We start from the raw sequence: 70457 nt of genomic DNA, 5'->3' as shown, positions 1-70457 counted from the left end.
CTTTTCTTCATATTCTATCGGAGATAAAATAATACTAGATCCAGGTTATATATTGTTAATGTGGAAAATAAATTGAACCAGACATTGTATTCCTAGTTCTATCCTGATAATATATTATTCTTACAAGGTAAACCAATCGAGGCATAAGTGTGTGTCAAGAAGATATCATAGTCCTTGACAGACTTAGATGTTTCCTTTTGTAGGAGGTAACACTTAATTGCAAAACAAATTTCATGTTTACTACACTACAACATACCCAGTGTAGTCTCACAAGTGGAATCTGGGGAGGGTAGGACGTACACAGACCTTATCGCCACATTTGTGCGGTAGAGAGGCTGTTTGCTGTTTATGAAAATGGCAATGTGAAACCATAAGTATATTCTTGAGTCCCTCCACACCCTTGCCTGCTAGCAATAATATGATTCTTTGGTCTTATCAGGTGAGCCAATTTCATTGTGCTGCATTTCAGAAATTTGAAGTAGAAGAAATGGTGGATGCAGTGGTAACTGTATTCTTGGAGAAACTGCTTAATGTTCTCACTGAGGAAAGCAGATTTCTAAGTCAATACAGACAAAAGTTTGAAAAGCTGAAGAATGAACTGCTATTCATGCAAAGCTTTCTCAAGGATGCAGAGAGGCTCAAGAGGAAACACGTCACCCTTAAAGCGGTCATGGCCTGTTTGCGAGACTTAATCTTTGAAGCTGAAGAGATACTGGAGGACTGCCACAATCAATCAGCAGATAGTAATGGGGCTACTAGAATTTCTACGCGCTTCCATCCCAAAAGGCTATGTCATCGCTATCAAACTGGGAAGCGACTTGCTGAAATCAATGAGAAGATCTCAGAAATAAAGCAAAACATTTCGACATACCTTGGAGTGCCACTTATGAAAGAAGGAAGTATGGAGGCACACAATAATCTTATGACAAGATGGACTTCTTCCCTTTATGACCACACTCAGGTTGTTGGTTTGGAAGGTGACACAGAGAAGATAAAGGATTGGCTATTTGAAGCAAGTGATGGTTTACTTGCCATTGCATTTGTGGGTATGGGAGGGCTCGGAAAAACCACTCTTGCTCAGAAAATCTTCAATGAAAGAAGCGTGGAGAATCACTTCGAGAGGAGAATTTGGGTGTCTGTTTCTCAAACATTTACTGAGGAACAAGTCATGAGAAGCATATTGAAGAGTTTGGGAGATGCATGCATTGGTGATGACCAGAGTGAATTGTTAAGAAAAATAAATCAGTACCTTTTAGGAAAGAGGTTTTTGATTGTTATGGATGATGTTTGGAGCTTGGACAATGCTTGGTGGCAGAAAATCTATTCTGGACTACCCAAAGGAAATGGGAGCAGTGTTATTGTAACTACGAGAAATGAGTTAGTCGCTCGCAAGATGGGTGTCACAGAAGCAAGGACACACTGGCCAAAATTCCTCAATGAGGACTACAGTTGGTTACTGTTCCGGAAGATTGCATTTGCAGCGACTGCAGGTGAATGCATTTTTCCTGAATTGGAGAATGTGGGAAAGGAGATTGTGGAAAAATGTAAGGGTCTTCCATTAGCAATCAAAGCAGTAGGAGGAGTGATGCTTTGTAAACCACCTTACTATCATGAATGGAGGCGTATTGCAAATCATTTCCGCGATGAATTGAAAGAAAATGATGACTCAGTGATGGCTTCATTACAGTTGAGCTACGATGAACTCCCTCCATACTTAAAATCCTGTTTCCTCTGTTTTTCACTCTTTCCTGAGGATTGTGTCATACCAAAAGACCAGCTGATCCGTTGGTGGATCGGAGAAAGCTTCATCCCTCTAAGAAGTGGTAGGTTATCAACTGAAGTTGGAGAAGATTGTTTCTCACAACTATCCAATCGATGTTTGATAGAAGTTGTTGATAAGGCTTACAATGGTGTGATCCATACATGCAAAATGCATGATATGGTTCGTGATTTGGTGATCAAGATTGCAGACGATGATTCATTTTCCACCCCATCTGATGCTAATTGTCGACATTTGGGTATTAAGAGTGAGATGAATGGGAAGCAACTATTGAGCAATCAAAAATTACGAGCACTGCTGACAACCACCAAGAGTGGTGAAGTAAACAAAATCCCTTCTGACATTGCCAAGAATTTCTGCAATAGTCGACACCTCCAGGTACTGGATCTGTCGAAATCACTTTTCAATGTGCCTATTTCAAGTTTGCTGGAAGGCATTGGATCCGCCAAACAGCTTACTTATCTCAGTTTAAGCAATACACATCCATTGACTGGTGTTCCAGATTCCATATCCAAGCTTGAAAAATTACAGATTTTGGACTTCAGCAATTGCCAGAATATGAAAATGCTCCCCTGTTGTGTTATAACATTTGAGGAACTAGCTGTTTTAGATTTGAATCACTGTGGGTCACTTGATTACCTGCCAAAAGGACTGAGTAGGCTTTCCAATCTTCAAGTACTGCTTGGATTTAAGCCTGCAAAATTAAGCCAGCCTGGAGGTTGTCGTATTTCTGAACTTAGAAGCCTGACTCGACTGAGAACTCTCAGTTTAAGACTAACTCAGGATGAGGAGATTGGGGATGATGAGGGGAATGCACTGATAGATCTCCAAGAACTTCAATTTTTGACAATAAGTTGCTTTGATAGTCAAGATGATCGACTAGTCACAAAACTTGGTAGACTTTATCCTCCTCGACAACTCCACGAGCTGATTCTCAAATTCTATCCAGGTAAAATAAGTCCTGAATGGCTTAACCCCACATCTCTCCCCTTGTTGCGATATCTCTCAATCATTTCAGGTGATATGAAAGAAATGCATGATAACTTCTGGGGTGATCGCAGTACTCTTTGGAAAATTGAGGGGTTAATGTTGGAAGCTTTAACTGATTTGAGATTAGAATGGTCAGCAGTGAATCGAGTGATGCCTTCGTTAAGAATACTCAAGGCTAGCTGGTGCCCCGAGTTGGAGTCATTTCCAATTGAAGATGCAGGGTTCAGAGGGGGTTTATGGAAGAAGGAAGAACATAGGTGCTGACAAGAAGCACTTCAACTCTATAATTACATCCTGTTTGATATCTTAGTTTACTTGTTTCCATTCTTTTGTGGATCCTATACTTTGTAAAAGTAAAAATATGTTTAATTATCCAGAGATTGAAACATAAACTTCTTGGACTTTTTCCTGTTAATGTAATGACAGATCATTATTGTTAAGTCTCAGACAAGTGACATTTTTCCACTTAGATTTCCTTCATTTAATTCAGGTCCATAACTTCTGGGAAGTACAATAATACAAGTGTGTTCATTTCCCAGCACCCAGATTTTCCTACATTTCAAGCTTTCAACTACATTAAAATGGAGGGACATATCATGGACAGTTGGTATTTTTAAAAAGTCGGGTAAAAAGAGTACAGAATTGAGTGGCTCGGAGTGATTAGTACCTCCTCCAAATCTTAAATTACATAAAGAGCACAAAATATTACCCGTCAATATATAGATGAAATGAGAATTGCTTCAAGAATCTGGATTTGTCCTTGCTATAAATCTTTAAGCGATTATTGATAGTAAATAAAACATATAGTATGTCACGGTAAACATTATCTGCATGATTTTGGGCATGCAAAGTTACAGTAACTGTACAATTTATCTACCGGCCATATGCTTCCACGGAAGTCATTAATGGATCGTAGTTGTCCGATGTTTCAATTATTGGAAAACTATATGCACAACGGAAGCATACAAGAATCGTACCGCTTACATGAATAATAGATAGCATATATGTTTATGCTAAAACACATACAAGCATGGTAGAAGACATAAACTTTTTGAAATTTAATTCGATTAATACCCTTTGAAGCGTGAGCAAATACCTTCAAGCAAATTCTCAAGTTAGACTGCAGTTCTGCCCTGCCATCTTCTACAGTGATCCCAAGTTCACAGCGGAACTTACTTGGGTGGGCAAGTATCGCATAGAAAAACCCGACATCTCATCTTTTTTAGGTTAGGAGAACCCCTATTTAAAAGGACTTTTCCCAGTCGAAAAATGAGAAGAAAATAAGATTCTAAATTCTAGTTAAATATGGGCATGGTAGGGACCACGAAATTAATTACTGAGGCTCCTTAATATGAAAATAATTCAAAATAATTAATTTGAATTATTCTTACTATAATAAATTACAAACCATTCCACTATAAATTCGTAAGTGCACTCACTCCATTTATATTTCAAAATTTTCTATTAAACACTTATGTAATTCCCCATGTTAAGATTACAGATACTAATCAATAAATTAAATTACTGACGAATTTAACTTAAAGATTAATATTCTTTAGAGCACTGCTTAACTTATTTCAGATGTCAGATTCATAAATCCACTTGCAAGGTTTGACACGATGAAAATTTATAAGCTTCTCAAAAAGGCATATTATCAATCTCTATATCGAGACATGGATTCCATCAACTATCTTATTATTTCACTAATATATATTATTATCATCCAATCTACCTGGCATATTGACCCATCTCAGAATCTCACATTTTAATAAATTAAAACGATAATTAATATATTCAGATCATAATAGTTATATCAAGATTGAGAATATAATTACATTTAACAGTTTAGAAAATATGTTTTTTTTGGCAGTCAGTCTAAAACAACTATATCTACTTGGTCCCGTTCAATACATATAAAATGCACTAGCACAAGAAGTTGAAACTATATCATTCTCATAATCAAGATAAATTTCATATAATCTTGTGCTACAATCATACCGATGGCTTGTCCAATTTCCATCTTAGATTGTGAACAAAAAACTTTATACTTATAAGAACCGATGATTTAATCATCTGTGCATAAGTTAAAACTCTATACACTAAATCATCTACAATATAAATAAATGGACACATAAATGAATATATGATCTATTAAATCTTTTATTAAAATTAAATAAACAATTGTTTTATAATAAAAAAACTATATCTAAATTCATGGTTAATAATATATATTTCATGATTAATAATATATATCTCAACATCAATCGCAGGAACCATACATCCAACAGCTAACATGAGTCTAGTCCAGCGGGAACGCGCAACGCAAAAGTGATGTAAGAAGAAAAAGATGTTGGCACAAGACATAATCCTCTACTTTCAAGATCTAGCACTGGCTGACTCTTCATGTCTATCCTCGAATCCTGTTACACCATACACCAAAAAGTATTCAATTACCTTACTTATACAGTTTCTATAGAATTAAGTTGTATATATGCACTACTAACATCTCAGGTTTCGTCATATAAGGGGCACATTAATTAGTCGATTTGAAGTTATAATACAATTTCGTTACCCTAATTATGAAAGAAGGGAAGTCTTTAGTCTTGCATAATATTTAATACCACGAGGGATGTATATGCATTATAGCTCAAAACGTTAGGGTCTAGGTCTCTGAAATTATCACAACATATTTCAACGCATTTCTCTTCCTTACCTTTAAGTGTATGTGTTGGAGCTTCCCTTGAGCTGATTTCGTATATGGCATGCTTAATGTCTGCATTATTATAAAATTAACAAAAGGGAAATTAAGAAGCTATAAATAATGTAACGCTACGTATATATGAATCTCTTAGTAGGGATATTCTATATGAATCTTAGCTTTTTCCAGGAAAACGAATATGAAGATGAATTTAAGAGGAAATTAATTAAGCAGAATGAGTGTTTTACCAGGATTTGGTCCTGAAGGAACTGAATATAGCCAATGGCTTCTTTTAATACTGACGCAGTATCAGTCTGCATCGATCATTGTGGGAGAAAAGAAGGAAAAATCAGCATGGTCCTAACATTAAAATATATAGTAAAAGTAAAACTGTGCTCTCCTTTTGCCAGTCTCCCATTTAAGTGGATTCTGATGATATGTACTATTTATAGAGTAGAGTATATATACCTTGCCGAAAGGTGCCACTAATCTGTGTAGAGCTGAAATCCTGTCTCCTAGTTTTTCCTTTCGAACCTGCTTCAAAACGACAAGTAAATTTGTCTCAAGACGACGTACATAATTAGGTAAATAAAAGTGCGTTTTATTTAATAACTTAAACTTTTAGATAAGATGGTCACATACTTGACCAAAGCACGTAGAAAGAGTCCGCTAACACATGAGGGGTGTGTTGAAGATATATTGAATAAATAAAAGTATGTTATCATCAATGGCATAATAGATATTTTAAATGAGATTATCACACACTTCAACATATGCATAACATCGATAAGAACTTTTTGATTATCAAGTGGAAATTTTAATTATATAACTTCAATTTTCTTTCCTTCTTATTAATTCCTTTTTCACCTTAAGCATTAATGTGCTTGAAGATTGCGATGTGACTCGAGGCTTCTTTGATGCTTCTTGACATGGAATAGCTGCTTCTTCAGCAGAATAATTAAATCTCTTTGCTTTTGAAGAAACTCCAATGTCATTCCTAACATTTGATTTTATCTGTTTAAAACAATTTAAGACGACAGTGAACGTAAATTAGCAGAAAATTAATGAAGAAATTGAAAGAAAAATTACTAAGCAAGAAGGTCCCTACTTTGTTGGATCTATTTGATGATGAACTATGGGTTAATTCTTGCATTAGTCCATGAGCAAATCCCGAAGACATCCTTTCTGTAGCGAAATGGCCACTAATATTGTTCTTGAAAGTTAGGCCATTAAATGCTAACTTCAACCCCTGGAAATCTGAATGTTCCATCTCATGACTTGAGATATAACTCGAATTACAAGTTAAACCGGAAAAAGCAATGCTAGTTTTATTAGCATTGTTCATGTACGAATCTTCGGATAGAAGATTCTCATTCAGATCAAAAGCATGTTGTTGTTCGTTTTCAAAGTAACTTTCTTTGAACAAGTTGTTACTCATATCTTTCATCTTGTAGAAATAATCGCTGGATATTATGTAGCCCTTGTTATTTTTGTCATCCAGCTGATCGTTGGATGATTCATGATGGTCATCGTGGAACATTGAGGTGTTCATTAATGGATATGTGTCAATGCTTCTTTTCCACAGCTCTTCTGATGAGATGTTATTCTGGATCATTTTCATGTGTCCCAGCTTGTAGTAATATTCTTCTTCTCTGTAGTATTACAGATAGAATAGATGATAAAGCTACTGTACATGTACACCAATAAACCCTAAAATTCAAGTTAATCATAAGAGTATTTATTATGACATAACAAAATGTAATAAATAGAATGATCTAAAAAACAATTGATCGATAATACAGTAAGCTTCTTTAATTCAATTATTAGGTCCTCTAGAGTCCACTTCTTCCCCACACTACGAGTGTAAAGTAAAGAATACCATTAAAGCAGCTCAAGCAAAACTTGCTATAATCATGTGAATTATGTGATATGTGTTGCATCAATTAGGAACTAAACCTACAAATTCGCTAATTATGAGTTGGACACTTTGACCAAAGTCTTTGATTGATTAATCAATCATATAGTTCGTACTCAAAGCGAAGAAGAATCTTTACGATGAAGAAATATTTGAGGATGGAACGACACATACTAAAAGTCTAGCAAGTGTTCGTGTTTAAATTAAATTTCTACTTCTCCTTGTCCATAAGAAACTCTTGAGCTAGGAATAATGCTTAGAAGGTGATAATATTTTGACACTAAATCTTAGACTTAGTTGCTTTGAACTCAAATCAAATGCGAATTCGTGTTTTCACTTAGAAAGGAAGTACTAATATAACAACTTACGAGGTGATTCCTGAGTTCCAATCTTGTACAGTTGAAACTCCAGTGCAAAAGGGATACCCAGCAAGCTGTTGTTGCTGTTGGAGTTGATGATGATTATAAAGATTCGTAGAATCCATGGCCAAATATGATTCAAATATATTCCAAAAAAAAAAAGCAACTTGCTGTTGAATGGCTAGGTTTAATTTAGTTCTTTCTCAAGGCTAGTTATACTTTGTACCACGTACGTTTAATTTGCAAGCATGGTCGTTTTAGCTAGGAAGAGAGAAAGATTGAGTGGGGAATTAATGGAGACAAAAGTATAGAAGAGAATTAATGTGCACTGAGATCATCAGTGTGTGTCCCTATTCATTTTGCTAGCAGGCTATTCAATGATGGCAATCTCGGAAAACATGTGGAATTTGAAGTTTAGAAGCTAAGCAAACCAACCTTTATATATTTGGTGGAGAGTGATGTAAATATGATGTACATATATACTCCATTTTTATATATATGTTGACTCAATAACAAACGGAAAAGAATCAAAATTAAAATATTCTTAAACTATATGAAATTGAATAAATTGTTCATCCTTAATTAAAGAAGATACGTCCCTCTTTTCTTTTTCATTTTCAATGAGGAAAAGTGTAAAACAATCCCAACATTAAATGTTTGGAAAAGGAATTTTCGGCATAAATCAAATCTAGAAGATATATAGTTCATGAGGATACCATATTAAGAAAATAAATTTATGGATCTAACTCGATTCAAACAAAGTGATGATTGTCTAATATCTTTTAGTGAGACGAAACTCACTTCCTAAACCAAGTACTCCATTTAATGAATTATGTTTGAATGAGGCATGTCTTAATATGTAGTCCTAATTATAATTATGCCACTAGAAAAATTGTTACTGCTACCAATATTAATTACCAGTACTAATTTATGCTTGCATATTGCAGTTATTAATTGCATAGTTTATTCGTTTTAAGTGTTTATAAATTTAGTGCTTAATTTGTTTATGATGGTGTGCCTAGTTAAACCAGTACTGGATCAAGTCGTATTCCCCATATTTCATATAGATGACAAATGTCTCTGACAACACATGATATTTAAAGAATTTGTCTTTTTGTATTTCGCATGGAAGTCTGTTTGTCTTCATTCTAGCCATTGGAGTTTGATGATCTCATTACTGTTTTATTTGAGCTTGTTTTTCACATGTAGTGCTTCTTTGTAATTTGTAATTTGTAAATGTGAAGGCAACATATGTTTTAACTTATTGAACCTATTTTTTTAAAAAAAGGAAAAAAAACTTCTAGGGAAGATGTTCTGCCGACGTAAAAGTTTGTTTCATGTTACACGAAAATATGTACCGAGCCGTTTTGATGGCATGAGTCCTTGTGTAAACACATGTTTAATTGATAACATGTTACTACATTGAAACGATCTCTTTTTAATAGTTTATGAATTTGAATCGTTTAATAGACCCTATATATAATAACAATATATCAAGTGAAATCTCACAAGTGGGGTGTGCAGAGGGTAAAGTGTACGTAAATCTTACCACTATTTCATAGAAATAGAAATGTTATTTCCAAAGATCCTCGGCTCAAAAGTAACAGTTCCAACAAAGAGAGAATAATAATATATATATCATAATAGACTCTATATAGTGACATATGTATATATAAGGTCCATTCATTAAAGTTGAAAATGACTAAAACCAACAAAAGGTGCATATCGCCCGAGCGAAGCTGGGAAATAACAGCAATATCATAATTCATAACTATTGATTTGGCGATACTTAGCATTACTTAATCTATTATTTTTTTAAGACACATGAAACAGGCATCAACAATTTATTTTTTTGGACAAAATAAACAATTAATGGATGTCCTTATTGTATTTTAGATGGAGTATATCTATAAGAATTAATTTCACAATTCCATCAATAATATATAGTCCACTCTATGATCTACCCATTGTAAGGACTTTTTGATAGGTATATGTATATGCATAGCAAGGAAAATGATAGGATTATTTTAGGGAAAAAGTGGGATATTATTGAAGGCGGTTAACATAAAGGACCAGCGTCCAAAATCAAGGAATAATCAATTAACAAAAAATGAAATAATGGTCCATTTTTTGTCCACTATATTTTGGCCTCTTCTCAATTGGCCTCATTGCTGAACAACCCCTTCTACTTTTTAAGTATTTTAAGAGATTTAAAAAAAAAAGGTGTATATTCAAATGAAGGAAACGTACAAATTAAATCAAACACAATAAGGTGGACAGAATTATTGATTGAAATATCCCGCATATTGTAATGCAAAATTCTAGTGTAGACTGAAATACATAGAACCAAGAAACATGTTCCTGAGTTATTTGATGAAGTTCATAATTACATGCTTTTATATAGAATCCAGAGAAAATATTCCTAAGAACGATATATGCTATATATAGAATATACTTGCTTCGTTTCATATTATTTGGTATATTTTACTAACCTAATTTAATTAATGATGTTTTGAAACTCTAAGTTTGATTGTTATTATTTTATATAGTTATTTAATACTAAGAAGAGTATGAGAAAGAAATAATAAAATTTTCTTGATTTACTAAACTGAACAAATAAAATGAAACATTTAATTTTCATATCGGACTAAATTAAATGAAACGGGGCGAGTATACACTTAAGCATCCAATAATATGAGGCATTGGAAATGACCAAGAATCTTTTGTACTTTTTAAAATCTCTTGTGAAAAGGTTTGTGCTATGCTAAATAAGAAAAAGAAAGAAATCCCAGTAATGTAGATATATAGTGTGTTCTAAATTCCCTCGGGGTTGTATAGAAACAAGAAATGGAATCCTAGTTGGACGCACTATGATATATGATAAGATTATTTAAATACAAAAAAGGAGTAATATATTCAACAATCATTGGAGTGCTTGAATAATGCAACTACTATAGCTATTACAATCATTATCCATTCACTTTTGTCACCCACGTCTACTGGAGTAGCAAATTTTCATTTTCTTCTCATAAAACAATGTCCTCAAATTCTAAATTATTTGAATAACTAATATTTTTATTTTAAGATTTTACTTAACTGTGGAACTAATTTAAATGGTTTACTACCACATTCATTATTTGTTTAGGTGTCTATTACTATTTTAATATATAAATTAGTTTTAGATTTGTGATAAATCAAGTGGCTGTAGTTTAGTGGTAAGAATTCCACGTTGTGGCCGTGGAGACCTGGGCTCGAATCCCAGCAGCCACAATCTTTACTTTTATCAATTAGTACCCTTTTCACTATTTATTTATAAGAAATTAAATCCTCGGTAAACCTTCTTCCTTTTTTTCTTTTTTCTTTTTTTGGGAGGGGGGGGGGGGGGGGTCACTAAATCCTATTTCAACATGAAATTTACCTTGTAATTATTTTGTTTTTTAAGTCAAGTGTCATGGAAACAATATTACCATTTCTTCCTTTTTACGTAAAAAGGATTCTAATCCAGTATTTCTTGTTGTATTATATTATGTCAAACTTGTTGAAAATGGTACTCCAATAATCAATTCATTAACAATTACAACTATATAAACTGTGATTGGCAAAAGGAGGCATTAACGTTTGTCGAAGAAATTTAATAAAATACAGTGCGCTCTAGATGTTTAATTTCTTTATCATTTTCAAATATATTCAAACTTGATCAGAGCTACCATAATTTCAATTAATGGTATTAACACTATAATTAATCATATTTTTCTAACTCTCCTTATTTTCCTATAGCTTGACCATTTTCAAATATATTCAAATTTGATCAAACCGTCACAGGTATAAATTACTTGATCCCTTATATAGTCTTGAACAATCCTTCTCATTGAATTGAATTTTAGGTTGAGTTAATGTTAAAGTTTACTTCTTTATCAGATTAGTGTTGATATACATTTAAGCAGTGGCTAGCAGCTGGCAGAGCTCTATAAGGTCTCAATAATAAAGAGTACGAGGGCGGCATCTAATTAAATGAGAAAATTAGTCTAGTGTCAGTTGAACTTCATTTTCCGTGGGAAAGTCATATATAGCATTTTACCAAAATTGAAAGAAGAATTAATTGTCCGACTTTTCTACATCTAATTGTAAGGTAGAAACACACAATTGACTGATTGAGTAGGGTTCCGTTATACATACTTTTCAGACCTACTTTCTATACAGAGTAAAATCTCCATAAAGTAATATTCGATAAAGTAATAATCTCGCTAAATAAATATTTTTTTCAGTCCCGACTTGGACTAGTTATATTAAAGTAATATTCTCGTTAAATGCATTAGATAATAATTAAAAATAAAGTATTAAAGGCCTAGAAAAAATGTAAAGTAATAATTACTAGAATACATCAAGAATTTATATATATTTAATTAGTCAATAATACTAGACCAATAACTATTTCTTTGTAAAATATGATTCTATAGTTGGATTTTCTTTCTTATACTCACATATTGCGTTTCTTATTTTATTGGTTAAAGACAATTTGTGTACGCCTTTCAAATGATGAGAAGACATTATACTTGGATTATGATTTTTAAACATCTAGCTTTTACCTTTTATAGTTAACATAAAATTTCTTCATATTCTATATACATGAATACAATTAGAAACATTAAACTTTACTAAATTTGTTTAACTTTCCTATTCAGTGCACAACTAAACTTTACTTTACCTAATTACCCCTTTTAAAAAGGTGATTAGACTAACGTAAAAATTATGTGTGCCCGGAATAAAACTGGCTAACTTCAGAGTTTTTCTTTAATATATTGCCCATTTTTTTAGCTGTTACAAAGTTGAATTGAGAGCTCAAAACAATTAAAGTAGTCCTAATCTTATCTCTGTTAAATGAATTTAGGCTGATTTTCTGCACTAGTTTTAATACTGGTTCGATAATAGTCAACTCATGATCAAGGAAAGCTATAATTAGCTGCCCAAAAAGAAAACCAATTTACAAAATAAAATGAACCAACTCACACCAATATTGATGATTATATTAATGATGAACTACACTCCAAAGTAGCTGAAGTACCGATAGAAATTTTATTCATGTGTCTCTCGTAACCACTACTGCTACTTAAGTGAAGGTGTTCACATATTAGAACTAACTAATTAAGACCTCAGAGGTTTCCTTTTATTTTTTATTTCGAAACTAATCTTTCTGGTGATTTACTACACTTATTAATTTCTTTGTAATCTTTAAACCTTCTTATTATTAATGTATTTTTTGGGACTATTTTGCCCTTTTTAATATACTTTTCTATTCGAACATAATTGTAAACATCCTTTTTCTTTTCAATATATATATCTCTACTAATATCTCGAAATCGTGTAGGGTACGTGAAAAGATAATAACATGATGCATATTTCGTAACACTAATATATGCTGTGTATCATGTGAAAACAAAGATTTCGTAAGATGTATCGCCGTCCAAATAAAGGAAGTAAAAGTCACAATTTTGATTTTCTTGGTTAAGTTACAAATTAAATGTCACTAATGTTTAATTAATTAGAGTTGACAAGTTTCCATTATGGATGATCGATGCTCCTTAAGACTTTTATCCATAATGCATTATTACTCCTCTCGTGTAAGTAATTCCACTAAATTCTACAACACAATTTAGGGGTGTGTATTTGTCAATTCGATTCGATTTTAAGTATTATCGGTTTGGTTTATCGGTTTTCAGTTTTTAAATACGCTAAATTGATAACCAAATCAATAAGATTTTTGTTATCGATTTTCGGTTTATCTTTTTTTGGTATTTAACGGTTCGGTTTTGGTTTAACCAATAAGAAAATATTTTCAAAACAAATATACAACTTCTCCAACAATTTTCGAAAATATTAAATATTATTGAAAAAGGAAAAAGAGTTTCTTAAGGAAAATAGTCAAATGCTCATAAGAATTAACCATTGCTGTTGTCGTTGTAACTTGCAAACCGTAGTCATCGCCGTTTTTAGTTCTTTAGGTTTTGAATTTTGACGTTGTGAACCTAAAGTGGCAAAGCCCAAAGGGTAAATACAATGTGAATTGTGAAGTGTAAATTGTTAGGACACTGATAGTATGATATATTGAATATATATTTATATTAATATTTTTTGTTTGATATTTGTGTATGAGTAAATATTAAATTATTAAGGGAAATTTACATAAATGTACTACATTAAGAAAATATTTACCATTTATAGCAATAATATTTTTTTTCACTGAACACTTATAATACAATTATAATACAATTTTAATACATATTAGCGAGAATAATTTATAAAACTCATATAATACAAGTTTTATTCATGGATAATATATTTATCACATACTTTAATACACTTATAATACATTATGTCAATTTCTTACCAAACAAGCATAATATATTTTAAAACACATATAATACATTTATAGTGCATGCATAATTCACTTTTAATACATGACAGATATATCATAATATTGCTATATATTGCTGTAAATGGTAATAGATTAAAAAATATCGCTAAAATCAGTAATTATTTATTAAAAAGTGTTTTTCCTAGTAATTTTTCCAATTATTAAAGTCTTAATGAGTTATCAGTTTACTCAATAGCCCAATATTAGTAAATTAATACCGAAACCCAATAATTTTTTTTTGTAAAACCATTAAATAACGGTTAACCCAATAACCCAATAGCAATAAACCAATAATATTTTTTTGATTCAATTTATTGATCGGTTCAATTTTTGCACACCTCCTAACACAATTAATTAATCACACAACATTTGGTGAAGCTTGAACGATATTACTCAAGTGTTCAATCCTCACAGAAATATGATGATCTACCTTACCTAACTATATACGTCCTACACACTAGGAAATAGATACAATACCCTTTTAAACATTTTAAAAATAAAAATATCATAATTCTATGTTAAATAAATTTTTTGTTTTAATATTCATATTTTATCGTCTTTAATAACATTATCTTATGAAAATAATATACTATATTTACAATTATACAATTCAATCTTCTTCTATATTTTTACGTATATATTCAACCAAATAAAAATACATAAAATGTGACAGAGTAAGTACAACCTAACAAACAAACAAAAAATGAGTTGGAGGCTACAGAAGGGGCTGCAAGTAGAAGGCAGCGGCCGCCTAAGGGCCAGTTGGATAACCAATTGTGATCAAATGATTGAAAAATCTTTCAAACTTTAATCAGAAGTTTTAAATTTAAATTTTAAAAATAAAAATAAATTACATTAAAAATATCATTCTTAAAATGAAGCTGATAATAAATAAATTTAAAATAATTAAATTTTAGTATAAATATTAAATAAAAAAGCGAAAAATTAAGGGGTTGGTTGGGTCATATCGGCGTAGACTAATGGCCCATTGCTTAAGGCACCGATATTAGCGCGCACACCCATTATGGAATGTCTCTCCACTTCTTATTCAAACATCTACCTTTATTTTCACAAAGCAAACGTTTTATTCAATTAAAGTTGGCATCTTCCTGCCAAAAGCATATCCTTCATTTCTTCAACAGTTTCGATAATGACCGAAGTATTGAAAACATTTTAAAATTTGCCATGTCTTATTAATTTCATTTTAAAATTATTTATAGTCTTAAAAATATTATGTTATTTGACTCATTAAAGTTGGATATACCTTCGGTCTATTACATGACATAGCAAGTGATCTCAAATTTTTGTAGAAGCATGAAACTTTTAATCAAAAATTGAAAAAAGTATTGAAAACAATTCTAAACTTGACGAGAATTTAAAAGTGTATTCAACCCATATTACAAAATCGAAATTGTATTTAATTTTAATTAATCAAATAAAATAATATTTTAAATACTGTCAATAGTTTAAAAATAAAATTAATAATTTGAAGTATTTTCAAATACTTCTCTCTTTGATAATTGATAATAATAACAAGCAGAAAGATAGACATTACGCCACATAGGGTTAAGAGTTGCTTAACGGCTTAAAAGTCCCACCTAACTGATTTCATCCAAATTAAATAATGGGATAGTAATAGAGCGAATTTGCTCGTCACTTTTCAGTTTCTTAATTGAAAAATAATCACTATATTAAATTTGAAATTTTATGACAATATTTTAAACTTTCAAATTTTACAACAACGACTATTTCAATTGTAATTATATATTTGTCCAGTAATGCACCCATCTAGTCGTGTTATATGTAGCAGTATTCGACGGAATATAAAATTTTAAGATGTTAAAACTAATTTGCTTAATATTGTTTATTTTTTCGGTTTTCCACCCTGCATGGGAAGTTTGCTTAATATTAATGTCAGTGAAACACTATCAAATACAATATTGATAAGTTAGTTAATAAAGAGAGCTTATTACATCATAATTTAAAATCCAATAGTATAATGTATAATTGAATTCTTAGAAGTGATAAAAAATATTAAAAAGTAAAAAAGTTGGACATTAATATTATATCATATTAGATATTAAAAAATTAAGTACTCCATTGTTCATTTTTATTTGTTCACTGTTTAAAAAATATTATTTTATTTTTATTTGTCATTTTTAACATATTATGAAAAAAATATTATTATTTTATATTAGGTAAATATGAAAGGAGAAAGTAATACAAAAGTCATTATTAAGGAAATAAACATGTTGGATAGTCTTGAGAAAGAAAACCGTGTTAAGTACATGTGAGGGGAAGAAGAAATAACGAAAGCTATTCTTCAAACTTAAATGACAGTAAAATTAATTTGTCGATAAGTATTAAATTATACTAGTTTATTGTGCATGAATCTGAACTAGTTTTTAGAGATACGGTAGCTGTCGTGTTCTTGAGATAATCGTCCCTCCCTGAAATACCCCTTTTATTGTCCTTTCTCTTTTGTTTTTCTTTGTATTTTAACATCGCTTTGAGTTTACGCTTACCATATACTTAATCAATTACAGATGTGAAGAGCTATGTGGGTTTCTTAAATTCTTGCTTAATTTTTATTGCGTGAAGACCATGTTTGGGCTCCTTCATCACAAAATTCGAAGCAACTTTTCTTTTGTATTTCTCTGCTTTGAGTGAAATTTCTTGAGGAATTTATGATACTTTCGGTTTACTTATGCTTTTACACTGAGAAAGTTGGAAAAAGTTGTTCTGAATTTGGTGCAAGATTGAAGGTAAAGAAAAGGGGAAATTCTGAATTTAACAAGTTATAAACTCAGCAAAAAAAAAAAAAAAAAAAAGAATAAGCGGATCAGAAGAAGATCGAATCGACACAAAACAAAGTATATATTCTCTTCTGCCCTTTTTTCCCTCTATTTTTTTTTTTGTTTACTACTATACTGCTTTTATTCTTTGCTTTCTAAGTCATGAGTGCAAAACATGTTGCTTTATTGAAGAAGTTAGGATTATATATTATTGGATATTGAAAATTTGGGGTATTGAAAAATTGAATCTTTTTTTTTTTTGGTTATGAATATGCAAAATAACAGAGAAATGGCAACTCAAGTGGAGCCTCCGAATGGAAGTAGGCCTCGAGGGAAGCATTATTACACAATGTGGCAAACTGTATTTGAAGTGGATACGAAATACGTGCCGATCAAACCTATTGGGAGAGGAGCTTATGGTGTGGTTTGTTCCTCAGTGAATAGGGAGACAAATGAGAGAGTTGCTATTAAGAAGATCAATAACGTGTTTTCGAATAGAATTGATGCACTTAGAACTCTAAGAGAATTGAAGCTATTGCGGCATATAAGGCATGAGAATGTGATTGCTTTGAAGGATGTGATGATGCCTATTCATAGAAGTAGTTTCAAGGATATCTATTTGGTTTATGAGTTGATGGATACGGATCTTAATCATATCATTAAGTCCACACAGCCTTTATCCGATGACCATTGCAAGTATTTTCTTTTTCAGGTATTGGCTTGCTTTGTGAACTCATTTCTGTTTTTGGTCCTTATTGATTTTACACCACATTAATACATTCTCAGTTTTATCTGATAGCAGTGTCATCCAGATTATCCTTTTTGACAATTTTACTTGTAGCAAGCAGACCAAAGAGTAAAATGATATCGAATTTCTATTACTTAACTGGCTATACCATACTCCCATTGGCTACCTTTTGTTATCAACTGGCAAGTAATTCGTATGTTCTCCTCAATCTTGTTTTAGTGCCTTTTCTTCATGAAATATATACTGCAATAAGCTTGACCCTTTTGACATGTAAAAGACATAATCAAGTGACACTTATGGAGTTTGTTGGTTGAAAAATTGATGTAGTTTCTACTTTTTCTGCAATTTTTACTGTATACAAGTTCTACCTTATCAAGAAATTACTGTACACAGGCTGTCGGTAAAATTAAATGGTGTTACAGTTGAGACATTTCCACAGAATGTTTTTCTATTTTCTTCTCATTTGGGTCCTTAGATTAATGGAGTATACTGGAAAGATTATAGTATGCTTTATCAGAAACAGAGATTTAAAATTATGTTTCAAGAGTGCTAAACATTAGTAAAACATTCATATAGTGCATTGTGTAGTAATCAAGAAGTCTTATTGATGTTGACTTATGAGAAAACTATTCTCCTTCTGCACTGGTCCTGTAGAACTTTGAGAAGTTGTGAGAGAATTCATAAAACATGGATTGCTAAGCTGGAAATTACTCTGAAGGAGTTATAATTTCTTGGTACAAGAAGAAAATCTAGGAAGACAAATAATGTTTAAACTACGGCATTTGTGGTGATTTTTTCTGCTAAATCAACCCTGCTTTAAAGCTAGTTTTTTCTTGGATGTGTTATCTTTTGAATTTCACTTGATCTTGATTGTGCATCATACATCACAGCTATAGAATGAAACAATTCCACTTTCCACAAAAGGAAGTTGGTAGATAATTGAATAGTATTGAAGGTATAGACATTGGTTTAAAAATTTAATCTTTCTTAATCTGAGATACTTAACGATCGTTTTTCCCTGCACAGCTGATCTGCATATACCATAGTCTATAGAGACATTACTATTCTCTTGCCAGCATTAATCATCAATGTGTCAGAAGTTTGATTCTACATTAAGCAAGATTGATATCAGTACGGCACCTCTTGATCTCCATCGTTCTAATGTGTTCTTTCTAACCAACCACTTTTCTTGTGATTTGTAGCTCCTTCGTGGGTTGAAATATCTCCATTCAGCTAATATTCTCCACAGGGACTTGAAACCTGGGAATCTCCTTGTGAACGCCAACTGTGAGTTGAAGATTTGTGACTTTGGACTGGCTAGGACTAGCAGAGACAATGGGCAGTTTATGACTGAATATGTAGTCACTCGTTGGTATCGTGCACCAGAGCTACTTCTTTGCTGTGACAATTATGGAACATCCATCGACATCTGGTCTGTTGGATGCATCTTCGCAGAGATCCTTGGCAGGAAGCCTCTATTTCCAGGAACTGAGTGCCTCAATCAGCTTAAACTTATTCTCAATATCCTTGGTAGCCAGCCTGAAGCTGATCTTCATTTCATTGATAACCCAAGGGCTAAAGGATTCATCCGATCTCTTCCTTTTACCCGAGGAGCTCACCTTTCTTCTCTCTTCCCTCAGGCTGATCCTTTAGCAATAGACTTACTGCAGCGAATGCTCATTTTTGACCCTTCGAAGAGAATAACTGTTACAGAAGCTTTGTATCACCCTTACCTATCAAGTCTTTATGATCCGACATGCAATCCTCCCGCTCAATTTCCTCTTAATCTGGATATTGATGAGAATATGGCAGAACCATTGATTCGGGAGATGATGCTGAGAGAAATCTTCCATTATCATCCTGAGGCAGCTTTTATCAACACATTTTGCTAGTTTCCGTCTATTTAGTGGTACTATATTACTTCCGCTTGAGACACAAAAGAAGAGGACCTAATCAAAGAAAGGCAAGTGGTTTTTTTGTTCTGTATTATGATAAAAATACACAGTTAAGTCATTGCGGCCACTACATTTGGAGCAGAGTATTAAGGTTATAATTGGAGACTTCATTTCATCTTCTTTACTTTTAAATTATTAGCAAGAGTAGTTGTCTCCGTATGACCTATAGGTCATGGGTTCGAGTTGTGAAATCAGATCATTGATGCTTGCCTCTGGATAAGCTATCTACCAGTTGCATCACGCCTCCTTATGGGGTGGCCTGTCCCAGACCCTCTGTGAACGCATACTTGGTACAGCGAGCTGCCTTTTTTTTTTGACCTTTTTTCTTTTACTTTTTACATTATTACTCCCTCATATGAAATATTTTTGGTGTGTATTGAGCTGAGGACCGAATAAGGCAATCTATTTATCCTGTCCATATGGACCCTTGGACTAGACTTCTTGTAAGCTGTACATAATTTATGGGCTAAGCTTCCAATTTCCCTTCCAGCTTCAGTGTAATTGGCCTCATTGATCCTTTTATTATTGCTATTCAAATGGTCTATCATGTACCATTGGCTCCAAAGCATTCTTCAATTAAGACTAATGGGATATGCAGCTATTAAACTCCCATTATATATAACTTAGAGAATATCAGTAAGAATTTTATACTATAATGTTACTTAAAAGATAACGTGCAACTGACTATGAAAAATTGATATTAGCAGCATGAAAAGTAAGCAAGTTATCTGCTATAATGGGTTAAATTGTACAATAAAAATTTCTTTACATCATCAGTGTATAAAAGTTATTATCTTCAAACAAATATGAGTAGTAACAAACGCTAACAAACATGATAGTAACATAATTTAGAGGCATTAACTGATTTTTAGATTTCGTCATCATTTTAACTTCTAATACAAGGACTTGTAACTTTCAAATTAAGTATATAGTCATATCAGCTCGTTTTAGTATTTCTGAAAGTTAATGAGCATCTAAAGGGAGTCGTACTAATATTTGTTGGGTAATCTCATTAATAAAGACTATGTTTTTCCCTTTTCCTAACGAAGAGCCCAAGACTTCCTTGCAAGTTTGATACAATTTTTTGTTAACCAAATTAATGGAAAAATTACTTGAATAAATAATTTTTAATAAATAATTACTGATTTTAGCGATACTTCTAGCCTCTCTGGGCCATATGCAAAGAATTGGACAAATCCACTACAATAAAGGCTAGTCCTTGTGGCCCATTTGAAGAGTAAGCAGGAAAAATGTGACAATTATTTGTAAAAAAAATATTTAAAAAAAGGGTCCCACGCTAATTTCCAACTTCCCACAAGATTCGATGATTAATGCTTGAACTGTAGATATGTAACGTTAGTATTATTAACTTACTCATCTATATCAACCAAGTCGTTGTAGTATAGTGGTAAGTATTCCCGCCTGTCACGCGGGTGACCCGGGTTCGATCCCCGGCAACGGCGATTTCTTTTTTCCATTTTACTCCTTCCTTTTCACTTTTCAGACCTTAATTTATTTGTTGTTTAGTGTTTAATGACAATAATAACCACTCCATATCTGAACTAGAAGCAAATCATGTGGTCAATAATGGAAATTAAAGAATCATACATTTACCTTGAAGAACTTGTATTTTTGCATTTATGCTGTGGCCAACCTAATTTTATTGGTATTAGGGTGAAATTTTATTTTATTGGTAATTAGGAACTCATGTTAGAAGACGAGAGCCCTTTTTCCATCAAGTACTAAAAAAATCTTTAGTTAATCTTTATAATGAATGGAAATCATGAGAGTAACTATATATGAAGAAGTAGCTAGCTCTAAGCTTATTCAATGGAGTAAGTAAAGAGGGGACTATATTAATCAATTAATTAGACGATCGATCACCTTGATTAACGAATATGCTTATTGTGATACTTTAAGCATAATTAAAAAGAAGATATGTACACTAAGGAAAACAGAAGGGGGGGAAATGATAGGTCACCAAACCTTTATTGTTTTATGGTGGTGCACTAGTTGAACACTTTTCTTCCACTTAAGTTTAATTTCTATGCTACCTAGGGCAGTATATATTATGTCTTTATACATGAATTTCCAAAATGATTAAGTCACATATATATATATATTAGTTATAAATGGAAAGAGAGAAACATTATAAGGCTGTCAAGAAATTGTCAAAATTTTAGCATCATTCAGGTTCTATTAATATTATGGTGCTAATAGACATATCTAGTCTAATGAATCTGTAGATTCTGTTAAGACACTAGAGCACCAAATTCCTGAAGAACAATTTAAATTACTATAAACAAACTGATAGAAAAAGAAAAATTTACAAGGATAATTTATGTGAATTGAAGGGAAAACATTTTAATCTGAATACGAGCTCTAATTCCTCGATTAGCTAACTTATACCGGCTATAACAAAAAAAGGCCGAAGTTTTATCACAATTCACAAAATATATTATATGTGTAATCCCGCGAAAGTAAGTACTTGGAAAAATTTGGGAGAAAAAAAATAGAGAGTAGTCAAATTCTTATTGTAGATCTCAATTTAAAACTCATCGCACGCCTAGGATCGTGCACTAATACTATATTAACAAAATAAATTTCAAATCTAACTCAACTCAAAAATTAGATAATTTTCTTTCATTTTTGAACTATCGTGGAACACTGGAACATAACCATTTTGAATATAAAACTAAGACATGTTATTATGTCTTTCTTTAATTAGTTGATGTCGTATTTTGCCAAGTGCCATGGCCAACTCTGTCTCTGACTAATTAAACACTAAAAATATTCTATAAAGGAAGAAGTCGGTGGGTGTTTGAGAATTGAGATGCAGATGCATGCGTGTTGAATCTGGACATATATAAATAGTAGCTCTTCGCCATTCTTAAGGGGTCTGATATTAACGTACGGCAATCACAATTTGTCGGTGACCTTAATTCTTTTTAATGTACTTCATTGATCTATATTCGGTCATATACATATATATTATAAGCTCAACTTTTTAAAATGGTGGTGAGGTAAATTCTGTAGTAAATTTTTTTTACTTTTCTTAAAACAAGAGAGCTCGAGTGCATAGTAAAATATGTTTAGTAGATACTCCCATCATCCTAATTTATATGAGTTAGTTTGAATTGACACAAAAAAAAAGAAGAATTTAAATCATTTTATTAAAAATAAAGTGGATAATTTAAAATTAAATTATTTAGAAATATGTAGCTCTAAATATGTCAATTGTTTTTTTAATTGATTAAAATCATATAATTTGAGATGTAGAAAAATAGTAAATTATTTTGTACATTTCACGCGTTACCGCATGTGTGATAGAATCTTCCAAATAGTAAAACCAAGTGGCATGTATGTATTCAAATTTCTCCGATACCTATTACCAACGTTAATAAAATAAAGATTAACCAATAGAAAGCCACTCTTTTTCAACGCTTTACGTAATAAGCTTTAGGTCTTTATAGAATTTTATATTTGATTAATGGTCGTATTACTTTATTTCAATGACCATTAACATAGTCTATAAAATGAATCTTCATTACCATCAAAAGCCCCTTCCTCCTTCTCCTCTTATTCAATATATGTTCTAAAAAATCTCTCTGCTCTTATAATATTTCTATCTCTGTTCTTTCACACTCTGTTTTCAGAAAATTCAAAAAATATTTCTCTTTCTCTTCTTATTTCACTTATATAATTTGATGCATACCTCTAGAGCCCTGATTTTTGATGCAGTTTAAGATTCATGACTCCAGTAATCAGTGAAGTCCTTCTTTCTGGTTTTACGATTAACTCAACGCTTCGTCGTGGAACTCATCTTGTTCAATCCTTCTCTGTTGTCTTCCTTTACTGGTTCTACGTGTTTTCATGAAAATACTCTGTTTCCTTCTCACTAGCTAAAGTTAAACTCTTCGATTCTAATTTAGCTATTACTACTCATACTTATTTAGTTATAACGCGTTAAACTACAAGTATTATGGCTTCTCCTAGTGGAAATTCTTCGTCAGGGTCAGAGGATCTACAGCAATTAATGGATCAAAGGAAACGCAAAAGAATGATATCGAACAGGGAATCAGCAAGAAGATCGAGAATGAAGAAGCAGACACATTTGAATGAATTAACGTCTCAAGTGAATCAACTGAAGGAACAAAATAATCAAATTGTGAGTAACATAAATATGGTGAGTCAGGTTTATTTGAATGTGGAAGCAGAGAACTCTGTTCTGAGAGCACAAATGGCAGAGTTGAGTCACAGGCTACAGTCTTTAAATGAGATCATAAATTGCATCAACTCAGCAAATATAACAATGGATGAAACAGAGGTTAATTGTGAAGATGATTTCTTGAATCCTTGGAATTTGCTACATGTGAACCAGCCAATTATGGCTTCTGCTGATGCTTTCATGTACTGATTTAGTATCATTTTGGTAATTGAAAAGTTAATTTTTTTAAAAAGACAATGTTGTTTGGGGATTCTTGGATTGGCTCTAGATGAAGGCGTTTGGTTTAGGTTCACTAATAAATTATTGGATTTGATAAATAGTTGCTGACGCCTTCTCGATTCGTAAGAGCTTGGGCTGTTACCGTATTGTAATGGAATGTTTGTTTTGAATATAATATTTGGATAATTATATAAAAAAAATTAAAATAAAATAATTTATAATCACATAAACATCTAACGATTGTTTTAGACTATAAATTTTAGAACTCTTTTAGTTTTTCAAATACTGTGTCAAATTAAATGATTTCACATCAAATAAAATTGATGAAGTATTATTTTTCATTGTTACCTAATGAATAATATTTACAATCTTAAGTATAAATCTATAATATTAAAAAGAAAAATAAGGTACGAGATCTAATTATTATATTTAAAAAAGTAAATTAACAATAATATAATTATTATAATTTTACAAATTGAGATTTGAAGATGGTAAAATGTATGTAGCTCTTACTCCTACTTTGTAGAGATAGGAATTAAATTAAAGCATTTCAAAGTAGTTTGAAAAAAAAAAACATAAAATGAAAGCAATAACAACAATGAAGTAATGTGAAATATAGAACACAACATACAAAAGAAAATATAGCAACAATAACGAAATAATGCGATAATGAAAACACAAAAAAGTAATGTTAATAAAAATTAAAAAGCTAAAATTTTATATTACGATATAATAAAATTTAAATAATAATTTTAAAAAACATAAAGTAACGATACAATAGGCAACAACCAACCCATACTATTTATTAGATTAATTATTAATTATTTTTTTTTGGTAGAGATTAACTATGAAGTTGCTTGTCTCTTTTGTTATTTTATTAAAGATAATTCCATCATTGGCTTGTGTGTAACACAATTCTATGCTCTTTGTTTTAAGTTATTCTCTCTTTTTATTTTTTTGTTTAATTACGTTAGTGAGGAAACTAGTGAAAGGACCATGAGAACCAAAGTATAAATTCTCATAAGTGCGATAAACTTTTCTTTTTTTTACTTTTCGGTTTGTAGAGTATTAAAAATATTGTTTATCCTTTAATTATATTTTTCTAGTGGGTGCTTTAAGATCAATTTCAGTTCCACTTTATGGAAAAGTAGTGACATAAGTTTATATGACATATAATATAATCACTTGTTAATTTTGCTCAACCGATCTTTACACTTTGATAAATGGAAAATATATATTAGATGAATTTTCTGGTGGAGGTTTGTTATCATTTATCTAATCTAAAGGTTAGGCCGGACGTGCTGGATAAGAAAATATCTATAAATGGAAATATATGTATCAGGCTTGAATTATTGGGGAAAAGATATACAATATACTCATGAATATGATTAAGATAATAGACCAAACTAAACCTAACTATGCCCAATAATTGTCTAGAAAATTACTTAAATCTGCATCACTATAGCATATAATCATATATTCTATTCTTTCTAGTTTTGGCGCTTTCTCTACGATGGGATGAATAAATTGTGTTTAAACAATTTGCAAATTCTTGAGTAGATTGTTAAAATGATGCCATGCACTGTTTGGATAAACTTTAGTTCCTTCTCATGGAATTTATTAAATTTGGTCTAGTAAGTAGTAAGTGATTGAAATGAAAAAGAGAAACCTTATTGTTCCTCATTTGTAGATTATATTTTTTAGAAAGTGTTTTTTTTAAAAAAAATAAATCAATTTCTAACAAAATTGACTAGACAATATATAAAAACTTCATTAATCTAGTTTCATTCAGAAAGATTGTAAATAGAAAATATTATAAGAGTTTAAGGGGTAATGAGAAGGGGAGCCTTGGAGTAATTGGTAAAGTTGCTGCCATGTGACCAGGAGGTCACGGGTTCAAGCCTTGGAAACAGCCTCTGGCAGAAATGCAAGGTAAGGCTGCTTACAACAGACCCTTGTGGTCGGGCCCTTCCCCGGACCCTGCGCATAGCGGGAGCTTAAGTGCACCGGGCTGCCCTTTAAGGGGTAATGAAAGTCAACATACATCTGACCTAATTTGTAGAATAAGAAAAGTATTTTGACTGTACAATATGACCTACAATATATAACTTAACAGTAGCCCGACATTTAAACACTTCAAATATATTTATTTAAACATTTTGTAAGAAATTATCTTAAACATTTTTAATATAAAATAAATGGCTATTGGAAACACCCGTTCAAGAAGGTTTTGTGTACTTTAATAGTTGTATTTTACGCCTTCAAAAAGGAATTATAATTAGATAGATTTTCCTAACAATTTACTTTTCTGCTTCACCCTTAAATATATATATGCACTGTGTTCTCGAGTAGGTTCAAGATTTTTGTTGAACTTTCGTTTATTTTTGTAAATCTTGAAAAAATATTGAACTTTCTTTCAATTTATGCAAATTTTAACAAACAAAGTTACTTGATATCGATTTTCTTCCGTTGCAACACTTTACTAGAGCCGTGTTCTCTTTGGGATAGCATAATTACATAAGGAGGTTTAACAGTAAAGTTTTACATTGAAAAAGGAATTTCCGGAATTAAGTTTACTATCGAGAAAAGAAACTTGTATTATAGCATTTGATTATTTGCAAGTAGACTTCAGCGTTGAATATCAACAAATCATTTAACCGTTCATTACCTTCCGGCCAGCTAAATTAGTAGCTTAAACCAATTTCCATGTGATTAATGTTATGCCCATGTAAGCAATCACGAGTACCTACTTTAATTTTATTTTAAACTTTAAACAAACAAATTACACTTGAACAAATTAGGATTGTCGTTTTTTAAGGAATAATACTGACAAAAGATATGCTAGTCCACTAGAACTTTCTCAAGAGTATAGTTAAGCAATTGCACATGTGAAGTTCTTTATTCTTAATCTCACTGTCGCTCAGCCTTCAAAGTATAATTAGTGATTCTTAATCATAATTAACTAAAGATCCATATCTGTTGGTGACGTGAGCTAGTCTTTTTCCACAATAAAGTAAAGAGCACCGATTTCAAAATTCAGACCAATTAAGGGCCTCTCATTTAATTAATTAGATAATTAATTTGTAAAGAGAAGTGGCATGTAACGTGTACAGCCTGTCGCTGGAGACTAATGGCCTCCAAATCAAAAGTCGTAACATCCAGTTAATCCGTACTTAAGTGATTGCTGTACTTTGATTTGGTTTAATTAATTAGATGTTGCCCTATCTTTTTTTTTTCACTTCTTTTTTACAACTATAAGCATGTGATTAGCAATACAAGCATATCATGGAGCATAATCTGCATAAAAATTATTAGGGTAAACTACTTTATTCCCTTAAAATCTGATTGCATGTTAGGTTAGGCCATGGTATTTACCGTGTACTAAGTACGTATAAGTTAAGAAACAGTAGTCTTAGATCATGTGGACAGCCATAATCACAAGATTCCACGTGCTTTTATTTACTAGACGTAAATGTCAAAGAGTCCGCTGGAGTTGGCTGACTAAAAGTATATAGTATAGACTTAGTATCTGATAATTATCGTGCTGGAAATCACTTTTAGACGCTGGACTTAATGAAATTGATTAAATAAAATTGTTTTAACTGATAAAATTAAAACACTCTTCAAGACCAAAAAAAAGTTATATTACTACTAATAAAGAATGACAAGGTTAGACGTTTTCTACATAGCAGGACGGCACACGAACTCAAATAGTGAATGAGAAATGATAAATAAATTAACGATGAATTCATTTGGGATCTAACACACATAAAAACAAAAAAAATTGGAAATTTAACCTCTGAATAACATAAAAAGGTTACAGTATATTGATTTGTCTGGATAATTTATCCATCACTTTTAAATTTTTGAATTTTCTGTATGTCATACAATTATCTGAAGAGTTGCGTTAGCAGTACTGTTGTAAATGGGCTAGCTGAGATCCACTGTAATTATAGATAGTTTTTCCAATTGGGCTCATAATACTAGAACGAAGAAAGATGGCCCAGGGATCAGGGTGATCTCTTTTAACATTACCGCCAAATCGCCGTTGCAAATTTTAACTATGCAATGTCATCATATAGGTATTCGCCCCAATATTACTGGTGGTATCTTTTATATTATATGTATGGAGGTTCTCCTCATGATGAGCTAGCTTAAATTTTCCATTCTCAGCTGGGTGATTAATTTGTTTGACCAGAGATGAAGTATTGTCTGAAAAATAGATTTATCAATAAGCCATATGACACCTGAATCATAAAAAGAGTTACAAGAAATGCAAATCCACGCCAGGGGTTGTTGTGTAACAACGTTTTTTGTTCAGAATATATATATATACTGAACAAATTATCAAGAAGTTCGGTTGACAGCTTACAACAACCATATTATAGAAAGTTAAATAAATTGGATGTGCATGCATCCATATCATACAACATTTACTTCGACGATCGAGCTAGTTGCTTCATTAATCCTTGTGTTTATTCCGTCCATATACAGTGATAATGGGCTGGAAAAAAAATTGCAACTATAATTGGAAAAGTAAATAACGCTATACTTATTGCAAATATATATATGGAGTCCACGCATCATGAAGATTGATAGAAGAGTCCATCAAGCAATCATGTTACACTGTCCAAACGCAAGCGCACCATCCTTCTCAGTTTATTATTTAGGAAATAAATTATATATACCATACCAAGAGATGGCAGTCAATATTGGGTTTTCTCTGCTCTTAAAAGCCCATTGGGCTGGAGACCCATTTCCCTAGATACTGGACTGAATGTTGGGTCATCCAATAAGAAATATGAAAATTTTACTTAAATCTCATATTGATTCTTCCCAATTACACTTTATCCCTACTATTTTAAAAATTATCTGAAATCCCATCTTTTTGGTACTTTCGGATACATCACGTACATCCTGAAAGTGATGTATCCGATCGATACATCACGTAAAGTGATGTATCGGACATCCTGATACATCACGTATGTGATGTATCTCGGATCAATACATTGCGTAAATGATGTATCCGACTTTTCGATACATCACGTAAAGTGTTGTATCATACCGATACATCACGTACAGTGATGTATCATATAATAAGAGAGTAGAATTTTTTGTACTTTTTTTGAATGGTAGAAAATTTTAGAGAATATGATAAGTTGTGTATTTAAGTAATTTTTCCAAAATAATATATTGTCTAGTCCAAAATGGCTCAATTGAAGAAAATAAGACTATGTTTTTTGGTTTTTTTTTCTTCAAATTGTCAATTTAATTTGTGAAGAGTTTAAATAAACAAATAATATATGGATTTGTAATTTGAAAAAATAATAAATTGTTACAAAATTTAAATTATATATACTGACAGTTTAAATATTATCACATTATCATAAACTTTCTATGATATATGTGGATTCAAGTCTCACTGTCCTCTTCTGAAGAAATCTATACCACCTAACAAATTCAAGAACCAAGTTTTTGAACTAGTAACACGAAAGTGAACAGTAAAAATAAGACACTAAATTAATTGTGGAAAACTTCCTTTCTCAAGAGAAGAAAAATCACAACCTACACCTCGTAGAATTTTCACCAAACTTCACCAACTTTCAAAAAGTAGTTTTAGATTACAACTCAATAATCAAATAACTAACTCAAACTCCTAACTCTAACAATTAACTATAATCGCAACTCCAACTCTCCAAGAAGTCAAATTCACTTCTTGTTACAAGCCTCACTTTCTACCTTAGAAAATTATAACTCAATAATATTCCTAAGTATAGTCAAACACATGAATTTACTTTCAGAAAGAAAATCTAATTATAGTTCTTGTTTCTTCAATATTTTGCTCTTGGAACAACGCCTTGCTTTTGATTGAGAGATTCAATTTCAGATTTGGAAAGCTGCTCTGCCTCTTGCTTGACAGAAAACTCTCGATGTCAGATTACAAAAAGCTACTGCAATTAATGCAGTAGCTTCTCTTTTATCGTGTGTGCAAAAAGAAACTTGATTAAGTCTTATTTGGAAAACTATTTGTCCACTTAATTCTTTTCCTTTTAGGAGTCCTCATTATAAGAGTCCTTATTATACCATTTTCCTTGTTTGTTGTTGTTGAATTTTTATTTCCTTTTTGTTGTAGCCCTTTGTGTTTTAATTTTTATGTCCTGCAACATGTATGAACCTGATTCACCTTTGTCATTATCAAAACCTAGAACATTGTTGGGTCGTCATTTTCCCCTTTTTAATGATGACAAATTAACAATCTGTACCTGTACCTGTTGTCAACCCAAAAAACAACAACACCTACCCCTTTTGACATCTCAAAAAGGAAACAAGTAAGACAGTAACATGACATAGACAAATACAAGATCAAGGTTAGAAGGGACCAACAACCCAAGACTAAAATAGACCAAGGAAAATATCAAATTTACTGATATTAGCCATCCAAAACATTTCATAACAAGGATAAATATATGACAACCAGTTTGTTGAACAAGACAGTAAAGCACACATATTTCACAATATATACAATATGTCCAAAAACAAGAATTAGCTACTGAGCACCCTGCACAGTCAGAATAAAAATAAATTGAGGAACCGGGTATGACACTAAAAAGAGGGAGGCTTGGTTGGTGAAGATATCGAAGCAGAAGTGAAGAGGATTTGAGAGATGAGTTGGAGCAGACTATCCATACGAGTATTATTATCCAATTACTGCTGAATCATCTTCTCCTTCAAGGAAACCACCTCAGCCTGTGACTCCGTTACGTCCTTTCTCAAGGCATCATTATCCACCTTCAAACCAGTATTTTGATCCTTCACCAGATTAAGTTTAGCCATTAGTTGGGCAACTGTACCTACAACTCGAGAAGCAGATACGCGAGGCTGATGCACTATAGGCATGCAATCACACTCAGACAGAGTATTACGATCAATCATATCCTTTTGAGTTATCACCCTTCCTTTTTGCAAAGGCATACCAAACACAGCGAAAACCAAGATAAAAAGATTTCCAACTGCCAACTGATGAGGACAAAGTTTAGGGTCAGACACCCTTTTCATATGACGAATAATCAGAATAGACCAGTTGATTGTTCCTCCTGATCAAGGACATGGCAATACCCATATCTCGAAAAGTATCCTCATACCTGCTTTCACCCCTTGGAACCACTCCCTTGTGAACAACTTCATAGAGCAACTTATGGAAAGGCTGCATTTCCCCTTTGAGTACCTTTCTGGGGCGATTTGTAACATGCCCATGTGTGAATTTGACAGTGAGAAGACAACCGTCATCCTTTTTTCAAAGATACTCAGACAGGCCAGTGGTGAGAACCTTCAAATTTTCACCTAAGCAAATGTGATCAAACTCAAACTCTATTCCTTTTACTATAGAAGTAACAACATTATCCTCAAGGACAGTGAGATTCGTGTAAAATTCAACCACCTTATTTTTGTGGATCACTAGGGTAGTATCTAAAAATAGATATGCCCAACCCTGAGCAGTCAATTTATGGAGCAATATTTGAACAAAGGGAAACTCCCTAACCTCTAAGTCGATAACCCTCCCATATAGAACAGCCTTTAAGGCAAAATACAAACCCTTACCCATAGCTAATAATTTAACAAGATTTTTATTTATCTTAGTGAGGATGGGGGCAGTGTCGGAGAGTACAAAATTATCGACATCGTCAGTACTAGATGCAGATTGAACTGGTAAGGAGGGGGGTTCAAATGGAGACTTACCCTTAGTCTGAGCCCTCTTTTAACTAGATTTAACAGCCTGTGATTCTTCCGCCATTCTTTTAATACGCGTGAATGGAGTGCATGGTCCAACTTGCTTGACTAAAATATTCTTTCTGGGTCGTTTAAAGAGATTTTGGTGAAGATGGATAATGGGAATGTCATCACTAGAGACCAAGGGTTCTTGGGCCAAGGGCGGAAACGAAGAAGGGGCGCTAAGTCTTGGAGACGGAAGGGGAGGACAGCAGTAGGGTTTGGTGACAAGTAAGGAAATATAGATAGTTTGAAAGGGTGAGAGGGTGAAGGACGAAATTGAGATAGATGGAGGAGGTATAGTGATAGTAAAGGAGTCTGATAGGGTAGAAGGTGCCGCCTGCGAAATTTGATGAGGAGAGCCTTGGAGAGATACAACCCTAGACGGGGGAGATAATATGTGTATGTCAAGGAAGGTTTCGCTGGCCTAGCTGCCATTGGCGAAGAATGTACTATAGGCGAGACGGGGAGAGATTCCCTCCGAGATGCGACCACCGGAGAAATGGGGAGCGGAGGGGGAAAGGATAGAGTCTTATGCATAGGAGATGGGGAACGTTCCCCCTGAGATAATATAATATTGTCATCGTCGAGATTAGGTATAGTGTGTGAAAAAATATTGGAGATGAAGATGGAGATGGAGAGATGAAGAAGGGTGTAGGGTATGTAGAAGGAGTGACAGTTAAGGTGATTGGAGTGATAGAAGTGATTAAGGGGGCTGATAACGGATGTGATAAGGGTATGACGGTTTGAGTTTCAAAAAAGACAAACATTAGAGAGGAAAACACAATCTTCACCCCGCCAAAAACAAAAAAAAAGATGAAGAATAGAAAGGAACCAGGTTCTAATTTTATTTTTTTTGAGTAAATTAAATGTGAGGGTACTAGTCATAGCATTATTCTCATAAATGCATATTGTGAGTATGAGTGCTAACCTTGTAACTGGCCTATGCTTGTAGAGACTAAAGGTAATATCAGCAGATCCCAGTATTTTTAATACCATTCAATCTTGAATGTATACCTATTATATTGCAATATGTGATCTTAGTGAGAGTCTTTGACAATGAAGAGGCGATCTTTACTAATTTACATTTTAAGATAAAGGGAGAATGTGAAGGAACTCTTATTGGTAGATTAGGCCCAATGCCAAATGGTTTTTCTCGAATTAATCTTGTCCTAGTGCCTTGGTGAAGATGTCAGCAACTTGTTCCTCAATTTTGCAGAAGGTCATAGTAATATTCCCTTTTTCAACATTATCCCAAAGAAAATGATGACACACATCAATGTGCTTAGTTCGCTTATAATGAACCGGGTTCTTAGCCATGTTAACTGGACTCGTGTTGTCACACATAATAGGTATTCAACCTACCTTAATGCCACAGTCCAAGAGTTATTGCTTGATCCATAGAATCTGGGCACATCATGAAGCCGTAGCCATATATTCGACTTCAGCGGTGGACAAAGCAATCGAATTTTGCTTGCGTGTCTTCCAAAAGACTAAGTATGATCCAAGAAAGTGAGACATCCCTAGAGTGTTTTTCCTATCCATGAGATATTCAGCATAATCTGTATCAACAAAACCAATTAGATCAAAAGACTCACTTATAGGGTACCAGAGGACCAGGTTCAGAGTTCCTTTGAGATAAGGAAGAATTTGTTTGACAGTCTTCATGTATGATTCCTTTGGCCATGATTGAAAACGCGCACATAGTCCAACACTGAACATTATGTCTAGTCTACTAGTTGTGAGGTATACTAGGGATCCACTTATGGCTCTGTATTTTGTGTCACCGGCTGGGGAACCACTTACATTCTTGTCAAGTTTAGTGGTGGTGGCAATAGGTGTATCATGTACTTTAGCATCATGCATGTCAAATTTCTTTAGTAGTTCTTTGATGTACTTTTATTGATGAATCAATGTTCCTAATGATGCCTGATGGATTTCGACTCCCATAGGTGCATCTGTTCCTCCAAAAGTGATGCCGTCAATATATACTTGCACAATTAAGACATAAGGGCTATTTTTCATGAAAAACAATATATTGTCGATCTTGCTTCTTGTATATCCATGTGTAAGAAAAAATATGGACATCCTATCATACCATGCACGTGATGCCTGCTTGAGGCCATAAAGTATTTTGTCCAGTCTGTATACGTGGTTAGGATATTCATGGTTTTCAAAACCTAGTGGCTGACAAACATACACTTCCTCTTGTAGATATCTATTTAAGAAGGCACTTTTTATATCCATCTGATATAATTTGAAATTCATGTGTGCTGCAAATACAATCAACATTCGGATAGCTTCTATTTGGGCTACTGGAGCGAATGTCTCATCATAGTCTATCTCCTCCTCTTGATTGTAGCCCTGAACCACAAGCTTAGCCTTGTTTCTTATGATAGTTTCTTGATCATCGAGTTTGTTCCTGAATACCCATCTTGTTTCTATCACTACTTGATCTTAAGGTCTGGGAATCAAGCTCCATACTTACTTCGCTCAAATTGATTTAACTCCTCCTGCATGACAATGATTCAATCCGCATCTAGGAGTGCTTCTTTAATGTTCTTGTGTTCTATGACATATAAATATACCGAGAAGGAACACAAGTTCTGTAGTTTGGATCTAGTTTGAATTCCTGAGTCAAGAGGAGTGAACAAGTTCTGTAAGGGATGTGAGCTTTTGTGTTTCCAGTTGTTTGTCTGACTGCTTTCTCCTGAGACTGAATGAGGAGGATCAGGTTCAGCAGAGACACGGTTCATAGCTGGAGAAGTATTTTCTGTTAGCTCATTTGGTTTACAGTTTTGGCATGGAGCTCCTCCATTATTATTTGAAGGTTTAGTGTCCTCATAGTCAGCATCATCAACATCTCCTTGTAGAAGGATAGTCATATCTATCTCATCACAGTTGTTCTGCACATCTTTCTCAATCAAGTGATTAGTTTCGTCAAATATAACATGTGCACTTTCTTCAACACGATTAGTTCTTTTATTGAGAACTTTATAGGCTTTGCTTTGAGAAGAGTAATTGAGAAAAAATTCCTCCTCACTTTTGACATTGAATTTTTCTAGAGCATCCTTGCCATTGTTGTGTACATAACATACGCAGCCAAAGGCCCTGAGGTGCGCTAAGTTTGGTTTTCTGTCTTTTAGTAATTCATATGGCGTTTTATTGATAATAGACCTATTCAAACATCTATAAATCAAGTAACATGCAATGTTTACAGCTTCTTCCCAATACCCCTTAGGAAGACCATTGGCAATCAACATAGTTCTTGCCATGTCTTCAAAGGATCTATTTTCTACTACACCATTTTGTTGTGGTGTTCGTGATACATAAAAATTATGATCTATCCCATTTTTCGCACAGAATTCAAGAAACTTGAAGTTTTTGAACTCTGTTCCATGATCAGATTTGATGCTCATTAATTCACAGTTTAATTTCTTTTGAATCAGTTTCACAAAAATTTCAAATACATCATATGTCTCATCTTTTGAGCTTAAGAGCAGAGTCCGTGTAAATCTAGTGTAATCATCAATGATAACAAACACATACATCTTGCCTCCACAACTTTGAACTCTCATTGGTCCACATAAATCCATGTGCAACAGTGCTAGAGGTTTTGTTGTGTTTACCATACCTTTTGATTTAAATGATGATCTCACATATTTTCCTTGTGCACACGGTCCACATACTTAATTTTCATTGAATCATTCCATTGACAGTCCTCATACTAGTTCTTTTGAGATCAGTTTGTTTATTGTTAAGAAGTTTGCATGCCCCAGTCTCTTGTGCCATAAGAATGAATTATCATCAATTGCAGTTAAACTTTTTAGTATAGGTATTTCTAGACCCATAATGTCAATTTTGTAGATATTTTTATGCCTTTTTCCTATAAGGACCAATTTTTTTGATTTTGTACTAGTTACTCTGCCCGCAGTAGATGTAATCCCATTGACAGTCCTCATACTAGTTCTTTTGAGATCAGTTTGTTTATTGTTAAGAAGTTTGCATGCCCCAGTCTCTTGTGCCATAAGAATGAATTATCATCAACTGCACTTAAACTTTTTAGCATAGGTATTTCTAGACTCATAATGTCAATTTTGTAGATATTTTTATGCCTTTTTCCTATAAGGACCAATTTTTTTTGATTTTGTACTAGTTACTCTGCCCACAGTAGATGTAAAAAGTATAGTATTTTCTTTGTCGCACATTTGTGACACACTGAGAAGATTATGTTTTAATCCTTCGACATAGTACACATTGTCTATTGTTTGAGAATATGAATGTCCAACTTCGCCAATTTCCATGATTTCGCCTTTCTTTCTGTTTCAAAAGGCTAAGCTTCCGCCATGGAAGCCATTCAGTAAAAGGAAGTTATATTTTTTTCCCGTCATGTTTCTTGAACAAGCACTATCCAAGTACCACTGCTTATGTCATTCTCTTTCTTGTTCCTTCATAATCAATCAGAGATTAATTTTGGACACCCAAATTTACTTGAGTTCCTGTTTGTGAGTAAAAGGATGAATTAAGTTTTTCTTAATCCATTTGGGTAGGTACTTATGTTTGTGAACTAGTTCCCTGATTCCTGTTCTATAAAATATTTTTCTCACATATGTTAGATTGTTTTTAATAGCTATATTTCCTTTTTTACACAAATGAGTTTGATGACTATTTTGTTCACAATGAGTACATGGCATATCATAACAATTTTCATCAGATTTTATAGAATTATTCTTGAAACCTATTCCATGTTTAGTTGAGGATTGACTTCTTTGAACATCATCAACCATTGTAGATGACTTAGTCCATCTCATATTGATCTCCAATTTCCTTTTAGTTTTTTCGAGTTCTTCAAACAGTGCCTCATTCTTTTTAGTTAAAAACCGTAACTCATTGTTTAACCTTTTTATAGTTTCATCTAGAGCAAGGTGTGCATTGGTTTGTACTTCTTTTCCTTTCCTAGAGGAGTTCATTCGATTAATTTTTTCTAAAAGAATGTTGTTTAAGGCTTCTAAAGTCTCATTCTCTATTCTCAAGGCTGAATATTCATCAAACATCTATTTTTTTGCAGCACATATTGCATGATATGCATCGATGAGGAAACCATATAGAAATTTTAGTTTCCTTTTGGAATAAAGATGAAGATTTTCTTTGATTTGATGAATTCTTACCTTAGACTGCTTGTTGTCTTCTTCATTTTCTTCTAAATCTGTCCCAACCATCAAAGCTAGGATTGTGTCTTTTGATTGGTAATGGTTCTCTTCATTTTCTGACTCTGCAATTGCCATTACTGCTAGGAAGTCGTACTCTCATTTCTCCTTTCATTGTCAGTAATGACTGATTTTCAGCTTCAGTCTCATCAGACTCATCTCTAGAAAAAAATTTCATTGCTGCAAAAGCTTTCTTCAAAGTCATGTCAGACTCTTGATTGGTCATTCTTCAATTTATAGGAATGTATTGATCACTCCTGACTTCGTTGGTTCTTTCAGGATTATTCCTTTTGTACTTCATGGCCCATAGTGGGCAGAATTTGATAAAGTGATCTGGACTTCTGCACTTGTGTCATAGTTTCTCTCTCAAGTCTTTGTTAGTAGTTCTTTGAGATTGTCTTCTTTGACTTGTTTCCCCTTTTCTCAGCATTCTTTGAAACTTTTTCGTCATTAATGTTGTATTCTCTTCTTTAAAATCATCTTTCATAGTGGCTTTAAGAACCAGGTTCTTCTCTTTCCTTTTGTCTCTGATTTCTTTCTCTTGATTCTTCTTAGTTTCACAGGTCAAAAAATTTCCAATGAGTTTGTCCATCATCATATTGTTAAGATCGCGTGCTTCAGTGATCGCTTCTAATTTGCTTTCCTATGATTCAGGAAGAATACTTAGGAGTTTTCTGATACATTTTTCGAATGGAATTCTAGAGAGTAGATTTTATTGATTATGGCATTGAATCTGGTATGAATGTCTTGAATTGTTTCTCTATCCTTCATTCTGAACAGTTCATACTATCGATTCAGATTATTGATCTTGAATTTCTTGACTTGATTTGTTCCCTTGCGGGCAGTTTGTAAGGTATCCCATATTTTCTTTACATCCTAACAGACAGATATTCTGTTATATTCATCTGGACCTATTCCACAAATTAAAATCTTCTTAACCCTTGTGTTATTTTGAATTACCAATTTGTATTCCGTATTCCACTCATTTTTGTCTTTTGGTACCTGCGTTGTTCAATCTGTTCCAATCTTCATAGGAATAGTAGGTCCGTCTAGGATAACATTCCATAGATCTGGACTATCTCATATCAGATGATTCATCATCATGTTTTCCACCATTCGTAGTATTTTCATTGAATAGTGGTGGCCTTGTCTGTGATTGTCTTTCTTGTGCAGTGGGTGGTGCAGCCATTGATCCTTTTCAAATTTGAATCTTTGAGTGAAAAGACCTGATCTGATACCAATTGAATAAATCTATACCACCTAGCAAATTCAAGAACCAGGCTCTTGAACTAGTAACACGAAAGTGAACAGTAAAGACAGGACATAAAATTTATTGTAGAAAACTTCCTTGCTCAAGGGAATAAAAACCACAACCTACACCTCGTAGGATTTTTATCAAACTTCACTAACTTTCAAAGAACAGTTTTAGACTACAACTCAATAATTAAAAAACTAACTCAAACTCCTAACTATGACGATTAACTATAATCGCAACTCCAACTCTCCAAGAAATCAAACCCACTTCTTGTTACAAGCCTCACTTTCTACCTTAGAAAATTATAACTCAATAATATTCCTAAGTAGAGTTCAAACACATGAATTTATTTTCAGAAAGAAAACCTAATTCTAGTTCTTCTTTCTTCAATGTTTTGTTGTTGGAACGACGTTGCAATTAATGTCGTAGCTTTCCTTTAATAGTGTGTGCAAAAATAAACCTCATTGAGTCCTATTTGGAAAACTATTTGTTCACCTAATTCTTTTTCTTCTTGGAGTCCTCATTATAAGAGTCCTTTCCTTATTATATCGCTTTCTTTGTTTGTTGCTGTTGACTTTTTATTTTCTTTTTGCTATAGCCCTTTATTTTTTAATTTTTATATCGTGCAACATGTATGAACCTAATTCATTTTTGTCATTATCAAAATCCAGACATTGTTGGGTCATCATCTTCCTTTTCACTAATGTAATAAAAAAATTGGAATTAAACCACTCAAAACAAAAAGCACATTGGAACATGAACTCATGTTTGTTAGTATCAGTTATAACTACATCCACGGGCCGGGCTTCTATATTTTTATGGAAAAATATCAGGACGTTAAATTATATTGTATCCGAAATCGAATTTAATGTATCAGAACATTGAGTGATGTATTTAAAATTGAACATAATGTATCAGAATATTAAATAATGTATCCGTAATTTTTAAATTTTCAAAAAAAATTTATAATTTTTAAAAATAATAATAATAAAATTTAACTATTTTTTAACACTATAAAATTTATATAAAATTATCATATTTTATCCAACAAATCATCCAAACTGTACATTCTTATCGTATGAAGGGCCCAAAGGAAAATGAAGCTTTATCCTTATTTTTCAGTAACACTAACAATACCGACATCACTGGGATTATGAGTCATAGCTGTGCTGCCTCTCTTACTATGCCACGTTTACGGCCATTATGAGAGATTACGCAGCGTGTTGAAACGTTGGTACGTACAAAATGAATCTTCCCAAATCTCCTCTTCCTTGGATGTAGCACTTAATTTGCGAAGTGTCCATTAATTACTTTACTTCTTTTTTTCAGTCAAAAAAAAATCTTTATGAACAGTACTCAATAATACACTTGGCTTCCAGTCTCTGCACTGAAATGTCACCTTTCCAGTGCCATAAGTTTCAATGTTTAGGTTTTAGTTAAATATCTCCTCATCCAATCCTTAATTATGCCGACGTTCTCACACTTGTCTCCAACCTCCTGCTGCCACGATCCGCTAAATCCTCAACTCCATTACTTGCTTAACACCTATTATGTCTTCCTACTTTTACTTTCCCTATATAAATCCCCGCAATTCCATCACACAAACAATACTCTGCAATAGCCAATAAGCAATAGTTTTTTTTATTTTCCCCTTGAGTGTTTTTGAATTTTGATCAGAGAGAAAAAAAGAGATGGCACAATACGGTAGCCAAGACAGAATGCGCAAGACTGATGAATATGGAAATCCTGTCCAAGAAAGTGGAGCCCATGGAACACACCAAGGTGCCGGTATTGGAGGCATGCAGCAGGGTACTGGTGGTATGGGGGGCATGCAGGCCGGTACTGGTGGTATGGGTGGAGAATATGGAACTCAAGGCACCGGTACCGGTATGGGTACTGGTGGAACCCATGGAACTCAAGGAAGAGGTGCGGGTATGGGTATAGGTACTGGTACCCATCACCAGGAGGGACAAACCGGTATGGGTATGGGTACTGGTGGAACCCATGGAACTCAAGGAATAGGTGCGCGTACCGGTATGGGTACTGGTACCCATCACCAGGAGGGACAACAGCAGCTTCGTCGATCCGACAGCTCTAGCTCTGTAAGTTTCCGACAGTATTTGATTGAACACATTATTATTTTAAATAAAAACGAGCGATATTATAACATGTTACATATACGCGTAAAACTTATATATAAAATTATATATTTCATCATGACATTCTTATGGCATGCTACCAACTTTATGTTACTAATGTAATTTTGTTTAGTTGCTTTATAAATTAAGCCTTCTAATTAGCATGATTTTGTTTAATTAATTTTCAGTCGGAGGATGATGGGCAAGGTGGGAGGAGAAAGAAGGGTATGAAGGAGAAGATAATGAAGAAGATGCCAGGAGGACATGGCCAGCAGGAAGGTGAATATGGCGGTCAACATGGACAAACAGCAGGTTATGGTACTACTGAAGGAACTGGAGAGAAGAAGGGAATGATGGGCAAAATCAAGGACAAGATCCCTGGGATGCATTGAACACCTTTATTTTCATAATTTCCAGCTTAATAAATAAGTGTTATGGGCGTTATCATTATGTTGTGTGTTTACTGTTATGAGTCGTGTGTGTATGTTGGCGTCCATGCCCTGTCCTTTCTGTATATTTTAAGAAGAAAAGTAAGTTTACTGTGGTGTATTAAGGATTGCTTCCATGCCTGGAATGCAATGACGTTCATATGCATCATGTTTGTGTTGTGGTGTTCCACGTTTAATGACGTTTCGGAAATAATATATGCGTTTAAGTCGTTATGTTCTGTATTTCTTTTTGAGTTTATGTTTTGAGCTTTAATGGAGTAAAATATATTATTACTATTCCCTCGGTTTCATATTTCTTTTTAGGATAGTTTCTAAAAACATTACTATCTTTCTATAATTTAGAAATAACTTTGCTATACTTGTCTTTCTATCCTTAACCACCACGTTCTTATTGAAGTCGAAACTAAAGAAGAGGGCTAAATGGGTCTCTTGCACTATATGCCCCTCTGTTTCAAACAAAAGTTGATTGCTTGGGTTTTTCTGATTTGATATGCGCAAAAAAAAAAGGCTTTAGAATTTTTTGATTCTAAATTAAAGATTATTGAATGTATCTATAACTTGAAGTTAATGAATTTTTGAAAAAAGAAAAAATATAATCTTTTAAAAATAAATTAAAAGAAAAAATAAAATAAAATAATTGAAATAGGACTTAAAAATTTGTTTTATTAAGGCTATTATATTGTACTTTATTTTTCTTTTCTTTTTGTCTTGCCCTCCTTTTTTGTACTTCATTTAGTTTAAATAAGGCCACGTGTTGTTCACATTTTATGCCGACAACAAACTACAATAAATTGATTACTTTATAATAAATATAATTATATTTTATTTACATAAAAATAATTAAAATTATAGATAATATACGATGATTATATAATATAATTTATCAAAAGTGATAGAAAGTATACATTAATTATATAATATAGATTATTTATATATGAGTTATATATTGAATATATATTATGATAACATTTAAAAAGTGATTGTACATGAAATATATATTTGATTATACATATTTATACAGTGAATAATTATTTTTTTGATAATTATTTTATCGAATGATTATGTGACGTAATTATCTCAAAACTAAAACAGAAATTCGATTATCCATATTAATTGCGATGAATATAGAAAATGATTTCTTATTGCCACATAAAAATAAAAATAAGGAGCTAATGTTGTAATTGCTAAAATTATTTCTCCCGAGTCTATTTATTTGGACCTTGGGCTATACAAATTCTCATTATTGAACATGGCCCGACAATGGTCTGTTTTATACTCATTAATAAAATATTAAAATTTAATTGAAAAAAAAAACAAAGAGAAGGCAATTTATTGGGTTATATCAGGAAATCTTGGTATTTTTCTACTTAGGATCAGTCAAATCAATGTTTAAACGACTAGGAATACATTTTTGTCATCGAGAGACTTGTCCAAAAAGGACCAAAACATTGGAATTAGGCCTTGGTTTGACTGCTGGGCCAGCTCCATTTGTATATCACGGGACCCAAAATTTCAAGAGTATTTATAGGCCCAAGTCCATCAAGCCTAACACAAAAGTCCAATGGATTACTCACCTGAGAGAACATTTCTCTCTCTCCTAGAATCTAGTGGACCCGAGCTTTCCAATGACAATTCTTATGTTTCTAAAGAACTTGATAAATAAGCATATGTCACCCTATTAGTTATCTTCCATCAACCTGTTTGTATTGGTTCGTATTGCCTTTTTTGAAGTTAGACTTGATACCATAAGTTTTACTAATTCTTTGCGCCAAATGATTAGACTTGATACCCTAAGTTTTACTAATTCTTTGCGCCAAATGATTTAATTTTGCATGTATGAACTTTATATAGGTATTATTTGCTAAGCTTTGATGAGATTTATTTGGTAAGACAGGTCTTAACGATAGGAAATGAGATTGTCTGGTGATATTGACCGCAATCAATGGCGTATCCATCATTTTTCATTTTTCATAAGCAAGTTGGGGTGTACATGAACCGGTTTGGTTCAATTTTTTTACAAATCAAACTAAACTATTTGTGTCGGATTATTAAATTTATAAATCAAATCAAACCAATAAAAATCGTGTTTTCGATATCAATTTTTTTCGGGTTTTTCCGAGTTTTTCGAGTTTTTTCGGATTTCTCGGATTTTTCATATTATCTAATAAAAAGCACATAACAGTGCTTCTTAAAAAGAGTTCTAGTACAAAATATCAACATATAAGATAGAGGCAGAACACTGTTTGAAGTTTTAACTTTATAGTATAACTTTATAAGATGACTTTTTTTTTTGTATATTATTTAGATGAGTTTTTCAAGTTCAAATCTAAATGTAAGAAAGAAAACAAAAACTATGAATTTTTTTTAAAAAATATTTATAAATTATATTTTAATAAATATTTTTATGTATAACATAATTTAAATAGTATATTTATAATCGGATCGATTTTGATTCGATTTGACTTTTTTTTAGTTAAAACCAAACTAATCCTATAATGGTCGGTTTTTTTTTTTCAAACACCAAACTAAGTCAAATCAAACTACTAGTTAAATATTTTTTTCAATTTGATTTGATTTATCGATTTGTCCTGTAAAGTCCTATAAGGGAGTAATGAGCAAACTAACTGAAAGTATAGTTGGGTTAGTCTAAACACGCAACCCTCAGGAGAATCTGGAGCGCCTAACCACTAGGCTAGTACATAGCTCTTTTTATAACCAATGCCGTCCTTTTAATATTTCTACCTTTTATTTTTGTTTATATACATATATTGAGTAATAAAATATTTAATGAAGCAGGTAACATACTCGGGCCGACGTAATTAAATCCGCCACGGTTTCTGATGGAGCCCCCTCTATAACTTTGTTACTTTGCAGTGTCTTAACTTCCTGCGTACGTATTAGTCCACTGCGTCGAGGAGCAGAATTTGACCGAAAATGCCTAATTTTATCTCAAAGCCGATAGAGCAAAAACGTGTCAGTCTGTAATGCAGCCACATTCATGTCGGCTGTTTGATTCATGTAACACCTGTGAAGCTGTGCCATGCGCACCTCCATTCTTCCACACCCACCCTCATCTTTATTTTGTTTTTCCATGATTCCATCCCTATATGTATCCCGTTTTCGCACTCAAATTTTATAACCATTTTACACTTGATCAATACTCTCAACAAATAGAATTGTGAGTTCAGCTCATAGTTCAGACAAAAAAAATCATGTCGCACTATGAGAACCAATATAGTGCAGGGCAGGCTGTGCAGACGGACGAATACGGCAACCCAGTCCAGCAGACTGGAGGGACCATGGGAGACTATGGAACCACCGGACCCGGCTATGGAACTCAGGCTGGCCACACCACTGGCGTACTTGGTGGGGAACAACGTCAGCATGGATACGGCAGGCCCATCCGCCAAACTGACGAATATGGCAACCAAGTCCAGCAGACTGGAGGGACCATGGGAGACTATGGAACCACCGGAACCGGCTATGGAACTCAGGCTGGCCACACCACTGGCGTACTTGGTGGGGAACAACGTCAGCATGGCAGGCCCATCCGCCAAACTGACGAATATGGCAACCCAGTCCAGCAGACTGGAGGGACCATGGGAGACTATGGAACCACCGGAACCGGCTATGGAACTCAGGCTGGCCACACCACTGGCGTACTTGGTGGGGAACAACGTCAGCATGGCAGGCCCATCCGCCAAACTGACGAATATGGCAACCCAGTCCAGCAGACTGGAGGGACCATGGGAGACTATGGAACCACCGGAACCGGCTATGGAACTCAGGCTGGCCACACCACTGGCGTACTTGGTGGGGAACAACGTCAGCATGGTACTCTCGGTGCCATGCTTCACCGTTCTGGCAGCTCTAGCTCCAGCAGCTCTGTATGTTATTTTTTGTTTTCTTTTATCTATGTATATGTATGTAAACTCTTAATAACGTTTAACGTGTGTTTTTTGCTGTTGCAGTCTGAGGATGATGGACACAGCGGTAGAAGGAAGAAGAAAGGGATAAAGGACAGGGTTAAGGAGAAATTACCAAGAGGACGCAGGGACGACCAAGCCCATTCAACTGCAACAACTACGACTACTGGTTATGGCATGGAAGGCACTCATGAGAAGAAGGGAATTATGGAGAAGATTAAGGAGAAGCTTCCAGGCCATCATGGCCCTGGCCACAACTAGGAATTCAAGCTGTGGCGAAAGAATAAATCCTTTTAAATGTACACATGTAAAATGTTGGCTAAATACTTGTATTTTCTAGTTCGTCCTTGCTGTGTCTTGAAGCGTGGCCTTTTATGTGAATAATAAAGCCATGCTAGCCTCTTTCTTTTGAGTACTAGTGGAAGTATAATCACACATGTAATAAATCTTTTCAAGTACGTTGTATCATGTCCTTTTCCTAGTACGTGTTGCGTTATGAATGTATTTAATTAAGTTCATATGGGCAACATCTGCTTTCTTGCCAGGGTATCTGTGATTAAATCAACAAGGATTGGATTATGTGGAAGATGAATGGGGTTTGAAAAATGACAACAGATATCACAGGGCAGTGATGGAAGAGATTATTAGTGATATCTCTTTAATCCGTGATGTAACTAATTGGGGGTAAAACCAGAGATGAGGAAACATATATGCGAGAGAGAACCAATACTTGGGTACTGTTATAAATAACATCCAACTCCTTTTTCGGGGAAGTTATACACGATTATAAGAGTGAAAATTGGACTCACCAAAGTGGAAGTAATATTGAAAGGTCCAACTGAATGCTTGCCCTTTGCAAGTATGAACTTGCTTCAAATTCTAGCCTACTTAAAGATGCCTGAACTTGTTTTATAACGAGATCAAATGAATGCCCCTGCTTCCTGCGTTGCGAGTAGCCTTCCCTGGTTCCCATTAATAGCATATACTCTGCCAACGTAGTTTCCGATCGTACACAAGCCCACATGGCATCAAAGTTGACTCATGCGTGCACTCAGATAGAATTCCAATTTCAAGATCCAATCTTTTCCCCCGAGAGTCGGGGCTCGTCAACCAAACAGGCTGGAGAATACGTGAGTACAATGGAAGTTGATCGATACTGACATTTCATCTGCCTGACAAACTGATTTTGAAACAAAAACTTCAGTCCAATAGTAAACCAGAGTCTATCTTCTGAACCCACACAGAACCAACTTCAGAATTGCCTTTTTTTCAGTATGTTGCAGCAACAAGCTTCCCGCTGAACTTTGGCCAACAAGTTGTAGTAAGCAAAATGCCTGTAATGTACCAGGTCTTGCCAGGTTATGATATCTTCATGTTTAGAACCCAAAGATGCCTTGAGAAACATTTCCCTCTCCCCGCAAGCGGCGGAGAATGGACCTTCACATTAACAGGGGAACGACACCACAAAGATGTAAGAAGTCGGAAAATGCAAGTGTGAGAAAGGCAGCTTTTCGAAAACATGTAAAATCATTACACTCTATAAGTCACACTGAAACTACGAAAAAAGGAATGAGTGTTACTGTTGTCAAAAGCTTTGCAAGAATGCCTGAAGGTCCAAGCTTGTTGCAAGGTCCCATCCCCTGGGCCATCTTACCAGGTGAGGATATAGAGAAGTATGGGTCTTATTTTTAACATGACTGGCCTTCCTATGTATTATATGAGTACTTCCGGAGATAGCTGTCTTTCTAAACAGCTGTTCCATATTCTCTCAAATCTGAGAATTAGAATGTTAATGAGTTTTGATTATTCCAGACGCATTGAAACCAAATTTCACACCCCTAGTGCAGCACGTAACCTTTATGTAATTTGCAAGCAATAACCATTGAGTTCCACAAAGTTTCTGCTGTTCAATCAAAAATATAACCCTCACGTAAACCTAGAGATGTCATCAATTTCCACTAAATATTGTATAACTCAAAAGTAAGATGCTAACATGAGAGTTGCAAGTATGTACCAGGTCCTTATCAAAAAATAGTTGTATGTACCAGGTGACTGCAATTTTAAACTGTTACTGAATGTTTAAAATTATATACATGCAGTGTAATTACCTGTAATATAATTTGGCACCTGGGATCATACACAATTCTGGAACTCAGATTTTCCCTTGAATGAATTATGATATCCTTCGGTTGAACGAGAAGTCCAATTCCTCACAACTGTGGCACTTGTGACCGAGTAATGGTCCTTTCCAAAGGAAAAAGATTCTTCAAACTAACATAGACTGGGATTAGAGAGATCTAACAGTTCTTTTATCAATTACCAAAAGTTACCACAAGAGCATACACCATTGCGAAAATGGTGAAATCTCTTGTTATCCCTGACAATAATCTCCCTGCCAGTGATTTGAGATGCACCGCACATAAATGAGTGGCAATCTTCACAGATTCTTAGATTTTTCATGATCCTGATGGTAGACCCAGCAGAATCAGTAATGAGCAGCCCATATGCCAAAGCCAGCTTCTCACTATGTGTGAGAAGTATTCGCCTTTTATGTTCCTCATTCAGATCATAAGGCACAGAGCTTAAGTTTGGCTCGTAGCCATGTGACTTGAGCCTATCAATAAAATCCTCAAGTGCTTCCTTGATCTCTTTCGAGTTTGGGTGGGTCATATCACCAGCATAAAACTCATGAATCACTCCCTCTTTGCCTTCAATCCAGCTGCGTGAAGGGTCCTTTCTCAGCAGTTTTTGTTTTATTGATTTCCTTATACCTAAAACATCTTCCCACCTTCCAGCTGAAGCATATGTATTGGCAAGCAAGACATAGTTACCAATGCTATCAGGTTCAAGCTCAAATAAACGGCTAGCAGCAACTTCTGCAATATCAGGATTACCATGAATCCGACAAGCTCCCAGCAGGGCTCCCCAGACACCACTATTAGGCTCCATTGGCATAGCTTTGATAAGCTCAAGAGCTTCTTCTAGTTGCCCAGCCCTTCCAAAAAGATCAATCATGCAAGCATAGTGTTCTACTGATGGTTCAACACCATAATGTTTCTCCATTATATCAAACAGGTGTCGACCCCGTTCTACCAAACCTGAATGAGTACAAGCCATGAGAACACCAATGAATGTCACCTTATTCGGCTTTACCTCAGTTTTCACCATTTCTTCAAATAAATCTAGTGCAACATTCGCGCATCCATGCATTGCAAAACCCATAATCATCGAACTATATGAGAACACATTCTTTTCCTTCATCTTCACAAAAACCATGTAAGCTTCCTCTACATTCCCACACTTGGAGTACATATCAATCAATGCAGACCCCACCATAACATGATTGGCAGGTCCAAAACCATATCCCTCAGCAACATCACGAACCCAATTTGCATACTTAGCAGCCCCCAACTGTGCACAAGCTGAAATAACCCCAACTAATGTCAACTCATCAGTCTCCACACCTCCAGACTGCATCCTATGGAAGAACTCCAATGCCTCCCTTGGTTTAGCATTCTGTGCAAAACCTGACACCATAGCCGTCCATGCAACCAAATCTTTCACGGGCAATCTCTCAAACAGCTCAGCAGCTGCCGCCATATCTCCAGCCTTTGAATATGCAACAATTAACGAAGTCCACGAAACCACATCCCTCTCAGACATTTCATCGAACACCTTTCGACCACAATCCAACCAGCCACATTTAACATACATATCAATCGATATATTATGAACAAACAAATCTTTACAGAACCCACCAAGCTTTATGCTCTGACAATGAATCTGCCTACCTAAGTTCAACTCAAGCTCATCGCTACAACCCTTGAGCAAAGCGGTCAAAGTAAAAGAAACAGGCGATATACTTTCCCTTCTCATAGCATTATACAGACGCACTGCCTCTTTCAATGGTCCTTGAATTGAATAACCCCGAATTAAAGCGGTCCATAGAAAAGGGTTGCGGTATTCCACTTGATGAAATACAAGACGGGGATAGGGGTCCATTGAGACATTGATTTTTGTGAGCATACGGAGTAGCTTTGCGAGAACATAGCAGCATTGGTCAAGACCTCTGCGAATAACGTGAGCATGCACTTGTTTGATCTGATATAGGCTGCTACAGTTGTCAAGAAGTGAAACTAGATGAGATTCTAAGAGTTTTGTCTCTTGAAGCCGGGAAAATGGGACGAAGGGCGGCAAAGCTTCTGGGTTTCCGAGCTCGTAGCTTCTGGGAATAGGAATAGGGTTCCTGGATGCGATCAGCTTCCGAGCAAGTGAAACCATTACATGCAAGGCTAAGTTCTAGAGTTTAGACTAAATGAAACCAGAAGGACTATGGAGAGCTAACTTCTCTTACATATCTCAGTTCCAATTAAATTTGGAGGGAATTATTGAATTCATAATGAATCTAAACTTTTTACAGTTGTTAACAAAGAGATGTTAGACACTACAGAATGATTTTTTTGATTGATTAACCAACAAGAAGTTGTGAACTGCATTTTATTTCATTGTAGATTTGGATGAGTCAATAAGCAGACCATTAGCTTAACCCAAATTCTACCAAATCTGTTCATTTGATACCTCTAATTCATCTTTCAAAGTTATACTTTGGCATATTTTGCAACACTTTAACTTAGGTCACTCAGTTCAAGGAACTCGTGATATGAGGGAGCAAATCCCGGCAATTTAAAAAGATGGCGGACCATCTGATTATGAGATCTCCCCGTATAATTAATTGAGATGCATCTAAAATGACCCAAAACATCAATTTGAAGTGTATATTTGTGCTCGTGAGTGCTAGTTGCTGACGGAAGAGAGAATTTTAGCTATCTCGAACCAAAAAGGAAACCCCAATTTCTACTCACAAGAAATACAGGTCTAGAACACAATGATGCAAAGGCATTAGTCCATCAACTCATATACAATATCCTCCCAGTCTATCTACTAACCTGCTCACAAACCGAAACGAAAAAACTGCAAAAATATGATGAATGATTAGCAGCATTAGTCCTTCAGACACCACATTGACAACATCAAGGATGAAAAAGTCGTTTCTTTTTTACACTCGGAAAATATATAAGCAAGAGGACATTGAACTGATTCCCTATGGTATTTCATTTCCTCCGGTTAACCACTTACTCACAGGTTATAAATTTCCATAGCACATCTACAAATGTAGCTCCAACTGAGAACAGAGGCTGAATGCTGGTCGCCAACAGTTATAAAATATCATGTCCTTTGGTGTTTCATTGCTTTTTGCAACACGTCCTTTAGAACTCCTCCAATCCTTTCTTCCATGTGACGCTCCAGAAAAGTCTCTTTCACCTTCTCATACCCTTTTTTACCCATTGTAAGCCTCCTCTCAACGTGAGTGGCTAATCTAACGATGTTTTTTGCAAGAGGCATTATCCCTTCTTTCCCCACAGGATGTAGAAGACCAGTTGTTCCATTTGTTACAATTTCTTGGGTGCCACCAGCTGCAGTTCCCTGAAATGGAAGGCAAGAAGATGAGAGGGTAAGCTTTTCCAATCCAATGAAATATTTAAGATTATAAAAAGGAACTGCTGCCTGTAAAAGATAACTATACAACAAGCCAAGATGAAGGAAGGAAAATGGCAATTACCAACACAGGCAGCTGAAACGCCATGGCCTCAATAGTAATCCGACCAAAGCATTCACCCCGTGCCTACATGGTTAAAATAGAAGGGAGAAAATATATGGAGTTAGTTATTACTGCATTAGTAAAATTATCATACTTAAGAGAGAACAGAAGGAAAAAAAAGTGATGTAGCATTCACCCCATGCCTACAAACCTGAGAATTCTGAACAAGAACATCAACTGCAGCAAGATATGGGGCTACTGTCAGTGTCTTATTGACAAAATGAACATAATTCTGGATCTTCTTTGATATAACGAAGTTCCTAAGCTCTGTCTCGAATTTGCTATGACTAGTCATGTCACTCCCTACAACAACAGCATGAATTGATGGCAATTGTAACTTCCGTTCTTGAATAATCTGCAAGCTCTCATAAAATGACCGTAAAAATAAGTCTTGACCCTTCCCACGAGTAACACCTGCAATATTGCAAGTCCAGGTCATAGTGTAGTTAAAAAAAGGACTGTTAGCGAGATATGTAACCGATACTTCAAATCCAAATAGTTAAAGAAAAGTCTGTACAGCATGATGATGAATACGAGTGAATCATAGTGATTGGATAAATTTAGAAAATAAATCAAGAGCAATCCACCCAAACAGGTATTCAAGAAAGCAGCTTTTATCAGGATCTGAAGCATGATAGACAGTAATGCATAATAGTATTACAGGAAAAAGCTTACTATTTATGAGGGAAAATAGTATATCTTCGTTTCGAACTCCAAGAGATTCACGAACATGCTCCCTCAAAATCCTTTTTGCCACACTATCTTCAGCAATTTCCATTAGCTCATTGCTGTTGCCAAGATGAACAACATGGGTTTTTGGCATTTTGATCCTACAGAATATAAATAACAGTTAAGAAAGGTTTTACAATGCCTACAAAAAGAAGGGAATAATGAAGAATAAGGAATGTAATACAAGGTAGATCTGGACATAACTGGGCAGTTCATCCAGGAGCTATCTTTCTCGAGTTCAACTAAAGTTTGAAAATTCAGACCCAAGTATTAGAAAGAACATTTACATTATATTCCCTTACCAATGGAGAAATAAAGTCAGCTAAATAATTTTTTTTCAGGTAAAGTAAAATAAATTCAACTAAATTTTATGCCTCAAAATAGATTGAGATGCCATCGAGCTTAAAATTACCTCAGCAGTTAGAATTTCCAGAGAAACATAAAAAGCACCCACCACAATTAGGATCAGGGTACTTTCAGTATATGTTACACTACAATTTCTATTGGCATTTTCTTCTTCCAATGATAATACAAGTATTCGTCTATGTAACACACTACAAACCAGATTAGTTATCCTGGAGTGGTGCTTTTTCACTTCCTAATTCCAACAGAATCTCGTTAAGGAAAGATCTAGATAAAGACATCAATGACAGATAAGAAACCAGATGGTGAAAGGTTAACTAAAATGAGAAGCAATCTGATCTAAACATCCATAATAAAAGATTTACTTTTATCAGTTGGATTTGTATGATGTACAAACTAACCTATCTCAGAGAGAGGGTGGGAGAGGAAGAGGGAGAAAGAGAGAGAGAGAGAACAGGTTACAGCCTGTTTATTTACGTTTATGTGCTGAGAACACAATTTCCGTAACTAAAATGCCGCAGGTAAAGTGTTGGGTCGATATATGAAGGCCATTTTTAATATTGTTATATGACATAATTCAACGAGATTATTTGTCTCCTTCTTTGATAATACCGCTACTAAACTTTGATTAATTACAGTAACTCCCAATAGGCAGCTAAATCTTGTATACCCCATCTAGTCTCATTTTTAAAAAGGGAGAAGAAGTAGCTCTATCTGCAAGAATGTGCACACACACTTAAAACTTTTATCCTGCATAAGTCTTATGTCGTTCAATTTATGTATTAACATTCCATTTCCTCCCCCTATCATACCTTATGGTGACTGTACAAGTCAACAGGAAAGAAAAACAAAAATAGATGTATACCATTGGGAAATGATGGCAGCTTGAGAGAGTAAACTGACATTCTAAGACTAAAAGATTTCATTTACTCAACTTAAATAATCAAAAAGAAAAAAGGGAAAAAAAAAGATTTCATCTACTCAATTTATCATGAAAATTCATATTAGTGTGTATTAACAGAACATTCAGACCTCACAACCAAATGATGCTCAAGATGTCATTTGAATCTAAAGATGCATGACCTCAGAAGACCACTAAAAGTAGATCCCTTGCCAACTTAATAGCAAGATTACAGAACTTCTAAAGGTACCTTAGCCGTTCCTGTGTCCTATTCTTCCAGTATTCAGCTGTTACATGTGAATCGATCATTGCACCAGCAACATATGGAAGGTGCTTCACATAATCTAGACTGAAGTAATGACCACGCATTTCATGGATCCACCACAAAACTTTGGGAAGGACATGAGGAACATGTTCCTTAAGAACAGCATCCAACCATTTCCCAGCAACGGCAGTGTTTAAAACAACCAAGTCAGCTTTCAAAGCAGTATCTATTGCCTCCTGGCCCTTAGCAGAGACAACCTGAAAGCCCACATGCACTCATAAGCACAACCATGTAAATCTTTACTACTAAACTATAAGTTTCAGCACAACCATTTAAATCCTTACTACTAAACTATAAGTTTCAGAATGTAGAGATATAAATTCCGAGATCTCACCGTAAATATGCTAGCCCCACGAAAATACCTCTGTTATATTTATAGAACAGGTTAACTTTGTGTGTGTGAGAACAAATAAGGAATAATGTATAGTAAAGAAAACTGATTCTCACAGATAAGGACCTCTTATCATTATCATATTTCAGTTTTCATAGACCGTAAGATGCTAAAAGCCAAGAGAAATCACAGGAAAACATGGAATTTCACCTCAAACGGATAAGGGGTAGAACACATAGGGTACAATCTCCACTATTTGTATTGACAATTATCTTTACTGATAGTACTTTACACACTTGCTGGATAATGGTTAAACAAATAAGTTACAAGTGATTGATACTGTTTTTTATCTACCTCCACGAACATGTCCCTACGTCCCAAATTGATTTCCTTTTTCCTCTATAAAAGCTCAAATAAGAAAAGGATAGTTTTGCTGGGAAGTAGTAAGTGCCCAGTGGAATAATTGTGAAGCGCCCAAGCTAGCCTAGACACTATCATTATTTTTTGAGAATAAAAACAATAGGTTACATATAAAGTAACTCATGCACGAGGCTCGTCTTCACATTCATACACTTTATCTCTATTCTAGCCCATAACTTTCAACTCCCTTCTTAATAATATTCATGAAAGTAAATTTGGATGTTTATTATGACTAAGTAGCCAAAAACAGAATATATAACAGGAAAATAGAATAAAAAGAAAAAAGACAAGTCAATGGTGGAGACAGATTTAGTCCTCTGCAAAATATGGTGAATGAGTACCAAGAACTACAATACCAAATGACAAAACAAACACTAAAATGATAGAAAAATGAGATTGTGCAAATATAGAAAGGTATAAAAACTCAAACTGGAAGAAATATTGCTAAGTACAACCTGAACTCCTCGGTGTAACATTTTGTGCTCCAAACTGTAGACAATGTTATTAGTTTCAGATGGCCTTTGATTTGTGATCCAACAGACTTCAGCACCAACACCTCTCAGCAAAAATGCCAGCTCCATCAACAACAGAGGTCCACCTATATGAAAAGAAAGAACAATCAGAGTGATTAAAAGTAGTTGTTTCCATTATATGGCCCATTCTTCTTTTTTTCATAAATCAAAGTACTCATTGACACTCAACCAAGATGGTGTTACAATTACAAAAACAAAATAGTAAACAGGTAAAGCCCGAAGCTTGTTCCCATCCCATCAGGAATGATGCCAACCATCTCTCCTTTCTACGGACACAATTACAAAGGAGGTAATGATACAAGTATTCTTTAAGCATCCAAAAGTTCTAAGTTCCTAACCAACAGCATGTTGGTGTTTCTTCCTTCCATCAAAAATACAAAATAGACAGAAATGAACTCGTAATCAATGTATTTCTGCCTCTTCGGAAGTTCTTTTACTTCTCTCTCAATTATCTAAAATATGCAAAAGGGCCCCATTATCCATACCCTCTTTCTCCTAGCTCCCAGACCATTTATTTTCCAGCACTGAACTCAGGTTTCAAATGCAAGGAGAACCAAACTAATAGGGATTTTTTTCTGATAAGAAGAAAGACAAATTAACAGAGTTCTAGAATATATGGAACAAAATGAAATGATGCATCATATCAGAGGAAAACTTTCACCGGTAACATGCTTTATTTGCTGGGTCTCATTTCCATTATCAAGAAGATGCAGACTAAATTACTGAAATAATAAAGTTTTAATATAAGTGGTTCAATGTTTGGCTGAAACGTGGGATCAAATTAAAATTAATTAAAGCACAGAATAACTGGGGAGAAGCAAAATGTAAGTCGACAAAATGTTGTTAGCATCAAGAAAGTGCATTATCAACAGAGCATGAGGGAGCACATTTTGCAACATGACTTAACTGTTCATCAGTCGGAAAAGATTACACCCATTTTCAACATTATAGCAATCAGGACAAGGAGCAGCTGAAGAGGTTCTCGCAAAAGCTCAAATGTACCGGTTGAAAACTCTTGGTTATTTTACTCGTCCAATATTGAAATATTGCCAGCGCTAGAAGAGTGGAAAACCGGCTAACTTAAGAATCCAAAATTACAGATCGACTCTGTTACTTGCTCAAAATATAACTACAAGATAGCTCCAAAGATTCCACTATAGAACAAGTGTCTTTTGTCACACTTCTATGAATTTTATACCGTCTTCCATAAATCAGTCACAACTATCGTGTGCTATAAAGATAGATGATAGCAACAAATGGATGTAGATCAAAAGAATGAAAAGCGGCAAGATAGGAGGATCCAGTAATTTTTCATTCTTTTATGCAACACGTGTTTTTCAGTTGATTTTGTTCTATATACATCTCAGTTAATCCACTGCCCCATAACATTTCAAGTTAATTCAAACTTCTACCGAAGTGGTCAGTAAAGAGGATACATAAATGGCAGCACTAATTACGGATGGCATAAACATCCAGTCCACCATTTTTCTTTTTGATAACCATGGTATACGGGCCAGCTTGCACACACCTCGACTAATTCCACTAGATACCTGGACCTCTAACCAGCAACATGTACTAGGTAACTCTATCCACCAAGGCTAGAACAGATGGAAAATCACCTAGAGTTTTAGTTTCTCAAGGGAATTGAACCAACTTCCATTACAGCACCAGTCTGAATGAATGAATTGGCTAATAAAATGGCAGATCCAACCTTTGAGATACATAGAAAAATAAGTGGTTTTCACATGTCACTATACAAAAAGTGGCGCACACACAACAAGAGGATCAACAGTAACAGTAGTGATTCACTAATACAGGTAAATAACACTCTTCAGCCCAGCTAGACTAGCAACATTTCACTCTAGAATGATCCATAAGCAACATTGAGGAACCAAACTAAACATAGTAGACCGTATGTAAGTAAAAAAACGAAATTTAGACAAAGCAAAAGAAAATAAGAAGTACCAGAAAGGGAAAGCTCATGGGAGACAAGAAGCACAAGCCTAGACTTCATGAAACTGAGTGGGCTTTGAGTGACAGCTACCCCAATCGGTTTAGCTGATTGGGGAGAAGAGTTATACCGCTTCTGATTAGTCATATGTAAACGGCAATCACATGAGGACTCAAGGCTAGCTCTGACGATAAAAGCAATGGCAGTGGTAACTGAAACCATCACAAGTAACGCTACTACAGTCAGCCAGCGTTTTCGAAACAGAGCCATCGCCACAGAAGAATGCCTCGCCATGTCCAACGCTAGGGTTTGTGAGAGTGTAAAGCAGGATCTGTGTCACCTTTATCTGCATTTTAGAGTTGAGGTTTTTGATCTGGACTGGTAATTGGCGTACATTTGGCTTTTAAATTGACACTTGGAGATAAAGAATTTGTCTTTTTTTTTAAAGATTGGAACCTCTGGCGCTGTGGAGTGGTGAAGATCTACTGCGCCGCGGGTATGAAAACTGCCGCGAAGACTGACTTGGAGCTTTTTGGATTTGATGACTACGCTTCAATATTAATGGCAAATTGGCAATGGCGATGCTGTCAGTTCACCTCACAGAAAATTTGTCAATACTTTTGTACTCTAGTTAGTTTATTGCTGCATCGCTCAGTAATACGATTCAATTTGCTGTTAAGTTTTTCCAACCATTCTTGGGAAATGTGGTTACGTGGGTCTGGGAAATATTGCCTACATAGTAAATTACATTTTCAGCCCTCGAAATTGTGCTGAATTCTTAAGTGCCGTGTGGCCTAAATAATTTTTGTTAAAAAAAAAATTGTTAACTAGAGTTTGGCCATATAATTTGTCATTACTTAACAAATTATTATATTTTATAAAAATAATTGCTCATTTATTAATTCCAACTACTTACTCCATTAAAATGACCAACCACCACCATTAATCTCTGTGACTCTATCTATCTTCTTCAAAAAAGAATAATTTGAGTGACAAAATTGTGAAAAAAAATAACAATTTATTTTTAATAGAGAGTGATTAATGTATTGTTCTTGCACATATTGTTATTTTGTTATTGTTAATTATTGTCAATTATGTTATAAGTTTTTTTTTACGGAACATATTCATTATAAAATGATAATACAAACGTATGCGTGTTTTTAATAATTTTTAAAACTTATGGGTATAAAATAATATTTTTGAAATAATCAAATATTCTTGAAAAAAAATTTGTGACCAAACACACGGTGAAACTTCACCAAATAATAACTCGTCAAAAATATTTAGAAATTTGAAGCCAGCTTATTTTTTGCTGCTTTGTGTGACCATACCTGCCTGTTCATGATATGTTGTTTTGCTTTTTAATGAAATTTTGTTTTGCTTTGGGTTTAGATTTGTTGATGCTTGTAGTTGTATTAGTCGTGTTATTATAGTGCTTGTTTTTTTTATATTTATCAAGATTTGTTAGATTTTTCTTGATAATCAAATATTTTAAGAAGATTCACAAATCTTTTAATAGAAATCAAGTCTAAATCACCATAGTTCAAGAAATACGCCACCGACAATCCTCGAGTCAAGGAAAAAAAAATTAAAAAAAAGAATCAAGGGATAAGCAGATTTGTACCCACAATGTTTATCAATAAAATTATGTTTTTTCATATTTTATTTATAATTGTAATTTATTTTCTATCACATTAAAATTTATTGCAAACAATTATGTTTTCTCTATTGTTGTCTTTTTTTTTGTACTTGAATTTGCCGCACTTAAGTTGAGGGTCTTTCAAAATCAAACTTTTTATCTCTACGAGGTAGTGGTTATGGCTGCATACACTTTATCCTTCCAAAAATCACTTGTGAAATTTCACTAGGAATGTTATTGTTGTTTGTTTTTTCAAAATTGAATAAAATAGAGTAACATATCTTAAAAATATAAAACTAAAAATAAATTTATAAATGACTACAAAATATATATTTTCTCAACAAAATCTATAAATTTGAATAAAATTTGAAGTCTCAAAATAATTAATTTTAAACGAGATTTTTTTTAAAAAAAAGTTCCTATAGTATTGTTTTTGGCCATTTTCAACGACAAAATGTCATAAAACATTTGACTTCTTGAATGATTTCTAAATATATAATTTTAATTAAAAAAATAATAAAGGAACTAATAAGCAAAAAATTAATTGGGCATTTCGCCACATAAATTAAATAATTTTCACTTTATTCAAAGTTTTTGAAGTTGAAGTTATATTTGGTTATAATTTTGCAGATAATATTTGAATTAATGTTTATTTTTGAATGTATTTTTCCTTTTTTAAAAAATGAAATACATCCCACAAATTTTAAAAACTACTAAAATCATTCAATTTGGCTAATTTACCTATACAAATAGATGAATGATGCAACATCTTTTGCAAGAAAATGTTCACCAAAAAAAAGGTAGAAAAGGAATTTCATGTTCCCGTAAAAACCAAAGTAATATGCGCAAATAAATGTCATCAACTTAAACATTATAAAAATGCTATGATAATCAAATGAAATCTCATGTAATAACAAGTGATGTAAAAGCATCAACTTTATATGCTTTGCGAGATATTTGAGTCATAAAGTGATTTCAAATCACTTCAACCAACATGTTGTTACGATCCAATCTAGTTGATATAAAGGTTGAATTGTTAAATATAATCTCAAGAGTGAAAAGTTAACTTAAAAAATAAGTTATAAATTATTATTTTTTGTTATGAAACATAATTGTCAAATAAAGCCAAAAATTATTTGGAAAAAAAGGGAATAATTTTTATGGCTTTGTTATTAATATTACGAGGAATCATTTGATGTAAGAGATAAACATAAATAGTCATGCAATAAAAAATAGTGCAGAGATAAAATTTGAGTGTTTTATTTAGTTAACAAATTTAATTTATTCCACTATTTATATTATGAAGATGAAATAAATTATCCATATACATAATAAAATAAATTATTTTATCTTATCTCAAAATAATTAATCTTAAAATAATTAATTTTAAAATAACATGTTCCCAACCGATCCCTAATAATTTCTTCCCAAGAGAGATATATTCTAAAATATAATAAAAAGGCGTTTGCTAAGATTAAACAATTTGGCTAAGTGACTTTCCAAATCACATCAAAAGACAGGTGACAAGCAAAGGGGAACTGGGGAGAAGTCAATTGAAAGTTTTGGACGAAGAAATGATATAGAGCAATTCATCGGAATCTATACAGCGACGAGTGCTCACAACGTCGTCGGAGATTTTCTGGTGGTTTGATTATCTCCGTTCTCGCTTAGAGCCATTGTTAATTCGGCAGCTTGTGTACCACTTCCATAGAAAGCAAGCTTCTACTGGCAAGGTATGAACTCCAAACTATAGGCATAGCAATAAACCTAGCAATAATCCCAACCACTTGTAATTGCGTTAACCAATTAGTCATTGTAGTGTTGTGACTTGTGATAAAATAAATATTCATTTGCTTTTTTAACTGTATTGGCAGGACCGCCGTGTACTCGGCGAGATGCGGAGCCTAAAAAAATGCTCTGGTGAAGATGTGGCGTATCATTTGCTAATCACAGTAGTAGCAGGTGATATATTAGTATATGAGGAAGCATCCTCTGGAACTACTTGATGTCTTTATACTGACGAATTTGGATTTTTTTTAATCTAGTATATTCTTTCATATTCTCTTCAGTTTTATTGTTGCAAGCAATTGGAGCTTTTTCAGTTGTCGCACCAAATACTGGTTGCTATGCTCTGGATAACTCCAGCCACATTCACGATTTTGTATCCTTTGAAACTCTTGCTTGTGATTCAGTGAGAAGGGACACAAAAATGCAAAATTGACTATTTTCAGTGTGAAAGTCTAAGTTCACCTTATAATGTTACTTACCGTGAACCACATTTCACTCTGCTGGAACTTTGCAATCTTCTTATATTTCTTATTCTCAGAAATGGAATCTCCTTCTATTAAATCACCATGGCAAACTTCTTAAATGTTGTATTTTTTTATCAGTCTCAAGATTGGAATGTTTAAAACTGGTCATATTATTGGAGGTACACGTTGGATAGAGTTGATGTTTCTTAACCTATGTTCTAGAGTAGTTGGATTGGACAACCATTTGAGTATGAGGGGAAGGGAAAGGTGATGTCTGCTTTGTTATATGAACTACTATGTCCACCAATAGTTTTGGTTATGTGCAAGATGTAATGCTCGTGAGTTGTGTAATGTAGGATGCTGACTTGGTGGTTCGATTTTGCAAAGATGTCGAGTCTAGATCTCAAGCGGTACTGCATTTTATGAAGTTCTCATTCGTTTATTCACTTTATATATTACTAGCAGCTTACTTCCTCTTCCATTTTTCTCTTATCTTTTTGCCGAAAAATGTTCTCTCTGACTCTTACAAATTTCGTATTTAGTAATCTGCAACTAGCTTCTTCCCTGCTTGTCATCTTTGCATCCCTAACCCGATGCATAAAAGATAGCCTTCAGTACTCATAGTTAATTAGGTTGATAGCTATTGATCATGCTAGTTCATTTGTAATTTCTAGTTACTTTAAAGAAAAATAAAGAGCAACAAAATCAAGTATGTTACCGCTATACTCCACATGTTTGTTTGAGCTTACTTTTGCATTTGCAATATGCACGGTCATTTAAAAGGCAAACTCATAGTGGGAATCTCAAAAAGTGATTTGAAGATTGCATTCTGCTGGCAATAGACAGGGTTTAGTAGCTTTTTTTTTTATGATAAGTGATAGGGTTTAGGAGTATATATATGTCACACTTAATCAATGAACAATGCTAAATTAAGTTTACATAAACTCTAAATTGGGAAGGTAAAGATTTGAAGCCAGTTTCTGAAAGGTGTGGAGTAGGTTATTTAATATTGAAATGAGTGAACTGCCTTGCCTTAAAAATTATATTGGCTAGAAAGATGACATTCTCTCTCTCTCTCTCTCTCTATATATATATATATATATATATAGGTTTGCAAACATACCTTCATGTGTAGTCCTAATTCTTCTTTATGGGCTATGCATATAGAAATATCTTATTGACAGGCGATAGGGAGACTCAAGCCTCTTTACCTGCTTTATCATATTGAATTAAGTGAACCACCTCATCTAAAAGTTTAACATGTTAAAGACGAGATACTTCTATTTATAGATGACCTAATGAATAAAATAGCACTCCAACTTCCACTCTTTTTGCAAGACGGTCCCCTTACTTAGAATTGTCCTACTGTAGCACATCTACTTGTTGAAACCCCACAAAATAAACGCCTCTAACTCCTGACTACGCTTATGTGGCATCAAAGTGTCTGACCTGGCTTAAGGGGTGTGTGAAACACTCATTTAAGTAGTGTGGATGTGGTAGAGACGTGTGATGTTAATTCTGAACGATGAGAAACCTTGTTTGCTTCCTAATTTCCTCCGTATGTCTTTGTTTCGATTTTTCTTCCACTTTTCTCCATGGTTGTGATGAATAATTTTATTAAGCTGGCACCTCTGAAGTGCCCAAGAGTAGAAACTAACAGCCTATCAAGAAATTGATGAACAAAGAAAATCTGGATTTGCTTGCGAGTGCCAAGTGGAAGGGGGAAAGATAATTCTTTCTTTATACATCTGTTAACGGAACTTCTAGATTGTTAGAAAGACCGAGCTAATTTACTAAGAAAATGTGTACTTAATTGAAATGTCCATTATATACTCTTGTAATCCTGATTCCTTATGTAATAAAGAGTGACCTTGAACTGCAGGGATATGTGGACTATGGCAGATTTGATAAGCTCAACTATTTTCGTGCTGGGTCAGGACATCTCAGCTTCGTTCAGGTGAGATTTTGAACTGTTGGTGCAATTTGTATCTTATACTGGAGAAACTTAAAGATTCACGCATGTTTCTGCAAGTGGGTGATACCTGTTAGTGCAATAGGGAAGTAAAAGATATTCTCTTTGTTCTCTTGACTGGCTCTCACCCCCTCCTCCAATGGATTCAGATTAAATGGACAAACATGGACAATGAGGTTTCATATAACAACTCCACTTGCTTGGAATTGAGGCGTAGTTGTTGTTGTTCTCTTGACTGGCTGCATTATGTAGCCAACAGTAATTGACATAGGCTACAGGGATGTGTGGCATGTGTTCTTCTATTTTTCCATGTGATATTTGAAACCTTATGAAGCAAAGAGACTGTAGTGATTCATGTAGATAGTTGTTTCTTGGTTTGCGGCAGCTGTTTACTACATAAACTGGAAATGACAGTTACTAAGATGAGCCGAGGAAAAATTGATTCACTTAAGGGAAAAATTAATGGGAGGTTATATGGAAGGTTTGTTTACTGACTTGTTAGCTGTAGGTTACCAGTAGAGTTAGTGAACATGTTTATACATAAATTGGAAGAAGCAAATACGTCTAACTTGTATAGCTTTGCAATTTGATTTGTGAAGTATGTACCTCAAGTCGCGTCAATCTGCTCCTCAGATGCACCCATTCCTTGCTTCATATTGTTGAGTAGCCTACTTTTTAATGCCAATCTTATCTGCAAAGCTAATATTAATTTACATTGTTTCTATTGTCCCCTAGGAATATTTCAATGGTGACCTGATGAATTGTGAGCAGAGTTATGATAAGATGGGTCGAACAGCTAAGGTTTGAATGATCTCTCTCGCTTACTATAAATATGAAACTTTTTTATTTTGTATTTTCAAGAGATCATATTATAGATCCTCTGAAAAGATAAAAGTGTTGTAGTGGGCCCTGTAGGATTATCACATTTCAATTTTTGGCATCCATATACTGAACTCCAACACAGTTAGATTGAATCTCTCACTTTCTGAATTGATAGGTCAATATCATATGTGGAAACTGTCCTCATGGACAGTGCAAAGGTATGTAACCCTTCATTTGACTAGTAAGACAGCTTGTTAATTTCAGATGTATGAAATAGCCTCACTAAGCTACATATTTTCCAAGTTAGTGTATTTGATTTATCTCCAAAATTCCTCTGAACCACTCAACTGATTCTGAAAATTTAGATCTACGATGGCATTATAAACATGAAGCCTGGGGTTATTCATAAAATAAAATAATAAAGAACAAACATGAAGCCTGGGGTCAGCTAAGAGAAGCATAATTATGATATCACATATTAATGCACAAAATTTGTGAGCCGAAAAGATTGCACAAAGTATTGCAAGTGTTATGAACAACCTTGGACAATGTCATTTTTGGTGGCTCATAGATGTGTGAATTATCCGTGAATGTCTAGTGTCTACTTCAGTTACTAGTGTGATCATTATTAGCTGTTGACCGATCTGTATATCCTAAATACCCATTTTAGGTTTTGCCATGGCTCTTTGTGTGGGGGTAAAATATTATGTTCCTCTAGTTGACAGTGTGAGGTGGTTCCAGGAATTGAGTCGTGAGGTTGATCTACATGTAACAAGTGCTAATTGGAGAATCTACCAGAGTTATGTTGGTTATTGAGGTGTGCAGGATGGGTTATCGCCTTATATGGGTATGCAAGAACAAAGCCAGCCACCCTTGTAACTGAGATCTGCACATAAATCATTGACGTGGACACACTGCATTGGTGAAGAGGCAAATGTCTTATCCTTGGTGCATTGGTCCATTGTGTTCATATAGACGATGTGATTTGAGTGGTTTAGTTTGTCTTATTATCCTGAATTAGGCAAGGACCAGCATACTGCTAATTGTGGTTTCAATTCTGGGGATGTGATAAAAGCAGTAGGTCTTTGCGTTGCTTAATAGTATGAGAGTTGCTGACAGTGCTCGGGTCTGAATTTCATCTTTAAATCTGAAGTGCATTATTGGACTAAATTTGTCAGTCACGTATCTTTCTCCCTGGTTTTCGTGTATTCTGGACCTCACTATTAAACTTGAAAGTTAATTTTTTTGAATGGAAATTTATTCTGGCGGCATAGGTAGTGATTTTTACTGCAATTTAATGTATTAACTGAACTACTTCGCCGAAAATGGGTGAAGTGTTACAAGATCCTGGGTTCTTAAATCTTCTTAAAAATTTGACTCAGGAATTCACTATCACCTCTTTGTTCAAAAATGATGTGGGATTTGGAATTGTGGGCGGGAGTCTGTTATTGAATGTATCATTGTCTGTCATGCTAACTTTTTAGTGAAATTCAATTCCTCAGGTGGACTTGGATGCATCTGCAATGTTGAATATGAGTCTGCTTGTAGGTATTTTTCCCATCATTTTGCTGATATGCAATGTGTTTTCACCCCCACCTCCCCCCCCCCCCCCAAAAAAAAAAAAGTTATACTCTCTTCATTCCATTTTGTATAACTGTATTTTACTGCCCTCATAGTTTTAAATATTAATGTGACATTACATTAGTGATATTGGAAAAAAATATTAAAGTAATTATTGAAAAGTTAGAGCCTGTTTGGATTGGCTTATTTTAAGTGCTTTTAAGCACCTTTTTAGAGTTTGGGCAAATTTAAAAAGTGCTTATAAGCACTTGATTTCAAGCTAAAATGATAAAAATAAGCCAAAAGTCAATTCAAACAGGCTCTTTGTTTGACTGAGAAATCATCACCATAAAGTTTAAAATTTGATAAATTCATTCTTGAAAGTTGAGGAATTTTATTTTGGAACATTTCAAAATGGAATGAGTGTCATATAAAATCAAACAGAAGGAGTGTATATTTGGAGTTGGGGGTACATTTCCTTTCCAGGCCCTTGCAAACAGAACTACTTAAGATTAACACTATTATCATGGGTTTTCCAGAATGGTAACAGTATATTCATCAGCATTAAGGGAAATAGGGAATGATAGCCACCCTATTTACAATTTCAAAACAGAAGTCTTGTTACTATTATCATGTTTCCTTTAGCTGAATTACTTTATTAGATGCATGTGTTCCCTGACAACTGGGAGTGGGGTGAGCTTCAGGTGGGTTCACAACTCTTATGGGGTTGCTGTAATTGGGTAGTGTATTCCTCGGAGGATGGCATATTTTCTTGTCCAAGTTGTTCCAATGTACTTTTGGCAGTTCTTAACACGTCTCTTCACTATTTTGTTATAAAAAGTTTTTTTACTCGTAGTATATTTCATTTAGTTTGTAAATCCTTATGTTTTATTTTAATAGAGGACATAATCCATATTAATCAAATTGACTTAGCTGTATTATGACTAAGACTAAGGGATTTCTTCTCTTTTTTTCCCCTTTGGAAGTAAAAGTTACTCTACTTCAATAACCACTTGAGCTTTCCTGCAATTTGTTTGATCAAGTTAAGAGAAGATCTCTTGCACTGCTCCAACTATTTTCAGCTCAACCTACCCATTTACTCACTCTGTTTGGACTTTAGAAATTAAGGGACATTTCTCAACTTGTACATTGCAAAGAAATTTTTGGTATCGTAATGCTTTATTAAGCTCATGTTATGAAGTTTGGAATTATTTCCCTGATGTCTTTAAACCATGTATTCGTGACAAGATATGAGGGAAAAGTTGACCAGCGCGAGTAATTGAAAAGGTTTGATTATTGGGGAAGAGTTACATAAAATAATGTGGATTCCATTATGACATCACTAAATGTAGGGGTTTTAAAAATGCATGATTTCTAAACTTCAATTTTGAACTTGTCTAGCTGTATGTCTGATATGACTTTTGGACAGAACTGTCGTCGAACTTGCCGTTCCATGTGAGAAACCAGGTCTGCGGGTCTTTGAAGGTTTCACTGTTGGTTTTCATCCACAGTCATGGGAAATTGTAAGGGAAACATTTCTTCTTTCACCTAGTACCTTCAAACTGTCTCACATGGCTTATGGTCTGGAGGCCCTTGCTTGTGAATTTGCAGGTTTACAATGGCTTGACTCAATTGGGCTATGGAGAAGCTCACAAGGAATTCAGGTAATGAGAATTATCTCATTCCTCTTTGGGCTATCACAAAATACATACACACATACACACACACACACAGACATACACTCTTTCTTTAAGTAGAATCATGCCTTCATTTATTCATTATTTGCTGAATAGTAACTGCTCAATGCGTCAGATTGGACCCATTTTTGTTCTTATATTACTTCAAATTCGTAAAGTTAGGTTATCTTTGGATTTGGGTCCACTTTGTGTTAAACAACTGTAATTTTTCAACTATACACTTAAACTCCATGGGTTTTCAAGCTAAGCCAATCAAAAGGAGACACTGATATTATTACTATTGTTGCTGCTGCTGTTTTTTTTTTTCTAAAAAAGGATTTTTTCTTTATACGTATCTTGATCTTGAGCTGCTTAACTCTTCAAATAAATCAACTGTATCTTTATTTTTCTAGTCTGACATCGTCTCCACCTAGTTATGGTTATATGGTTACTCCTGCATTTTATCTAGGAATGTAATTGTGTTTTATACTTGAGGTTGATTCTGTAGCAGGATAGATCGTGCCAGACATAAGATGTTGAATTGGATAGAAATGCTGGCTTAAATTAAAGGCATACACATATGCTGATGTAGTCATCCCCCCAAAAAGGGAAAAATTGCAACAGAAATATCTGGTTTTAGGTGGCCATATTTAGTCACGTATCCAAATCTGTTTTCCTTCTATTTGATGTTCGGGTACTCTTAGCTGTAAAATATCATTTGCCTCTTCATGATTCCACAGAGATGCTATGCATTTATTTAGGAGTGTGCTTTGGTTCAGGTGCCAAGCAATACCATGGAGGAGACTGTTTGTCATCCTAGTCTTTTTGTTAGTCAACTTTGCCAACAGTTTACCACTGCCTGTTTTATACTTGTCCTGTTCTTGCAGGATGGAGACATCCCATGTTTTATCATAAGCTGCATAGCTGCAGCAGTTATCGTATCACAGTCTAAAATGCATAGAATTATTTCAATTGATTCCTCGTTGTTATCTTGTAGCTTCAACACTGCACAAACTCGTGTAGCCCTTTATATGACCGCGATTGCTTCAGTTTCGGGTTCTGTGCAGAAACCATTAGTAAAGGTGCTTAAGCTTTTTATTATGCATTTATTCTTTTTGTGCTTGAATGTTATTCACTTGGAAATCACTGTTTTCCCCTCTTTCATGCCCCTCTCCGTATACATATTAGGTTTCTCCGGAACAAGGATTAAAGGTCAGATTATCCGGTTCAGCAGCAACTGGTGGATCACCAACAACTTTGTCACCAACATCGTTACTGATTGACTGGAGATGTATAATGACTTGACAATTCTGTTTATAAGACTGTTTTGGGAGATATTTCTTGTTTCGCTATTATATTATCTTTTGGCTCAACTTTGTTCCTCTAAATTGCTGATTGTATTTTCAGGTGATGTTGCTCGTGATGACCCATATGAAGTTGAGGTCACCATTCCTATAGAAAACTATGACCCTGTTCAGTTCACCCTCACAAAGATGTGTGGTAAGTGCAGTCTGGCCTTTATTCAACTTCACTTGTATGTGTCAGTTATAGTCCTTATGTTTCATTTTATGTGTTTTAGTATGATTTTAGGAAAATGAAGAGGACTTTTGAATCAACGGTCTTAATTAAAGTTGTGTATAACTACAAAAAATATTGTTTGAATCTTGTGGTGTTAAACATGTCATGTCATTCGCATAACGGAATGTCATTAGGGGTAGAATGAGAATGTTGGAATTAAAAAAATAAGTAAAATATAGAAAGAGACATTCTTCTGGAAGCAGACTTAAAAGGAAAGTAAGATACATAAATTGAAACGGAGAGAGTATACACTTCTCATTGATGAGCATACATTATGCTCATAGAGCAATGCATGTTTGAGTCTTTGACAATGTGTGTCTACGATAGCAGTCGACTAACGAGCAAAGCAAAAGCTTTAAAAACAAAAGGGAAAGAAGATTATGGTTTAGCCTCTTAGCTAACCATCTGCAGCCCTCCCATGTCCCTATCCACCTTTTCCTCCGTATGAGAATCTCATTGGTAGAGATATTTTACGGTGGGTGGGTGGAGGGGGGAGGAGGAGGATACAATAGTAGTGTATTTGAGTGGAGGGAACATCTGGTGTTGGAGATGGTTTTGCGCAATATGAATTACATAGTCCTAGCAATGCTATATGTCTTTTCTAGCTGGTGCACTACTATTCTGAGTGTCTGCTCCTTTTAAATCATGATAATGGAATGAAATTTCTACAGAATATCAGCAAAGCGAAGATGGAGGTGCTGCAGGAGGATGGGCCATATTTGGAGTATTATCGTGCATGTATGTCATGTTCCTTTTCCACCTCGTATTTTCACGTTGAAATGTCTGAGTGAGTTCTTGTGGATTTTATGCAGCTTTACATCATATGTTGTGCTGCAGCATACCTGGTTATCTTGCTTAGGAAGCTGTTGATTCTGTAGTTGAAATTTATATTTTTAATAGTGTTTCGTATGTTCAGATGCTACTCTTGGTCATCTTGTGTAGCATCATATAAATATGACATATTGTGTGGAACAGAGTATTAGTTGCCTCAACACTATTCTGCTGTGGAGGGTTCATTTACAAGACACGAGTGCAGAATCAGGTAGGTTTACTATTCATGCTTTTTGCTGTATGCTAGACTTTCTCTCTTTTAATCCAGCTCTGTTTTCAATTGTATAATTCTTTTGCAACATTTTGTAATTCATTAAACTCATTTTTACAGCGTGGGCTTGATGCATTGCCTGGAATAACACTTTTATCCGCATGTTTGGAAACTGTAAGTCTGCCTACTTGGGAGTTTTAACTTCTTGTGATGGTGTGGAAGGCTTTGGGTGAGCTATCAATGCATTTCTTGTAGGTGGCCCAAAAAGTGAAATATGTGGGGGTTACACTGCAGTGGGTAGAGAGGGGGAGAGTGATAGCTTAATGTGTTAGTAATGCTAGAGGTATGGTTGCTCAGGGTAAGGGTGTATGGATGTAGTAGAGGGGTATGCTAAGGGAAACTGTTATTTCGAGCATGCTGTGAAAATCATGGGAGCCGAATTAGTTTAATGTGCTGAATTGATCTCCTTAGCACATTCTAACACTGCACTTTTGGAACTGAAAAATAGGTAAGTGGGGTAGGCCATGGCTATTCACGACCAGAAGAAGTCAACAATCCTTTTGCAAATCAAGCTTCATGGGAGCGTCAACCTGCTTCTGCTCAACGGAGAACTAGTGAAGTTAGGTACGGATCAATCTGAGTCCTGTTTGTTTCTAGATGGAAGAGTCTTTCCCACGTCCAAGGCCCAGTGTTCCAGGTTAGAAATGTGCACAAGATGGGTCGCTCCTTGGAAGCAACTAATATTTGGTGCTCTGCTTCTGCATACAAAACATTGCTTTATCCTTCTCATTCTTGTGGCAGTAGAGATTGACGAACCATGAATTTTTTTGAAACCTCTGATAGATCAGTAATTTTGGTATTAATTCTCATCCGTGAAGCATAAATGTATAATCTAACATACTTGGAAATGCTTTCCGAGTGGCCGTTATGCAGCTACCTGTTACAGCTTTTATTTTAAGTTGAGAACAAATTCCTCTCTGTACGTATAACTTAGGAATGCTGTGAACTTGAAATTTTAATGATTACTTTGTTAGTTGTGGTGCTCAATGCAGATTATTAGGCGTGAATGCTGTGAATTTGAAAAATTATGATTAAATGTTACTATGGTGATACAGAAATTTTTTACAATGAAACACTTGCTGCTTTTTGTAACTCTTGTTGAGTTGACAGGATCAATCACAATAATGTTTCGAATCCAAGAGCCTAACACGAGAATCAGATTCCTGTCACACTACTTCAAGTCAATCGTCTGCTTTATCTTTCTAAGCAAAAACCATACATCCAACTTACCAATACTGCTTATTCTAGACTTCTAAGATGTTGCTGCGTCTTTTCCATCCTGTTAAGTCTCTACATTTACCAAACCACCATAATAAAATCAAATTTAGTGAGTCGAAAATAATTAAAGAGAACGCACTAAGAAAGGTGGAAATCCCCATTCCCTCTGATGCATGCGAAGAATCAAGACTCTAAAGAGAAATTTTTGGGCTTTCAAAAGCTTATTCACGTTTGCTTAAGCTGCTAGAAGAAGGTCTTTACTGGCAGCTATGTGAAAGAGGATATAGTACAGTTCGTTAATTGAGATAGACAATCTGCTTGAACCACGTTGTCCTCATTGTATTAAAGCACAAATATTATTCTGTATATGTTTGAAAAAGTAGAGGAGCAGTTCTCCTAACATTTACATTTTTCATCATTTCATTTAGACCAATCAGATTCACCTAATATTCGCTTTATCCAGTTGTTGATCACCATCCTCACTTCTGTAATGCATGAGAGCAGACATAGACCAAGTTACCCTAGTATTACTATTTTAATAAACGGGGATTGCCAATCTATTTTTCTGATAAGAAATTGTCAATA

General features: G+C 34.3%; 10 protein-coding genes, 2 non-coding genes and 1 pseudogene across 13 annotated transcripts in view; 8 read left to right on the top strand and 5 right to left on the bottom strand.

Annotated features, from left to right (window-relative positions):
• The window catches only part of LOC129873679 (disease resistance RPP13-like protein 4), a 3733-nt gene extending 512 nt beyond the window's left edge, over positions 1-3221 (top strand). Inside the window, exon 2 of the mRNA XM_055948815.1 lies at positions 440-3221. Coding sequence (XP_055804790.1) covers positions 488-3034 — 2547 coding nt within the window. The 5' untranslated portion in view covers positions 440-487 and the 3' untranslated portion in view covers positions 3035-3221. The remainder of the gene's footprint in view (positions 1-439) is intronic.
• Positions 3222-4975: 1754 nt separating this feature from the next.
• Positions 4976-8172, bottom strand: LOC129873612 (transcription factor bHLH110-like). 2 transcript variants are annotated; one of them, XM_055948739.1, is made up of 7 exons: positions 7752-8172; positions 6577-7120; positions 6336-6482; positions 5937-6005; positions 5717-5782; positions 5484-5543; positions 4976-5190 (listed from the first exon to the last, which is right to left on the bottom strand). In XM_055948739.1, exons 1-7 carry the CDS (start codon positions 7865-7867, stop codon positions 5059-5061), a joined length of 1134 nt encoding a protein of 377 aa, XP_055804714.1. In that variant the 5' UTR covers positions 7868-8172; the 3' UTR covers positions 4976-5058. The 2 variants fall into 2 exon arrangements, with proteins under 2 accessions (XP_055804714.1, XP_055804715.1); XM_055948740.1 differs by having other exon boundaries at positions 5937-6002; positions 7752-8170.
• A 2768-nt stretch (positions 8173-10940) lies between these two features.
• On the top strand, positions 10941-11012 carry TRNAH-GUG (transfer RNA histidin (anticodon GUG)). The gene has a single exon. It is a non-coding gene; the product is annotated as a tRNA-His (tRNA).
• Positions 11013-16441: 5429 nt separating this feature from the next.
• LOC129873412 (mitogen-activated protein kinase 7-like) lies at positions 16442-20131 on the top strand. The gene is made up of 3 exons (XM_055948504.1): positions 16442-17027; positions 17235-17661; positions 18900-20131. Exons 2-3 carry the CDS (start codon positions 17239-17241, stop codon positions 19587-19589), a joined length of 1113 nt encoding a protein of 370 aa, XP_055804479.1. The 5' UTR covers positions 16442-17027; positions 17235-17238; the 3' UTR covers positions 19590-20131.
• A 912-nt stretch (positions 20132-21043) lies between these two features.
• Positions 21044-21115, top strand: TRNAD-GUC (transfer RNA aspartic acid (anticodon GUC)). Its single transcript has one exon. It is a non-coding gene; the product is annotated as a tRNA-Asp (tRNA).
• Positions 21116-23227: 2112 nt separating this feature from the next.
• On the top strand, positions 23228-24117 carry LOC129873584 (bZIP transcription factor 11-like). Its single transcript, XM_055948707.1, has one exon. The coding sequence runs from the start codon at positions 23635-23637 to the stop codon at positions 24067-24069; it is 435 nt and encodes a 144-aa protein (XP_055804682.1). The 5' UTR covers positions 23228-23634; the 3' UTR covers positions 24070-24117.
• Positions 24118-33282: 9165 nt separating this feature from the next.
• On the bottom strand, positions 33283-33732 carry LOC129872716 (uncharacterized mitochondrial protein AtMg00810-like). Its single transcript, XM_055947636.1, has one exon. The coding sequence runs from the start codon at positions 33730-33732 to the stop codon at positions 33283-33285; it is 450 nt and encodes a 149-aa protein (XP_055803611.1).
• A 5917-nt stretch (positions 33733-39649) lies between these two features.
• Positions 39650-41191, top strand: LOC129875271 (abscisic acid and environmental stress-inducible protein TAS14-like). Its single transcript, XM_055950723.1, has 2 exons — positions 39650-40430; positions 40655-41191. Exons 1-2 carry the CDS (start codon positions 40020-40022, stop codon positions 40856-40858), a joined length of 615 nt encoding a protein of 204 aa, XP_055806698.1. The 5' UTR covers positions 39650-40019; the 3' UTR covers positions 40859-41191.
• A 2643-nt stretch (positions 41192-43834) lies between these two features.
• LOC129873835 (late embryogenesis abundant protein-like) lies at positions 43835-45325 on the top strand. Its single transcript, XM_055949025.1, has 2 exons — positions 43835-44802; positions 44887-45325. The coding sequence occupies exons 1-2, from the start codon at positions 44128-44130 to the stop codon at positions 45100-45102; spliced, it is 891 nt and encodes a 296-aa protein (XP_055805000.1). The 5' UTR covers positions 43835-44127; the 3' UTR covers positions 45103-45325.
• Positions 45326-46191: 866 nt separating this feature from the next.
• Positions 46192-49249, bottom strand: LOC129873834 (pentatricopeptide repeat-containing protein At5g44230). Its single transcript, XM_055949024.1, has 2 exons — positions 46950-49249; positions 46192-46278 (listed from the first exon to the last, which is right to left on the bottom strand). Exon 1 carries the CDS (start codon positions 49120-49122, stop codon positions 47158-47160), a length of 1965 nt encoding a protein of 654 aa, XP_055804999.1. The 5' UTR covers positions 49123-49249; the 3' UTR covers positions 46192-46278; positions 46950-47157.
• A 416-nt stretch (positions 49250-49665) lies between these two features.
• LOC129873383 (uncharacterized) lies at positions 49666-56768 on the bottom strand. The gene is made up of 7 exons (XM_055948466.1): positions 56068-56768; positions 54025-54167; positions 52744-53015; positions 51176-51330; positions 50652-50914; positions 50462-50524; positions 49666-50325 (listed from the first exon to the last, which is right to left on the bottom strand). The coding sequence occupies exons 1-7, from the start codon at positions 56345-56347 to the stop codon at positions 50068-50070; spliced, it is 1434 nt and encodes a 477-aa protein (XP_055804441.1). The 5' UTR covers positions 56348-56768; the 3' UTR covers positions 49666-50067.
• LOC129875392 (U6atac minor spliceosomal RNA) lies at positions 54296-54378 on the bottom strand (annotated as a pseudogene).
• Positions 56769-59165: 2397 nt separating the features above from the next.
• Positions 59166-69641, top strand: LOC129873572 (uncharacterized). Its single transcript, XM_055948692.1, has 18 exons — positions 59166-59425; positions 59567-59654; positions 59762-59853; positions 60167-60211; positions 60301-60354; positions 61827-61901; positions 62652-62717; positions 62914-62956; positions 64241-64286; positions 65728-65821; positions 65910-65962; positions 66972-67056; positions 67163-67265; positions 67382-67474; positions 68224-68290; positions 68528-68594; positions 68715-68768; positions 69103-69641. Exons 2-18 carry the CDS (start codon positions 59588-59590, stop codon positions 69232-69234), a joined length of 1236 nt encoding a protein of 411 aa, XP_055804667.1. The 5' UTR covers positions 59166-59425; positions 59567-59587; the 3' UTR covers positions 69235-69641.
• The last annotated feature ends 816 nt before the right edge of the window (positions 69642-70457 follow it).

This window comes from Solanum dulcamara, chromosome 11 (genome assembly GCF_947179165.1).
Source record: "Solanum dulcamara chromosome 11, daSolDulc1.2, whole genome shotgun sequence".
NCBI classification, from domain to species: domain Eukaryota; kingdom Viridiplantae; phylum Streptophyta; class Magnoliopsida; order Solanales; family Solanaceae; genus Solanum; species Solanum dulcamara.
Note: the sequence above shows the minus strand (reverse complement) of the source record. Positions and strands in the feature narration are given on the sequence as shown.

Coding starts and splice junctions, on each gene's coding strand:
- LOC129873835 (XM_055949025.1), top strand. CDS start 44,128: ATGTCGCACTATGAGAACCAATATAGTGCAGGGCAGGCTGTGCAGACG. Junction 44,803..44,886: donor GCTCTAGCTCCAGCAGCTCT/GTATGTTATTTT, acceptor TTGCTGTTGCAG/TCTGAGGATGATGGACACAG.
- LOC129873834 (XM_055949024.1), bottom strand. CDS start 49,122: ATGGTTTCACTTGCTCGGAAGCTGATCGCATCCAGGAACCCTATTCCT.
- LOC129873584 (XM_055948707.1), top strand. CDS start 23,635: ATGGCTTCTCCTAGTGGAAATTCTTCGTCAGGGTCAGAGGATCTACAG.
- LOC129873412 (XM_055948504.1), top strand. CDS start 17,239: ATGGCAACTCAAGTGGAGCCTCCGAATGGAAGTAGGCCTCGAGGGAAG. Junction 17,662..18,899: donor GCAAGTATTTTCTTTTTCAG/GTATTGGCTTGC, acceptor TGTGATTTGTAG/CTCCTTCGTGGGTTGAAATA.
- LOC129873572 (XM_055948692.1), top strand. CDS start 59,588: ATGCGGAGCCTAAAAAAATGCTCTGGTGAAGATGTGGCGTATCATTTG. Junction 61,902..62,651: donor GACATCTCAGCTTCGTTCAG/GTGAGATTTTGA, acceptor ATTGTCCCCTAG/GAATATTTCAATGGTGACCT. Junction 68,291..68,527: donor TTTGGAGTATTATCGTGCAT/GTATGTCATGTT, acceptor TGTGTGGAACAG/AGTATTAGTTGCCTCAACAC.
- LOC129873612 (XM_055948739.1), bottom strand. CDS start 7,867: ATGGATTCTACGAATCTTTATAATCATCATCAACTCCAACAGCAACAA. Junction 7,121..7,751: donor TGGAACTCAGGAATCACCTC/GTAAGTTGTTAT, acceptor GTAATACTACAG/AGAAGAAGAATATTACTACA. Junction 5,783..5,936: donor TAGTGGCACCTTTCGGCAAG/GTATATATACTC, acceptor TGATCGATGCAG/ACTGATACTGCGTCAGTATT.
- LOC129873383 (XM_055948466.1), bottom strand. CDS start 56,347: ATGGCGAGGCATTCTTCTGTGGCGATGGCTCTGTTTCGAAAACGCTGG. Junction 53,016..54,024: donor TGTTACACCGAGGAGTTCAG/GTTGTACTTAGC, acceptor GTGGGCTTTCAG/GTTGTCTCTGCTAAGGGCCA. Junction 50,915..51,175: donor ACTATTTTCCCTCATAAATA/GTAAGCTTTTTC, acceptor GCAATATTGCAG/GTGTTACTCGTGGGAAGGGT.
- LOC129872716 (XM_055947636.1), bottom strand. CDS start 33,732: ATGCATGATGCTAAAGTACATGATACACCTATTGCCACCACCACTAAA.
- LOC129875271 (XM_055950723.1), top strand. CDS start 40,020: ATGGCACAATACGGTAGCCAAGACAGAATGCGCAAGACTGATGAATAT. Junction 40,431..40,654: donor GATCCGACAGCTCTAGCTCT/GTAAGTTTCCGA, acceptor ATTAATTTTCAG/TCGGAGGATGATGGGCAAGG.